The sequence below is a fragment of the Ranitomeya variabilis genome, chromosome 1 (assembly GCF_051348905.1).
Source record: "Ranitomeya variabilis isolate aRanVar5 chromosome 1, aRanVar5.hap1, whole genome shotgun sequence".
In the NCBI taxonomy this organism is placed as follows: domain Eukaryota; kingdom Metazoa; phylum Chordata; class Amphibia; order Anura; family Dendrobatidae; genus Ranitomeya; species Ranitomeya variabilis.
In genome coordinates, this window is record NC_135232.1 from 885630698 (window position 1) to 885702786 (window position 72089).

Sequence of the window (72089 nt, forward strand, 5' to 3'; positions counted from 1 at the left end):
TAAAGTTCCCCATCTTGTAATATTGTCCCCAATCCTGTAGTAATGTCCCCTGTCCTGTAATGATGTCCCCAATACTGTAATAATGTCCCCAACACTGTAATAATGTCTCCAATCCTGTAATAATGTCATAAATCTTGTTAAAAACTACACTGTCCTGTAATAATGCCTCCAATACTGTAATAATGTACGCTGTCCTGTAATAGTGTCCCCAATCATGTAATAATGTTTTCTGTATTTCATCCTGGCAAAATGTCCGCAATTCTGTAATAACTTCCCTCAACCTTTAGTAATGATCCCTGTCCTGTAATAATGTCCCCTTTCCTGTAATAATATCATCTTGTAGTCATGTTCCCATCTTGTACTTGTAACAATAGCTCATAGCTCACATTCTGTCGTTGTTTACATACACATAAAAAAAATATGTTCCCACCTAACCTCGCTCCCTCAACAAACAGTGTCCTCTTCCTCCTCCACAAATGGGTGGGCGCATGGCAGTTAAATCATACGAGGCCGCGACGAAGATGTCGACGTCAATTGCTGTCCTCTGATTGGCCAGTGGCTGGTATTGGTATTGAGGTGCAGAGAGCTGGTCTCTGCACCCCAAAACATTTCAATTGAATGTGCGTGCATTCGAGGACACACTTTCAGTTGAAAAGGAAAGCTCACAACGTCACTCCTGGACTTGGCCAAGATCGTCTCAGGGACCTGGGAGTTGTACAGTAGAGGTTCGGGGACCGCATGCAACCCACAGGCATCGTGTTTGAGACCCTTGTCTTAGATAATATCTTTAACTTGTGATCAATGTTACTCAGTGTGATAATCTTAAACTTGGCTCAAACACTTTTTTGTCCACACCTTAAAATGTTCAGCAGTGCTGACATACCATGAAATCATATTATAATTTTCTGACACATTGGGCAAGAACAAAAACAAGTCTAGTTCCAAGTAAAACATAATATTTCATCTGATTTTTAAAATAGTTATAAACAGACAGAAATGTGGGTGGATGGGTATTCATTTATTTCTATAGCTAAGCCTGACTAGTGACTTCACTGGTGTTGACCAAGCTCTAGATTTTCTACATTTGGGGGATGTGGTTGCCTCCAAGGTCCATGCACTCTATCTATCTTTTGCTTACTCTTTTTAAATTAGAACAGTTTATTTGAGGCCTAGGCAGGAGACATGAGTCTTTAGTGAATGGTCCAATCTAAAAGTGGTCACCTTGGAGCTGACAGATGAGCTTACACATTTTTATCAATATTGCAGTGAAAAACTCCAATTTTTAAGTGTAACAATAGTGACATTTATATATGCAATGTTGCAGAGTTCTATTGCATAATGATTATATGTATAAATTAATATTGCAACCACGAATAATAATATTTGTCTAATCACTTTTACTGCAGTGCACAATGAACGACATAAAAACAAATAAATTAAATCCATTTGTGAATTGCTATTTTTTGCTCATTTGCCTCCCATATACTGTATATAGGATTAAACAGCGATCAAAAAATGTTCTGTACCCCAAAATGATAGGAATAAAGGTTACAACTCATAAAAAATATACACTCACCGGCCACTTTATTAGGTACACCTGTCCAACTTCTTGTTAACACTTAATTTCTAATCAGCCAATCACATGGCGGCAACTCAGTGCATTTAGGCATGTAGACATGGTCAAGACAATCTCCTGCAGTTCAAACCGAGCATTAGTATGGGGAAGAAAGGTTATTTGAGTGCCTTTGAACGTGGCATGGTTGTTGGTGCCAGAAGGGCTGGTCTGAGTATTTCAGAAACTGCTGATCTACTGGGATTTTCACGCACAACCATCTCTAGGGTTTACAGAGAATGGTCCGAAAAAGAAAAAAAATCCAGTTCTGTGGGCGGAAATGCCTTGTTGATGCCAGAGGTCAGAGGAGAATGGGCAGACTGGTTCGAGCTGATAGAAAGGCAACAGTGACTCAAATCGCCACCCGTTACAACCAAGGTAGGCCTAAGAGCATCTCTGAACGCACAGTGCGTTGAACTTTGAGACAGATGGGCTACAGCAGCAGAAGACCACACCGGGTACCACTCCTTTCAGCTAAGAACAGGAAACTGAGGCTACAATTTGTACAAGCTCATCGAAATTGGACAGTAGAAGATTGGAAAAACGTTGCTTGGTCTGATGAGTCTCGATTTCTGCTGCGACATTCGGATGGTAGGGTCAGAATTTGGCGTAAACAACATGAAAGCATGGATCCATCCTGCCTTGTATGGAGCATCTTTGGGATGTGCAGCCGACAAATCTGCGGCAACTGTGTGATGCCATCATGTCAATATGGACCAAAATCTCTGAGGAATGCTTCCAGCACCTTGTTGAATCTATGCCACGAAGAATTGAGGCAGTTCTGAAGGCAAAAGGGGTCCAACCTGTTACTAGCATGGTGTACCTAATAAAGTGGCCAGTGAGTGTATATTACCGTATATATTTTTAATGTATAAAATTAGCAAAACAGAAAAATACTTTATATATTTTGCACTGCTGTAATTGCTGATCTGAAGAATAAAGCCAAAAGCATCTTATCACTTAAGCCTCATTGTGAATGGTTTAAGCAATTAATTCTGCCTCCCAAATGTCGTAATAAGGCTTGGCTCACATTTATCTTATGCTCTACGCTGAGTACGGTACTTATTCAGGGTTTACATCTAAATCTTAGAAATACAGGAATCAGGCAAACTCGTCAATGGAGCCATTCAATAATGAGGCAGATGGACTCAGTATGGCCTATGATCTGGCGTTGTCCATCTTCTTCTTCAGGCATCTATAATATAGCAGTTGACTACACTTTTGTGCACCTGTTGTACACCTCAAAAAGGCAGTTACCACCAAACACAGGCCAGATGGTGTCCAGAATAACTCTACCTTTTATATTATAGTGACTGGATCCATCAAGGGTTCTGCCTGAATCATATATTTGTTAGATTTTGATGGAAACTCTGACATAAGTGCTAAGCGAAAAGCAGAGGATAAAGGTGAAACGAGCCTTAAAAGCAATCCAAAATGCTGTCTATCCCATTAAAGTCAAAAGTGCAAGGAAACAAAGGGCCTGTAAAAGTCAAAGGGCACAAAATTTTTAATGAAACCCAATAACAAAAATAATTTTTAGACAAAAATGCATGCATTATACTTAATGAAAAAAGTCCTGGGATGTGGACTAGCCCTTTAAATACTTCTGAATCCTTACTGTATACACACCACAAGCTGTCAGGAATCTCCTATGCTGCTGCGGCATCCCGTGCCTATAGCGCCACAAAATGCCCATTTGTGTAATATAATTAACCTGTATTGCCAGCTATAGCGAGGGATACGTTTTTAATTGCATCCACACATTATTACCCGATCCATTATTGGCAGATTGTACACCTTTGTCTGAACCAGGAAGTGTGCACAATCCCTCAGAGGGGAGGAGGGGCTTGAGAAGTGGTAGGTAGCTTTGGAGGAAGAAGTAGGAAGAGGAAGGTCCTGCAAGCAGATAAAAGCAGTGTGCTCTCTGCAAAGAAAGCTGCATAAGACAGGGTAGCAGCCCCTGGAGTACAGAGACTTCCAGAGTCTGTGCTATACTTTGACTCTGCTCAGTCTTTATATAACTAGCCAAAGAGAGTTTTTGCCCAGGAGTTCAGCAACTGCATGGAACCAGAGACACTGTTGTAAGAAGAAGTAAGTGTTCTGACAGGATTCATGTTGCCTGCTCGCTGAAAGGGATCACGGATCCAGTAACTGTTTACATGGACCCCCGAGGATCCAAAGAATTGTTTACCAGAGGTAAAATTGTCAGCAGGAAGGCTACATAACCTCACAGCAGAGAAACTGAACCCTTATCATGCAGGTCTGACCAACACCCTGTATGCGAATTGTATGGAAGCTTCTGGAACTGTTTGCAGAACTTCAGTAAATGGTGCAAACTGTTTATGACCCTGTCTAACACTGATTATTCTTTGCTGCACCATTCCTGCTTCAACTTCCCAGGGAGTCAGCCCTAGTTGGGAAGGAGTTAATCATCTTTCACTGTCCATCACCACCTAACTCCCAGGGACCCTCATTAGTGCATGGCCATACCAGGCTAAACATCCCATCTGGCATCACAAACCTTTTTATTATTTTATTATTAACCCCCACAATTGACAAAGAAAGGCACGCGCCCCCGGTTTTACCATACCAGCACTCAGACCGCCGTGCACCAGTACCGTGAGTGCAGCGGCCCTGCCGGGGTGGCACGCTGCCTGCAAGAGCTGGTAATCACACGACTGCAAGTATCTGATTTGCATACTTCACTCCACATTCCTACTAGATATGCTCAGCCTCGCTCAATTCACTTGCATTGAGTGATGCCAAGCACATCTAGCTACCACTTAACCACATGTATGCGAATCAGGGCTGGCATTGGGGTGAGAAAAACTGGACAATTTCCCAAGTCTCCCACTCTTTCATCAGCCCCAAGTGTCAAAAACAGAAATGACATTGATCATAGCTCTGCATTATCAATATAATTTCCAATGTTGAGACTGCTTAAGAACCTTTCGTGACATCATAGTCATATGACTGGGATTTCACCAAAGGTCCTGCACTGTGCGGGAGTTTAGATGAACTGAAGAAGAAACTGTCTCTGTATGTATGTGCTCTATGTATGCAGCATGTCTCTGTATGTATGTGATCTGTAGTGTATGTGATCTGCTTATTTATGTGCTCTGCTTATTTATGTGCTGAGTATATGCAGCCAGTTTTCCCAACTACTAAGATTGGAGATGTCTGTCATTTTTATTGTAGGTACTCTTCAACTGTGAGAGTCAGAATTTAAAAACAAAAAACAGAAAATCACATTGTATGATTTTTAAATAATTAAATTGCATTTTATTGCATGAAATAAGTATTTGATCACCTAATAACCAGCAAGAATTCTGTCTCTCACAGACCTGCAACGCAGTTCGCCACCACACAAGCTATTGCACCAAAGTTCCTTCTCTATGGGCGTTCAGTTCTAATGAAGGTCCCTAGCAAGACCAAAAACGTTCAACCATTATGAATGCAAAGTAAAATTAAAAGGAACTCAATTCACAAAAAATATTTTTTTCTCTTTTCTTTTTTCTTGTTTTGTTTGAGTGCCAAGTTTAATTGACAGCTCACAGGCCTGTTAGTTTTTCTTTAAGAAGCCCTCCTACTCTGCACTCGTTAACTGTACTAATTGCACCTGTTTGAGCTCTTTACGTGTATAGAAGACACCTGTCCACACATTCAATCAATCACACTTCAACCTCTCCACCATGGTCAAAATCAAAGAGCGGTCTAAGGACACCAGGGGCAAAATTGTAGACCTGCACAAGTCAGAATAGGGCTACAAGACAATAGTCAAAAAGCTTGGTGAGAAATAGAAGAAAGACAAGATGACTGTCAATCTTCCACGGTCTGAGCTCAATGCAGGATATCGCCTTGTGTTGTAAGGACTATTCTTAGGAACGTCAGGAATCAGCCCAGAACAACACAGGAGGACCTGGTCAATGATCTGAAGAGAGCTGGGACCACAATCTAAAACATTAACATTAGTAACACACTACGCCATCATGGATTAAAATTCTGCAGTGCACGCATGGTCACCCTGCTCACGCCAGCACATGTCCAGGCCCGATGAAGTTCACCAATGACCTTCTGGATGATCCAGTGAAGGAGGTTGTCATTCAGGATTTTACGGTATATGGCTCTATCCATTCTCCCACTGATGCGGTGAAGTAGTCCTGAGCAAAATGCTAGTCATTCATAAGATATTGGATTGTTTACGGAGGAAGAAAAATCAATGATCTAAGCAGCAGATCATCCAATGTAAAGTGCGGATGTGCTGCTAATAAATATAATACTGTATGGAGTCAGATTGATCTATTAGTAGTGTTGAGCATTCCGATACTGCAAATATCGGGTATCGGCCGATATTCGCTGTATCGGAATTCCGATACTGAGTTCCGATATTTTTGTGATATCGGAAATCGGAAGTTCCTCTAAGTTCCCAGGCGTGTGCGGTGCTATGGTTCCCAGGGTCTGGAGGAGAGGAGACTCTCCTTCAGGCCCTGGGATCCATATTCATGTAAAAAATAAAGAATAAAAATAAAAAATATGGATATACTCACCCCTCCGACGGACCCTGGAACTCAGCGGTGCAACCGGCAGCCTCCGTTCCTAAGAATGCAGTGAGTGTAGGACCTGCGATGACGTCGCGGTCTTGTGATTGGTCGCGTGACCACTCATGTGACTGTGATGTCATCGAAGGTCCTTCACTCACTGCATTCTTAGGAACGGAGGCAGACACTTGCACCGGTGAGAGCCAGGGTCCGTCGGAGGGGTGAGTATATCCATATTTTTTATTTTTATTCTTTATTTTTTACATGAATATGGATCCCAGGGCCTGAAGGAGAGTTTCCTCTCCTTCAGACCCTGGGAACCATCCAGGATCACTTCCAATATTTGTGTCCCATTGACTTGTATTGGTATGGGGTATCGGTATCGGCGATATCCGATATTTTTTGGATATCGGCCGATCCAATCCGATACCGATACTTTTGAATATTGGAAGGTATCGCTCAACACCTATTAGTGATTTTTCTGTGTCCATTGTTCCTTGCTAGCCTGTGTAAAGAGACCGGTAAACAAGCGCCAAACAACTCCAATATTCTTGATCACACTCATTTAAGGGTCTGAACTCAGTGCATGTAAATGCAACCTTAACCCCTTCCCGACATTTGACGTACTATCCCGTCGAGGTGGGGTGGGCCCGTATGACCGCCGACGGGATAGTACGTCATAGCCGATCGGCCGCGCTCACGGGGGGAGCGCGGCCGATCGCGGCCGGGTGTCGGCTGCATATCGCAGCTGACATCCGGCACTATGTGCCAGGAGCGGTCACGGACCGCCCCCGGCACATTAACCCCCGGCACACCGCGATCAAACATGATCGCGATGTGCCGGCGATGCAGGGAAGCATCGCGCAGGGAGGGGGCTCCCTGCGGGCTTCCCTGAGCCCCCCGCAGCAACGCGATGTGATCGCGTTGCTGCGAGGGTCTTACCTCCCTCCCTGCCTGCTCCAGACCCGGATCCAAGATGGCCGCGGATCCGGGTCCTGCAGGGAGGGAGGTGGCTTCACAGACGCCTGCTCAGAGCAGGCACTGTGAAGCAGCCTGTACTTCTCGCAGATCGGTGATCTGTCAGAGTGCTATGCAAACTGGCAGATCACCGATCTGTATTGTCCCCCCCTGGGGCAAAGTAAAAAAGTTAAAAAAAAAAATTCCAAATGTGTAAAAAAAAATTAAAAAAAATATTCCAAAATAATGAAAAAAAAAAAAAAATATTATTCCCATAAATACATTTCTTTATCTAAATTTAAAAAAAAAACAATAAAAGTACACATATTTAGTATCGCCACGTCCGTAACGACCCAACCTATAAAACTGCCACACTAGTTAACCCCTTCAGTAAACACCGTAAGAAAAAAAAAAAAAAACGAGGCAAAAAACAACGCTTTATTACCATACCGCCGAACAAAAAGTGGAATAACACGCGATCAAAAAGACTGATATAAATATCCATGGTACCGCTGAAAACGTCATCTTGTCCCGCAAAAAACAAGCCACCACACAGCATCATCAGCAAAAAAATAAAAAAGTTATAGTCCTGAGAATAAAGCGATACCAAAATAATTATTTTTTCTATATTTTAGTTTTTATCGTATAAAAGCGCCAAAACATAAAAAAATGATATAAATGAGATATCGCTGTAATCGTACTGACCCGACGAATAAAACTGCTTTATCAATTTTACCAAACCCGGAACGGTATAAACGCCTCTCCCAAAAGAAATTCATGAATAGCAGGTTTTTGGTCATTCTGCCTCACAAAAATCGGAATAAAAAGCGATCAAAAACGGTCACGTGTCCGAAAATGTTACCAATAAAAACGTCAACTCGTCCCGCAAAAAACAAGACCTCACATGACTCTGTGGAGCAAATGTGGAAAAATTATAGGTCTCAAAATGTGGAGACGCAAAAACTTTTTTGCTATAAAAAGCGTCGCTGGTTTCACACTTCCGTTTTTGTCTGCAGCGTTTTTTGCACAAAAAAACGCATGCGTTTTTTCCCTATATTTAACATTGAAAACGCATGCGGTTTTTTTGTACGCGTTTGGTCGCGTTTTCAAACGCATGCGGTTTTTTTCTGCATGCGTTCATTTTCAGAAATACAACCTGCAGTATTTTCTTGCGTTTTTAAGCACATGCGTTTGTTTGCATTAAAAACGCATGCATTTTTATCGAAAAAAAACAGAAAACACACTGAAAAGCCACCCACCACCATCAAGGTGATAAAGGGATCCAAACCCTAACCCTAACTCTACCCCTAACCTCACCCCTAACCGTTTAATGAACATTTTCTGACAGTCATAGTGCCACGTATTTCAGTGCCACGTATTTCAGTGCCACGTATTTCAGTGCCATGTATTTCAGTGCCACGTATCACGTATTTCAGTGCCACGTGTTTCAGTGCCACGTATTTCAGTGCCACGTATCACGTATTTCAGTGCCACATATTTTAGTACCACGTATTTCAGTTGCACGTATTTCAGTGCCACGTATTTCAGTGCCACGTATTTCAGTGCCACGTATCACGTATTTCAGTGCCACGTGTTTCAGTGCCACGTATTTAAGTGCCACGTATCACATATTTCAGTGCCACGTATTTAAGTGCCACGTATTTAAGTGCCACGTATTTAAGTGCCACGTATTTCAGTGCCACGTATTTCAGTGCCACGTATTTAAGTGCCACGTATCACATATTTCAGTGCCACGTATTTAAGTGCCACGTATTTCAGTGCCACGTATTTCAGTGCCACGTATTTCAGTGCCACGTATTTCAGTGCCACGTGTTTCAGTGCCACGTATTTAAGTGCCACGTATCACGTATTTCAGTGCCACGTATTTCAGTGCCACGTATTTCAGTGCCACGTATTTCAGTGCCACGTATTTCAGTGCCACGTATTTCAGTCACGTTTAGGGTTAGGGTTAGGGGTAGGGTTAGGGTTAGGGCTAGGGTTGGAGGTAAAGTTAGGGTTGGGGCTAAAGTTAGGGTTGGGGCTAAAGTTAGGGTTAGGGTTAGGATTACATTTACGTTTGGATTAGGGTTGGGATTAGAATCATGGGTGTGTCAGGGCTAGGGGTGTGGTTAGGGTTACCGTTGGGATTAGGGTTAGGGGTGTGTTTGGGTTAGGGTTTCAGTTATAATTGGGGGGTTTCCACTGTCCAGGCACATCAGGGGCTCTCCAAGCGCGACATGGCATCCAATCTCAATTCCAGCCAATTCTGCGTTGAAAAAGTAAAACAGTGCTCCTTCCCTTCCGAGCTCTCCCGTGCGCCCAAAAAGGGGTTTACCCCAACATATGTGTTATCAGCATACTCGGGACAAATTGAACAACAACTTCTGGGGTCCAAGTTCTCTTGTTATCCTTAGGAAAATAAAAATTTGGGGGGCTAAAAATCATTTTTGTGGGAAAAAAAAGATGTTTTATTTTCACGGCTCTGCATTATAAACTGTAGTGAAACACTTGGGGGTTCAAAGTTCTCACAACACATCTAGATAAGTTCCTTGGGAGGTCTAGTTTCCAATATGGGGTCACTTGTGGGGGGTTTGTACTGTTTGGGTACATCAGGGGCTCTGCAAATGCAACGTGACGCCTGCAGACCAATCCATTTAAGGCTGCATTCCAAATGGCGCTCCTTCCCTTCCGAGCTCTGTCATGCGCCCAAACAGTGGTTCCCCCCCACATATGGGGTATCAGCGTACTCAGGACAAATTGGAAAACAAATTTTGGGGTCCAATTTATTCTGTTACCCTTGTAAAAATACAAAGCTGGGGGCTAAAAAATCATTTTTGAGAAAAAAAAAAAATTATTTTCACGGCTCTGCGTTATAATCTGTAGTGAAACACTTGGGGGTTCAAAGCTCTCAAAACACATCTAGATAAGTTCCTTAGGGGGTCTACTTTCCAAAATGGTGTCACTTGTAGGGAGTTTCAATGTTTAGGCACATCAGGGGCTCTCCAAACGCAACATGGCGTCCCATCTCAATTCCAGTCAATTTTGCATTGAAAAGTCAAATGGCGCTCCTTCCCTTCCAAGCTCTGCCATGCGCCCAAACAATGGTTTACACCCACATATGGGGTATCAGCGTACTCAGGACAAATTGCACAACATTTTTTGGGGTCCAATTTCTTCTCTTACCCTTGGGAAAATAAAAAATTGGGGGCGAAAAGATCATTTTTGTGAAAAAATATGATTTTTTATTTTTACGGCTCTGCATTATAAACTTCTGTGAAGCACTTGGTGGGTCAAAGTGCTCACCACACATCTAGATAAGTTCCTTAGGGGGTCTACTTTCCAAAATGGTGTCACTTGTAGGGAGTTTCAATGTTTAGGCACATCAGGGGCTCTCCAAACGCAACATGGCGTCCCATCTCAATTCCAGTCAATTTTGCATTGAAAAGTCAAATGGCGCTCCTTCCCTTCCAAGCTCTGCCATGCGCCCAAACAATGGTTTACACCCACATATGGGGTATCAGCGTACTCAGGACAAATTGCACAACATTTTTTGTGGTCCAATTTCTTCTCTTACCCTTGGGAAAATAAAAAATTGGGGGCGAAAAGATCATTTTTGTGAAAAAATATGATTTTTTATTTTTACGGCTCTGCATTATAAACTTCTGTGAAGCACTTGGTGGGTCAAAGTGCTCACCACACATCTAGATAAGTTCCTTAGGGGGTCTACTTTCCAAAATGGTGTCACTTGTAGGGAGTTTCAATGTTTAGGCACATCAGGGGCTCTCCAAACGCAACATGGCGTCCCATCTCAATTCCAGTCAATTTTGCATTGAAAAGTCAAATGGCGCTCCTTCCCTTCCAAGCTCTGCCATGCGCCTAAACAATGGTTTACACCCACATATGGGGTATCATCGTACTCAGGACAAATTGTACAACAACTTTGGGGGTCCATTTTCTCCTGTTACCCTTGGTAAAATAAAACAAATTGGAGCTGAAATAAATTTTGTGTGAAAAAAAGTTAAATGTTCATTTTTATTTAAACATTCCAAAAATTCCTGTGAAACACCTGAAGGGTTAATAAACTTCTTGAATGTGGTTTTGAGCACCTTGAGGGGTGCAGTTTTTAGAATGGTGTCACACTTGAGTATTTTCTATCATATAGACCCCTCAAAATGACTTCAAATGAGATGTGGTCCCTAAAAAAAAATGGTGTTGTAAAAATGAGAAATTGCTGGTCAACTTTTAACCCTTATAACTCCGTCACAAAAAAAAATTTTGGTTCCAAAATTGTACTGATGTAAAGTAGACATGTGGGAAATGTTACATATTAAGTATTTTGCGTGACATATGTCTGTGATTTAAGGGCACAAAAATTCAAAGTTGGAAAATTGCAAAATTTTCAAAATTTTCGCCAAATTTCCATTTTTTTCACAAATAAACGCAAGTTATATCGAATAAATTTTACCTTTAACATGAAGTACAATATGTCACGAGAAAACAATGTCAGAATCGCCAAGATCCGTCAAAGCGTTCCAGAGTTATAGCCTCATAAAGGGACAGTGGTCAGAATTGTAAAAATTGGCCCGGTCATTAACGTGCAAACCACCCTTGGGGGTGAAGGGGTTAATGATTCTTTGTGATGATGCAATATGTTAGCATTTTGGTACCCACTTAAAACTTTTACCCAGGGCCCCACTTTGTCTAAACTCAGCCCTGAACATCACAAGCAATTGCCATTGCAACCTCAAATAAAGAGACTTTTTATCTGACCTAATAAGTAGTGATACTTGTTGCTTGGGTGGTCTCTGAGTATTTGTAACTGCTCGGAGATTTCGTTTTTGCTGACTCAGCTGCATGATTTATGGCTGCTAACCAGCCTGAGTACATGTGGGGGTTGCCTGGTTGCTAGAGAATCTCCACATGCATTCAAGCTCTCTGTCAGCTGTAAGGCTGTGTGCACACAACTTCAGGATTTTTCGAGGTTTTTTTGCAGCTTTTCGCTATAAAAACGAGATAAAACCGCAAAAAAAGCATACATTAAGCATCCTATTATTAGAATGCAATCCGCAATTTTTGTGCACATGTTGCTTTTTTCCACGGCGGAATCGCATTCCGGAAAAATAAGCAGCATGTTCATTCTTTGTGCGGAATCGCGGGTATTCCGCGCACATAGGAATGCATTGATTTGCTTACTTTCCGCATGTGGCTATGCCCACCATGCGGGAAGTAAGCGGATCATGTGCGGTTGGTACCCAGGGTGGAGGAGAGGAGACTCTCCTTCTGGCCCTGGGAACCATACACATGTTAAAAAAAAGAATTAAAATAAAAATTTGTGATATTCTCACCTTCCGGCGTCCCCGGCAGCCTTCCTGCTCCTCACGATGCTTCCGTTCCCAGGGATGCTTTGTGACAATGACCTGTGATGATGTAGCTATCTCGCGTGATACTACATCATCTGGGGACATTGCCGTGAGGCATTACTGGGAATGGAAGCTGCCGGGAGCATCGCGAGGAGCAGGAAGGCTGCAGGGGATGCCGGAAAGTGAGAATATCACTATTTTTTATTTTTTTTATTATTTTTAACATTCTATCTGTTTACTATTTATGCTGCATAGGCAGCATCAATAGTAAAAAGTTGATCACACTTGTCAAACACTATGTTTGACAAGTGTGACCAACCTGTCAGTTTTCCAAACGATGCTACAGATCGCTTGGAAAATGCTAGCATTCTACAAGCTAATTACGCTTACAAAACACTAGTGTTTAGCGGGAAAACGCATGCCAATTCCGCATGCATTTTACCCGCGGCACAGTTGCGGAATTGCCGTGGAAATTTTTGCGGCAATTCCGGACGTGTGCACATAGCCTAAATCATGCAGCTGAGGCAATGAAAACTAAATCTCCGAGCACTTACAAATACTCGGAGATCATCCTAGTGTGCTCGGGAAAAACCTGAGCAACGAGTACACTCGCTCATCACTACTAATAAGACGTTTGACAAGCAAGTTATATAACTAGTTTCATGTATGTAACAAAACAGTTCTAAATAAAGCTATACATAAATCATATATACAGGAAGAAATATCTACAGCAGGAAGTATAGGCAAATGCCTGCTAAATACAGTATATGTCAGACTTCTGCCTACACTTCCTCCTGTTCTTTCAGCAAATCTGCTGTGTCTGGGAAAAGAAAAGCAGAAATTATACATAACTGCATAACAACTACAATAATTGACTGATCTTCTACTCTGTGTTCTATACCTGTGTTCTAAATCTGTGGCTAGACCTCAAAATAGCAGTTCATGCAAGGCGACCCAGAAATCTCACAAAACTTTCCAAGGAAGAATGATTTGTATGAAAATTCCTCAAACAAGATTTGAAAGACATTTGGTTGCCTACAAAAAGTTGTGATGCTTTCAAAAGGGGGTGCTGCTAGTACTAACCATGCCTTTGCATCAACTTTTGCATCAGACCATTTTCCTTTTTATAATTTTTAAAATGCAAAGATGAAAAAATATGTACGGTATATTTTTGCCTAAAATACAAAGGATTATGTCATCTTTAACTTTAGGCCTTTTAGAGATCATTTACACTTCAACTTGCTTAACTGTTCACAATAACAGTAATTTGTACTGGTGAGGTGCCCAAACTTTTACATAGCACTGTACTAAATTGTCCTTAAAGGGAACCTGTCACCAGGATTTGACTCCCCTCAATTTATTTATATGTGCAAGTACCGTATTTTTCAGATTATAAGATGCATTTTTTTCCCCAAAATTTGGGGGGAAAATGTGGGTGCGTCTTATAATGCAGATATAACTTACCAGCCACGGTGGAGCAGGGTCCCAGGGTCGCAGCAGGAGGAGGAAAGAGTGGAGCGTTGCTGCAGGCCGCAGGGGGTGTACGATGCTGCAGGTGGTGTCCGGTGCTGCGGGGGGCTCTGCCGACATTTAGTGAAAGGCCAGTTCCATGGTTTCCTATGCGGTGGACTCCGGGAAAATGGCTGCCGGGGCGGCGCATGACCAGATGTAGATCTCGGCATCAAAATCTCAGGAGATGAGATCTCAGAGTTGAGAAGGTATCGCTGGGTGGGGAATAGAGCCAGAGTGACAGAGACTTGGGAAGTGCTTCCACAGATCCAGAGCAATTACCGTATATACTCGAGTATAAGCCGAGATTTTCAGCCCATTTTTTGGGGCTGAAAGTCCCCCTCTCGGCTTATACTCGAGTCATACCCGGGGGTCGGCAGGTGAGGGGGGGTGGGGGCTGTATAATTATACTTAATCGCTCCCGGCGCGGTCCCTGGACGTCCCTGCTTCTTCCAGCGCTGCAGCTTCTTCCTGTACTGAGCGGTCACATGGTCCCGCTCATTACAGAAATGAATATGCGGCTCCACCTCCCATAGAGGTGGAGCCGCATATTTATTAATGTATGAGCGGTAACGGTGACCGCTCAATACAGGAAGAAGATGCAGCGCCGGGGAAGAAGCAGGGACTGCACAGCGCCAGGAGCAGGTAAGTATACGGGGAGGGGGAGCGCAGCGCTGCACGATATTTACCGCTCCTCGTTCCAGTGCGGCTCTGTCTTCATCGTCCTCTGGCAGTGACACTCAGGTCAGAGGGCGCGGTGACGTAGTCAGTGCGCGCCCTCTGCTGAATGTCAGTGCCGAAGACGGAGCCGCACGAGGAGCAGGTAAAAGTGCCGGGGTCCTGAGCGACGGAGAGGTGAGTATGTGATTTTTTTTTTTTTTATGGCAGCAAAAGCAATTGGGGCAAGTGGCTGTGCGGAGCATCTGTATGGGGCCATAACACTTGTGCAGCACTATAAGGGGCAAGTGTCTGTGCGGAGCGTCTTATGGGGCCATAACACTTGTGCAGCACTATATGGGGCAAGTGGCTGTGCGGAGCATCTGTATGGGGCCATAACACTTGTGCAGCACTATAAGGGGCAAGTGTCTGTGCGGAGCATCTTATGGGGCCATAACACTTGTACAGCACTATATTGGGCAAGTGGCTGTGCGGAGCATCTGTATGGGGCCATAACACTTGTACAGCACTATATGGGGCAAGTGGCTGTGCGGAGCATCTGTATGGGGCCATAACACTTGTGCAGCACTATAAGGGGCAAGTGGCTGTGCGGAGCGTCTTATGGGGCCATAACACTTGTGCAGCACTATATGGGGCAAGTGGCTGTGCGGAGCATCTGTATGGGGCCATAACACTTGTGCAGCACTATAAGGGGCAAGTGGCTGTGCAGAGCATCTGTATGGGGCCATAACACTTGTGCAGCACTATATGGGGCAAGTGGCTGTGCGGAGCATCTTATGGGGCCATAACACTTGTGCAGCACTATATGGGGCAAGTGGCTGTGCAGAGCATCTGTATGGGGCCATAACACTTGTGCAGCACTATATGGGGCAAGTGGCTGTGCGGAGCATCTTATGGGGCCATAACACTTGTGCAGCACTATAAGGGGCAGTGACTGTACGGAGCATCTAATTGGGGCCATAACAATTGTGCAGCACTATATGGTGCAAGTGACTGTACGGAGCATCTGTATGGGGCCATAACGCTTGTGTAGCACTATATAGGGCAAATATCTCTATGGAGCATCTTATGGGGCCCTTATTACCCTTTATGCAGGATTATATGGGGCATATTTTAATATGGAGCATCTAATGGGGCCCATCAAACTTTATGGAGCATTATATGGGGCTCCTGATTCAATATGGATATTCAAAAACACTTAAACTACTGATGTCTCAATTAATTTTACTTTTATTGGTATCTATTTTTACTTTTGAAATTTACTGGTAGCTGCTGCATTTTTCACCCTAGGCTTATACTCGAGTCATTAAGTTTTCCCAGTTTTTTGTGGCAAAATTAGGGCGGTCGGCTTATACTCGGGTCGGCTTATACTCGAGTATATACGGTAATCCTCATTTGCATAACGAATCAAAAGCTGATTTCTTAGTAAAGAAGGAATGGACTGGCCATGTAAAGGTATTGCTGGACTTGTCTTTTCATGAGCCACATGTCCTTATAATTAGTTTGGAAGTGAAACCCTGCTTATAGATTCTCTTTATTGTAACCCAATTTCTTCTTACATATCAAAATGCTTCTGTGAATGCTTTTAAGGGTTAAGCTTCTTTAAAATATTGCAGAACAAATTTAAATACCCGGAATTCCGTGATTTGTACTGCTGATTCCCTGTGCGCACCACTGAATGGGAGTGCCAGTCAGGGCCGCCATAAGGGCATTACTGCCTGACTGGCATATGGGGCCCGATGACCAGAGGGGGCCTGCATCGGGCCCCGTCTCTTCTGGTCATCAGGCCCCTGCAGCAGGCTTCTGCTGGTGCAGAAACTGAGCCTGCGCCCGAGACACAGATTTAGTTAAACTCTATTGCCGTGCGGGCCCGTATGACGTAATTTGTCATTTGCCGGCGAGTGCGCGCTTGAACTGCGTGGAAGGAACTTCGCCGCAGGAGAGTGACAAGGTAAGAAGAAAGGTTTTTTATTTTTATTGAAAGCAGCAGGGGGGCAGGATGGGAGACAAGGGGGGAAGAATGGAGTCATGGGGAAGAATAGAGACAGGGGGCAAGAATGGAGACACAGGGGGCAAGAGTGATGATACAGGGGGCAAGAATGGAGACACAAGGAGCAAGAATGGAGACACAGTGGGCAAGAATGGAGAAACAGGGGGAAGAATGAAGACACGGGGAAGAATGGAGACACTGGGGGCAAGAATGGAGACAGGGGGAAGAATGGAGACATGGGGAAGAATGGAGACACAGAGGGCAATAATCGAGACACAGGGAAGAAAGGAGACACAGGGAAGAATGGTGACACAGCGGGCAAGAATGGAGACACAAGGGGAAAGAATGGAGACACAGGAGGAAGAATAGAGACACAGGGGGAAGAATGGAGACACAGGGGGGAAGAATGGAGACACGGGGCAAGAATGGAGACACAGGGGGCAAGAATGGAGACACAGGGGCAAGAATGGAGACACAGAGGGCAATAATGGAGACACAGGGGTCAAGAATGGAGACACAGGGGGCAAGAATGGAGACACTGGGAAGAATGCAGACACAGGGGGAAGAATGGAGACACTAGGGGAAAGAATGGAGACACGGGGCAAGAATGGAGACACAGGGGAAAGAATGGAGACAGGGGGAAGAATGGAGACACAGTGGGCAATAATTTAGACACAAGGGCAAGAATGGAGGCTCAGGGGGCAAGAATGGAGACAGAGGGCAGGATAGAGACACAGGGGGCAGGATGGAGACACAGGGGGGCAGGATCATTGGGCAGGATGGAGACAGATGAAGCAGGATCATGGGGCAGGATGGAGACAGATCGGGCAGGATCATGAGACAGGAAGGAGACACAGGGGGCAGGATCATGGGGCAGGATGGAGACAGATGGGGCAGGATTATGGGGCAGGGTGGAGACAGATGGGGCAGGATGGAGACAGATGGGGCAGGATCAGGGGGCATGATGGAGATAGATATGGTAGGATCATGGGGCAGGATGGAGACAGATGGGACAGGAGCATTGGGTAGGATGGAGACAGATGGGGCAGGATCATGGGGCAGTATGAAGACTCATGGAGCAGGATCATGGGGTAGGATGGAGACATGGGGCAAGAAGGAGACACATTGTGCAGGACGGATACAATGGAGACAGAAGGGGTAGAATCATGGGAGAGATGGAGCTGCATCACGGGGCAGATGGGACAGGATCATGGGACATCACATGAGGGCAGAATGGATACTGATGAGGGCAGGATAGGAGAATATATGAGGCCAGGATGGGAGAACATATGGCTGGAGCCAGGAATGAGACACATGGGGGCCAGGATGGGGGATATTATTACTGTAGAGGATACTTAAGGGATATTATTACTGCAGTCATGTAATTATTTTATTTTTTGAGGATACTGTTTTAAATGGGGGGTGGTCCTGTTACTGTGCAGAGCGACACTATGTTGCCTTTTTTTTTTCTTCATCTGTGTAGTGTAGAAGTTGGGAAAAATTAAGTAATGTGTTCTGCAAGTGGTGCCCTAGATAACTGTGTTATTTCCTGCAGAGACAAGCCCTGGTTCGAAGAAGTGATGGTGGTCTGTGGTGGATGAAGATAAAAAGCAAAGATGAAGGACTTCACCTAGAGATGTCACTGGTGAATCAGTATGTTACCTGTACACTGACACTATACACTGTATACTACCGGTATATACAGCGGTCCTGTGTACAATGTCACCAGTGATCACTGTATTACCTTTGCACTGACACTATATACAGATATCCTGTGTATAATGTCATTGATCACTGTATAACCTGTACAATATATACAGCGCTCGTGTGTATAATGTCACTATTGATCACTGTATTACCTGTACACTGATACTGTATACAGAACTCCTGTGTATTATGTCATTGGTGATCACTGTATTACCTGTACACAGACACTGCATACTAAGTACAGATCTCCTGTTTATAATGGCAGTTATGGAGATATTAGTATTGTTTTTTTTATTAATGATCAGTATTGTAGTATTCAGTCACTATGTGGTGGTAATATGTGGTCTGGTCATGGTGCGGAGGTATTTGTCCCTTGTATGTGATATTATTCACTCATTGTGGTGGTAATATGTGGTCTGGACATGTTGTGTGGCGATATTTGTTCCTTGTATGTGGTATTATAGGTCACTATGTGGTAGTAATATGATGTCTGGTCATGGTGCGGAGGTATTTGTCCCTTGTATGTGATATTATTGGTCATTTTAAAAATTGAAAAATAAAAATATACCTAAATTGTATTGGATATTTTAACAAATGATTAATAGGATGGAGTAGAGTAGAACTCTGCCAAAAGAGTCTACCTTGTCGTGGTGGCGGCCTAAAAAATCTTTTGACCAAAACAAAAGCTGCTGGCTATATGTGTGATCTGGTGATGAGAACTGTTAATGTGTGATTGGTGAGAAGTGGAGTTTTTCCAAGCGAGAGCGGTGGGGCTTGTGGACAGTTTGAGGGGTGGAGCCTGGGTGGAGTCTCAAGAGGGCCCCTAAAATTTTGCCAGTATGAGCCCCGAAATTCCTAGTGGCAGCCCTGGTGCCAGTTATATCTATACATGAGCAGAGGGTTGGTTACATGCAGTTTGGTCTCTGAAGATGTATGACCAGTGCAGCTCCAGCAGGAAGATTGCCAGTAATGAACACAGACCCGGCAATGTGTCAAGTTGATTAATACTAGACTATCATTCACATGGTCCAATCTTCACCTTTTAGCGCAAACAATTGTTTGTTTTGCCCACATTACTGCTTCTTCACATGTAATTTTGATGCATTATTTACACATTTTTTTCCATTCAGAAAAAGGCAAACGTATTTTTTTCTGCCACGTTTTTGCTGTGGGAAAAACATTGTATTTTACAGGACAGGCAAAGTGAAAAAAATTCTGAAATCTCTCAAATCTGCAGCATATCAGTTCTTTTAGCATTTTTGCAGTATTTTTCGACCATTCAAATGGGTATATTTTCTCTTGCCCCGGCTCTGGGTTTTGCTGCAGAAATATCCACATACCCTTAGTGAAATGTGGTGCATTTTTCTTCCTTGTGTTTTTTTTACCTGTTTTTGTTTGTCAGTGCTTTCAGCATTTCTATGGCAGTTTATGCCCACTATTAGCAAAATGCACCAAAGCCTGCATCAAAGTAGAAATCACAAATGCACCAGTAACGCACATAATTTCCACTGTGATGTTTTCACCATGGCCTGCATTTTCAGGAGCATCAAAGATGCAGTGTAAGAACATAGCCTTATTGCTATCAGCACGTCCTCTGCCCACATGGCATCATAAAAATGCGGTCAATGACAAATGCTACACTAATTTTTTTCTAGATTACTGATACTTTGCAGTATACTATTTTTTTCCACTAAAATTCAGGATATCACACTGGAAATTCATCAAACCCCATTATAGTCACTGGTCATACTTTGCCACTTATTCTTCTTCATTCATTACGTTTTTCCATACTTAGTACAGCATTAGGCAACAATCACAGGAATGTACATACAACTCTGCCCTTCACCTCTCCAAACAAACCTATTTCAACACCCTCATCACCTCGCTGTCCAATAACCCTAAACGTCTCTTTGACACTTTCCGGTCCCTACTCAACCCAAGAGAGCAGGCCCCAACCACAGATCTCCACGCTGACGATCTGGCCAATTACTTCAAAGAAAAAATTGACCACATTCGACAGGAAATCATTTCCCAATCTCTTCATACCAAGCACTGTCCTCCCTCCCCCACTGCATCTAGTTCACTCTCTGACTTTGAACCAGTTACAGAAGAAGAAGTAAGCAGGCTCCTTGCATCTTCTCGCCCGACCACTTGCACCAGCGACCCCATTCCGTCGCATCTCCTCCAGTCCCTTTCCCCGGCTGTCACCTCTCACCTAACAAAAATATTCAACCTTTCCCTCACTTCCGGTATTTTTCCCTCCTCATTTAAGCATGCCATCATACATCCACTACTTAAAAAGCCCTCCCTCGATCAAAATTGTGCCGCTAATTATAGACCTGTCTCTAATCTTCCCTTCATCTCTAAACTCCTGGAACGCCTGGTCCACTCCCGTCTTACCCGCTATCTCTCAGATAATTCTCTTCTCGACCCTCTTCAATCTGGTTTCCGCTCTTTACACTCTACTGAAACTGCCCTCACTAAAGTCTCTAATGACCTACTAACAGCTAAATCTAATGGTCACTATTCCATGCTAATTCTCTTGGATCTCTCCGCAGCATTCGACACTGTGGATCATCAGCTCCTCCTCACTATGCTCCGCTCCATCGGCCTCAAGGACACCGTTCTCTCTTGGTTCTCCTCCTATCTCTCTGGCCGATCCTTCACTGTTTGTTTTGCTGGTTCCTCCTCCTCTCACCTTCCCCTTACTGTTGGGGTTCCTCAAGGATCAGTCCTAGGCCCCCTCCTCTTCTCTTTGTATACTGCCCCTATTGGACAAACAATCAGTAGATTTGGTTTCCAGTACCATCTCTATGCTGATGACACCCAATTATATACCTCTTCTCCTGTTATCACGCCAACCTTTTTAGAAAACACCAGTGATTGTCTTACCGCTGTCTCTAACATCATGTCCTCCCTCTATCTGAAACTGAACCTGTCAAAAACTGAACTCCTCGTGTTCTCTCCCTCTACAAACCTACCTTTGCCCGACATTGCCATCTCTGTGTGCGGTTCCACCATTACTCCAAAGCAACATGCCCGCTGACTTGGAGTCATCCTTGATTCCGAGCTTTCATTCACCCCCCACATCCAATCACTGGCTCGCTCTTCTTATCTGCATCTCAAAAACATTTCCAGAATTCGCCCTTTTCTTACTTTCGACTCTGCAAAAACTCTTACTGTCTCACTTATTCATTCTCGTCTGGACTATTGTAACTCTCTACTAATTGGCCTACCTTTTACCAGACTCTCCCCGCTCCAATCTGTCCTGAATGCTGCTGCCAGGATCATATTCCTCGCCAACCGTTACACCGATGCCTCTACCTTGTGCCAGTCATTACACTGGCTACCCATCCAATCCAGAATCCAGTACAAAACTACTACCCTCATCCACAAAGCACTCCATGGCTCAGCACCACCCTACATCTCCTCTCTGGTCTCAGTCTACCAACCTACCCGTGCCCTCCGCTCTGCTAATGACCTCAGGTTAGCATCCTCAATAATCAGAACCTCCCACTCCCGTCTCCAAGACTTTACACGTGCGGCACCGATTCTTTGGAATGCACTACCTAGGTTAATACAATTAATCCCCAATCCCCACAGTTTTAAGCGTGCACTAAAAACTCATTTGTTCAGATTGGCCTACCGCCTCAACACATTAACCTAATTATCCCTGTGTGGCCTATTAATAAAAAACAACAACATAATCACGTTCCTCCATCATGTTCTCATACACTTTATGCAGTTAATAGCCTCTGTGTCTGTACTGTTACATACTTAGGCAGTTAACTGGTTCATGCAGCTTTACATGAACACCCGAGCCTTACACTATGGCTGGTCCAAATAACTAAAGCAATTGTTACCATCCACCTCTTGTGTCTCCCCTTTTCCTCATAGATTGTAAGCTTGCGAGCAGCAGGGCCCTCTTTCCTCCTGGTATCTGTTTTGAACTGTGATTTCTGTTATGCTGTAATGTCTGTTGTCTGTATAAGTCCCCTCTATAAGTTGTAAAGCGCTGCGGAATATGTTGGCGCTATATAAATAAAATTATTATTATTATTATTATGTCCTATGGACAATGACTGAGTAAGTGATGACCAGATCTGCACAATGCTACATGACAGTATAGACAACAGATATATAGCATGTGCATGATATAATTACTCTTATTACAATGTATTGTATATCCAGTTATGATGCATGATTATGATGCTGGATTACTATTGCATTAAACCGACTAGAACATGGACCAACACCACGTGTATGCTTCAGTCACTTTTCCAGATGACACACAATACCCTAGGTCAGTAGGGGGCGATCTTCAGCTTCTAATTTAATTGCATTTTCTTTCTTCAAACTTTCTTCAATAATTCAAGGCAAAAACAATATATTCACAGAAGCTGAGTGCTACAGTTTTTGGATTTGATCAAGATTGTGTTTCTTGTATCATATCTTTTTCTAAACTCAGATAGTTTGCCATGAGCAACATTGCCACGAGATGCACATAGTCAAATTCATATAATTATGGAATCTAAGGCATACACATTTTGATTAGGGCAAGCTGAGCATTTGCAACATTTGGGAAACTGTTTTGCTCCTATTAGTTTTCAATTACAGATTGAATTCTTAAAACATATACAGTAAGAATAAAACTCACAACATATTCTGCATTACGACTTTATAGAAAATGACACATCTTCATAAAAATCACAAAATATTTTATGGTGTTTCATACATTTTTCATCCCTGGGGTCCTATTGCTAAAGTACTGAGCCCCCAGTATATTTTCACTGAATGACTGCAGTAAGGGTTCACTCTCATTAGCGTATAAAAATCTGTTCCATTCTGATCCAGAAAAGTGGGATGATTTTTTTCTCATTTGTCGTTCGTGTGCTTCCATTTTTTTACTCAGCAGCTATTAATCTTTTACGGGACCTTTTACCGTTTCCTATGCTACAGAATTGTAATGTATCTGTAAAAATCGGATGTTGTACTGCGATTTTTTTTCTTGCGCTGTCTGATTTCAGAGTGAAATCACAGTATGCTGTGATTTTTTCTCGTTGAATACAGTTGAGAAAAAATCTGCAGATCTGCACAGCCTCATTGAATAACATTGGTCCAAGAGCAATACAATTTTTTATCGGATTGCACTCATCCAATTGATACGCAAGTGTGAGTGTGTCCCATACATGTGGTGACAGTTTTCACACATACCGAACACACTTACACACGTAGACCCATTCAAGTCAGTGGGTCTGTGCACATGTCAGTGTGTTTCCACGACTGTGTATCCATGGGCAAAATACACTGACATGTCCCTTTTTTAACAGCAGCAGTGGCCAAAAAACACCCGCACACGTGCACAGTGATGACACATGGATGACATCATATATTCAACTGATAACCGCAAGAGCAGGCGGTGTCTGATGCGATTACTATTCCCATCAGCCTACACCTGCTGCTGCTAATAACAGTGAGAGGAAGCAGCGGCTGTTGGGAGTATTCATCAGCTGCCGCCTGTGCTATAAATAAATAAAAACGGGTGGGTTTCACTATATTTTTGATAACCAGCGAGGCAAAACTGACAACTGGGGGCTGCAAGCCTCATCTGTTAGCTTCAGCGAGGCTGGTTATCTAGAATACAGTGGTCCCAAGCCGTATTTTGTAATTATTTTAATAAATAATTAAAAAAAAAAATGGCGTGGGGGTCGGTCTCCCCCATTTTTGACAACCAGCCTTGTTAAAGCAGACAGCTGGGGCTGGTGTTCTCAAGATGGTAAGGGGCCATGGATATTGACTTCCCCAGTCTAAATATAGCAGCCCATAGCCGCCCAGAAAAGACACATCTATTAGATGCACCAATTCTGGTGCTTTGCCTGGCTCAACCCACTTGACCTGTAGTGGTGGCAAGTGGCGTAATATTTGTGGGGTTGATGTCACCTTTGTATTGCCTGGTGACATCAAGCCCACGGCTTAGTAATGGAGAGGCATCTATAAGACATCTATCCATTACTAATTCTATAGTAATATTGTAAATAAAGATACAGCCAGAATAAAGTCTTTTAATTTAAATCAAAACAAAACACATTTTTCCATTTTTGTTTAAAAATAACAAACACAGCTACATTCATCTAATGCCCATTCCATTGTATCCCTTGTCTACAGTAATAAAAGAAAACTAAAAAAATAACAATATCTCTCACATGTCCAACGTTCTGCCCCACATCGTAATCCATATCTGGGGATAAATAGTTTTCAACCTGGACGATGCCAAGATGTGACCGTCCAGGCTGAGAACCATGGGTGAATGAGTTGCTGTGAGCGCAGCGTCAGTGACTAGCGGTGACGTCATCAAGGTTACCGCGGGTCACTGAGGCTGCGTTCCCAGCTGGTCTGAACTGCGGTGACCTCAGCACTATGAGAAAAAGTCACTGAGTTTACCGCAGTTCAGCTCACTGAGTTCACTGCAGCCACCCAGAAAAGGCATATCTATAAGATGCGCCAATTCTGGTGCTTTGCCCGGCTCTTCCCACTTGCCCTGTAGTGGTGGCAAGTGAGGTAATATTTGTGGGGTTGATGTCACCTTTGTCACATCAGTGTGTCATTTGTGTGCCATCCGTCTCTCATCAGTGTGCCATCCATGTTCCATCCGTGTGCCATCAGTGTGAATATGGATGGCACACGTGTTTTACATGGACCCATAGACTTATATTGGCCCTTGTTGGCCCTTGTCAGCTGTGCTGACAGTAAAAAATAGACTTGTTTCCTTATGGCTTACACAGATTCACAGTCTGTGTAAAAACATGTGTAAATAAATGGAAAATCAGCTTACCCCTGAGGCGTAATTCCAGTCCAGGATAGGAGCACAGGAATCTTGCTGCTACACAGCACTCGGCAATTTGAACAGTGTGTAAATGGATCCAGCTCACACACCAGGGTGTTGATAAAAATCTTTAATTCAATTTTATTTGGAAGAATTCTTTTTAAAATGGTACAGCATCAATTAGGACATCTCAGACAACATTGCAAATATAAAATAAGGGGTGATGTATAAGAAGAACCATTCGCGTTTTGAACAATAAAGTTCTTGAACACTGGTCACGTGGCAGAATGCCCCACTGAAGATTTAAATATACTCCAACTTAATTAATGAAATAGAACACACATGAGGATATCATGGCAATACAAATTAAAAACACACAGAAGCTGCACTTCAAAGACATTACAGAGATATGAGTGGGTTAAAGTCTTGCAAATACCACACTGATACAATTTATATCAAAAGCATACTTGAACAAATTTACTATATAATTGTCTAAGGGTCACTTCCGTCTTTCTGTATGTCTGTCTTTCTGTCTGTCTGTAGCGGAAATCCCAAGTCACTGATTGGTCGTGGCAAAACAGCCACGACCAATCAGCGACTGGCACAGTCCGGCAGCAAAATGGCCGTTCCTTACTTTCCGCAGTCAGTGCCCGGCGCCCGCTCCATACTCCCGTCCAGTCACCGCTCACACAGGGTTAATGGCAGCGGTAACGGTCCGCGTTATGCCGCGGGTAGCGCACTCCGTTATCGTTGCTAGAAACCCTGTGTGACCAACTTTTTACTATTGATGCTGCCTATGCAGCATCAATAGTAAAAAGATCTAATGTTAAAAATAATAGAAAAAATAAAAAATAGTTATATACTCACCGTCCGTCGGCCCCTCGGATCCAGAACAGGCCTTTCCCGCTCCTCGCGACGCTCCGGTGACCGCTCCATGCATTGCGATCTCACGAGATGATGACGTAGTGGTCTCGCGAGACCGCTACGTCATCATCTCGCGAGACCGCAATGCACTCTTGGGACCGGAGCGCGCGAAGAGCATCGGTAAACGCTTCACCTGGATCCGAGCCCAACGGAAGGTGAGTATATAACAATTTTTTATTTTAATTATTTTTTTTAACAGGGATATGGTGCCCACATTGCTATATACTACGTGGGCTGTGCAATATACTACATGGGCTGTGCAATATACTACGTGGGCTATGCAATATACTATGTGGGCTGTGCAATATACTACGCGGGCTGTGCAATATACTTCATGGGCTGTGCAATATACTACGTGGGCTGTAAAATATACTATGTGGGCTGTGCAATATACTACGTGGGCTGTGCCATATACTATGTGGGCTGTGCAATATACTACGTGGGCTGTGCAATATACTATGTGGGGTGTGCAATATACTAAGTGGGCTGTGTTATATACTACGTGGGCTGTGCAATATACTACGTGGGCTGTACTATATACTACGTGGGCTGTGCAATATACTATGTGGGCTGTGCAATATACTATGTGGGCTGTGCAATATACTATGTGGGCTGTGCAATATACTACGTGGGCTATGCAATATTCTACATGGGCTGTGCAATATACTACGTGGGCTGTAAAATATACTATGTGGGATGTGCAATATACTACGTGGGCTGTGCCATATACTATGTGGGCTGTGCAATATACTATGCGGGCTGTGCAATATACTATGTGGGCTGTGTTATATACTACGTGGGCTGTGCAATATACTACGTGGGCTGTGCAATATACTACGTGGGCTGTGCAATATACTATGTGGGCTGTGCAATATACTACATGGGCTGTGCAATATACTACGTGAGCTGTGCAATATACTATGTTTGCTGTGCAATATACTATGTGGGCTGTGCGATATACTACGTGGGCTGTGCAATATACTACGTGGCTGTGCAATATACTATGTGGGCTGTGCAATATACTACGTGGGCTGTGCAATATACTATGTGGGCTGTGCTATATACTTCGTGGCTGTGTTATACAATACATGTGCTCTTATATACTATGTGGGCTGTGCTATATACTATGTGGGCTGTGCAATATACTTTGTGGGCTGTGCTATATACTTCGTGGCTGTGTTATACAATACATGGGCTCTTATATACTATGTGGGCTGTGCTATATACTACGTGGGCTGTGCTATATACTATGTGGCTGTGTTATATGCTATGTGGGCTGTTATACACTCCGTGGGCTGATATACTAAGTGGGCTGTGTTATACACTATGTGGGCTGTGCAATATACTACATGAGCTGTGCAATATACTACGTGGGCTGTGCAATATACTACGTGGGCTGTGCAATATACTACGTGGGCTGTGCAATATACTACATGGCTGTGCAATATAGTACGTGGGCTGTGCAATATACTATGTGGGCTGTGCAATATACTACGTGGCTGTGCTATATACTACGTGGGCTGTGCTATATACTACGTGGCTGTGTTATACAATACATGGGCTGTTATATACTACATGGGCTGTGCTATATACTACGTGGGCTGTGCTATATACTATGTGGCTGTGTTATATGCTATGTGGGCTGTTATACACTCCGTGGGCTGTGCTATATACTCCGTGGGCTGTGCTATATACTATGTGGCTGTGCTATATACTATGTGGCTGTGCTATATACTATGTGGCTGTGCCATGTACTATGTGGCTGTGCTATTTACTACGTGGGCTGTTATACACTACGTGGCTGTGCTATATACTACGTGGCCGGCCGCGAACAATCAGCGACAGGCGCAGTCCGGCTGCGAATTGGCGCGGGATTTTAACCAAGCTTCGCTAATTTGTCGCAGTTCGCCGAATCCTGTGTATTCAATGTATTATTCTAAAATCTTCATAAATAAACTACATACATATTCTAGAATATCCGATGTGTTAGAATCGGGCTACCATCTAGTAGTGAATATAAATGTGTAATCATTGGTAATGCAGTGGATGTTGTAATAAGTCCTTAAAGTACTATCAGAATCTTAGGGGAATGAGAAAAAAAAAAAAAGTGTAAATGTTTGTATTGGTGAATATAGTGAGACTAAATAGATTTATAATATATACTCACTCAGATATTAAATGGAAATGTGCAATGAAGAGACGTGAGCCCTGTGTACGGTATATGCAATTGATGTGGGTATTGTGATGACCATGGTTGCTTAATCTTCAGAGGTTTATAGTAGATGCCCCTGCTTAAATAAATGTTCAACCTTTATAGGTAAGGTTTTAAATAAATGCGGTCTAGTTTTCCCAGTACACAATAAAGGAGGACTAGCGTGTTTATCGGCTGCAAACTGGAGGGTATGGTTCCCAGTTGCGATCCGGAGGATACTGGGTACTATGTAGTGCTGTGAATTGGACATTAGTGGTGTATACTTGTGTGAATTGGACATTAATGCTGTGAAGTAAACACATTAAAGAGACTTTGATTTGGAACTCTGTTGGGTCACTGCCTCTTCACTGCATAAATGTGCTACCGCTGCACTACACTGCACACTTACTCTATACACTATATATACAGAGCTCCTGTGTATAAGTCACCGGTTATCACTGTATTACCTGTACACTTACACTATACACTATATACAGAGCTCCTTTGTTTAAGGTCACGGGTGATAATATTAGTGTTATTAGTATTGTGGTTTTTATTAATGATCAATATTGTCAGTGTTCAGTCACTTTCTGGTGGTCATATGTGGTCTGGTCATTGTGTAATGGTATTTGTCCCTTGTATGTGATATTATTTGGTCACTGTGTGGTGGTAAGACAGTATGTGGTCTGGTCATGGTGTGGTGGTATTTCTCCCTTATGTGTGGTACTGTTTGGTCACTATGTGGTGGTAATATGTGGTCTGGTCATGGTGTGGATATATTTCATGCATATTTTGCTAGTGGCTGCTGAGACCAGAGATTACGTGTAGCAGACAGTTAAGGTGACAGGTGGTCATCCTTTCCTATTTCAGCAGGGTTCCTTTAGTACTAATTTTCCAAACTTGTAGAACAACTCTTTAATACTATGTAACAAGAAGTGACTGACAGTTTGACTGAAACAATATGTACTTGACAGGTGGCAATGAGACTATAAATGAAGGTATAGGTGGGGTAAGAAGGGTAAAGTGAATTTGCTTTAAGCTACTGTTACTTGTATTTTGTGGTTGAGGAAAGTGTGCATGAAATTGGGTATGGCTAGAAAAATGGGAGTGGTTTCCTAACACAATCAGGCCTAATTGGACAACCCCTTCTTAAATGCTGTAGTCCACCATATAAAATTAAAAAATCTATGTACTCACCTCCTGCAACGGCACCATTCCAGTTATATTGGCGCCGGATCTCCCAGCACTCATATGACATTGCTATGCCATGTGAGTGCTGCTGTCAACCATGCACACTTCCGTTGGATGTTACAGTTTTATCCAAAGGAGCACTACAGCACGTTAGCAGCTGCAGTGCTCACGTGGCATAACAATTAAATATGAGCACTGGGAGATCTGCCACCAATGACTAAAGCATTTAAGAAGAGGTTGTCCAAGTAGTGTACAACCCCTTTAATACTGTATGTAAGGATCTCTCCTTACTGATGGCTGTAGACAGAAATAATTGGAGTATTTAACTGTATGGCTGTGCAGCTGTGTCTCTGACTCAGCTTTTTGATCCCACTACAATGCTATGGAGCCCATTCGAGTTCAAAGAAAGGAATAAGTTAAACAGTTGTAATAACTCCCATGATACAACATGTGTATGATAAAGGAAAGAGCTGTTACTAAAGTACAATAAGACTCTTTGTCATTTTTAACAGATAAGTCTGCAACTGAATAATCCTCTTCTTTGTTAATTTTGGCCATGTGTAAGTCATAAGTTCCTGATAGTTTTATCTTTCATGTAAACAAAGTACTTCTTATGAATAAATAGGAAGATTCAAACTCTACATGTATATATAATACTAGATGGTGGCACGATTCTAACGCATCGGGTATTCTAGAATATGTATGTATGTATGTACGTCGCGCTTAGCACAGCCACATAGTATATAGCACAGCCACGTAGTATAGAACACAGCCAAGTAGTATATAACACAGACAGCCACGTAGTATATAGCACAGCCACATAGTATATAGGACAACCACGTAGTACATAGTAGCCACATAATATATAGCAGCCACGTAGTTTATAACACAGCCCATGTAATATATAGCACAGCCCATGCAGTATATAACACAGGCCATGTAGTATATAACACAGACCATGCAGTATATAACACTGCCCACGTAGTATATAGCAGCCAGGGAGTATATAACACAGCCCACATAATATATAGCACAGCCCACATAGTATATAACACAGCCCACATAGTAAATAACACAGGCCACGCAGTATATAACACAGCCCACGCAGTATATAACACAGCCCACGTAGTATATAGCAGTGTGGGCACCATATCCCTGTTAAAAAAAAATTAAAATAAAAAATAGTTATATACTCACCCTCCGGCACCCACCAAAGCTGTCCCGATGCGCGTGATGCTGCCGCCAGCTTCCATTCCCAGTGATGCATTCCGAAATTACCCAGATGACTTAGCGGTCTCGTGAGACCGCTAAGTCATCTGGATAATTTCGCAATGTATTACTGGGAATGGAAGCTGGCGGCAGCATCGCAAGCATCGGTGGACGGCGGAAGGTGAGAATAGCACAATTTGGTTTTTTTACTATTTTTAACATTATATCTTTTTACTATTCATGCTGCATAGGCAGCATCAATAGTAAAAAGTTGGTCCGGGATGGGGCGACTAGCACTGACTGTAGGGGAGTAGGGAGGGAGCACTGACTGGAGGACAGTAGGGAGGGGCCAAATTGCGGCCGGACTAAGCCTGATGCTTAGCCGCGACCAATCAGCAATGCAGGATTTCCGTTACGAAAGTTAGTTACAGACAGACAGACAAACAGACGGAAGTACCCCTTAGACAATTATATATATAGAATAGAAAGAATACATTTCTAGAATGGCATCCCCCCAGACTTCTCTTTCCCATCAGCTGGGTGTTTGTTAGAGAGCCCCCTTGGAATGTAGAACATCTTCTGAAGGCAACAAGATCAGTCCAATACATTGAAAAATATTTTGTGTAGATGTAGATGACTTACTGAGATTGCTATAAATAACATTAAATTCTTCCTTCATTATAGAAAACTAGGAAAGAAAAAAATTACAAATCTCAGCAGTGTAATCTTCATTCATTCAAAATATGTAAAATCTAATAGACCTCATTCCTCTTGATAGAATATAATCAGGATTTACTAAGAACATTTGGTTTTCTTACATTGTCAAAGTAATTTTTCATTTAATGTTTTTTATTTGGCTATCATTTAAAAAAAACATCTTACAATATTTGAGCTTTTACACTGGCCATCAGAGCTTACACCAGAAACTGACATTTTCTGCTAACTTTTTTGGGATAGGGAATTTATTGAGGAAGACCAAGATAAAGCAAGATATCAACAATATATATGTTATATACATCGATGACCCTTTCTATGCACTTACCATTCTGGAGGAGGGGCTACAATGATACATCACTTGCTAGAAATTTTATTAGCTTCAGCTAATATTAACAAATATCGCTGGATGAATAGCATACTACATCATACTATTAGACCTAATAACGCTGGACTACTTACTTTAACGCCTTCACCCCGAAGCCGGTTTTCACCTTCTTGACGAGGCCAATTCTTACAATTCTGACCACTATTCTGACATAATTTATGATGTCATAACCTTGAAACGTTTCAATAGATCCCTCTGATTATTATATAATTATATAATTAATATAATTATATATATTTATATATAATTATATATATTATTATAATTCTCTCGTGACATATTGTACTTCATAATAGTGATAACATTTCTTTGATATGACTTGCGTTTATTTGTGAGAAAATGGAAATTTGGCTACAAGTTTGAAAATTTCGCAATTTTCAAAATTTAATTTTTATGCTCTTAAATCAGAGAGTCATATCACACAAAATAGTTAACCCCTTAATCCCATATGACGTACTATCCCGTCGAGGTGGGGTGGGCCTTAATTCCCACCGACGGGATAGTACGTCATATGCGATCGGCCGCGCTCACGGGGGGAGCGCGGCCGAGCGCGGCCAGGTGTCAGCTGACTATCGCAGCTGACATCGGCACTATGTGCCAGGAGCGGTCACGGACCGCCCCCGGCACATTAACCCCCGGCGGTATAGGGAAGCATCGCGCAGGGAGGGGGCTCCCTGCGGGCTTCCCTGAGACCCCCAGAGCAACGCGATGTGATCTTGTTGCTCCGAGCGTCTCTTACCTCCTATCCCTGCAGGCCCCGGATCCAAAATGGCTGCATCCGGGTCCTGCAGGGACTACTTCCGGGTCCAGAGCAGGCACTGGTAAGCCTGCAGCGCTGTGCAAACTGTCAGATCAGCGATCTGTGATGTCCCCCCGGGACAAAGTAAAAAAGTAAAAAAAAAAAAAATTCCACATGTGTAAAAAAAAAAAAAATTCCTAAATAAAGAAAAAAATATATATATTATTCCCATAAATACATTTCTTTATCTAAATAAAAAAAACAATAAAAGTACACATATTTAGTATCGCCGCGTCCGTAACGACCCAACCTATAAAACTGTCCCACTAGTTAACCCCTTCAGTGAACACCATAAGAAAAAAAAAAAAAACGAGGCAAAAAACAACGCTTTATTATCATACTGCCGAACAAAAAGTGGAATAAAACGCGATCAAAAAGACAGATATAAATAACCATGGTACCAATAAAAACGTCATCTTGTCCCGCGAAACACGAGCCGCGATATAGCATCATAAGCAAAAAAATAAAAAAGTTATAGTCCTCAGAATAAAGCGATGCCAAAATAATTATTTTGTTCTATAAAATAGCTTTTATCGTATAAAAGTGCCAAAACATAAAAAATTGATATAAATGAGATATCGCTGTAATCGTACTGACCCGAAGAATAAAACAGCTTTATCAATTTTACCAAATGTGGAACGGTATAAACGCCTCCCCCAAAAGAAATTCATGAATAGCTGGTTTTTGGTCATTCTGCCTCACAAAAATCGGAATAAAAAGCGATCAAAAACTGTCACATGTCCGAAAATGTTACCAATAAAAATGTCAACTCGTCCCGCAAAGAACAAGACCTCACATGACTCTGTGGACCAAAATATGGAAAAATTATAGGTCTCAAAATGTGGAGACGCAAAAACTTTTTTGCTATAAAAAGCGTCTTTTAGTGTGTGACAGCTGCCAATCATAAAAATCCGCTATAAAAAACGCTATAAAAGTAAATCAACCCTCCCTTCATCATCCCCATAGTTAGGGAAAAATAATAAAATTAAAAAAATGTATTTATTTCCATTTTCCCATTAGGGTTAGGGCTAGGATTAGGGTTAGGGCTAGGGTTAGGGCTAGGGTTAGGGTTAGGGCTAGGGCTAGGGTTAGGGTTAGGGTTAGGGTTGGGGATAGGGTTGGAGCTAAAGTTAGGGTTAGGGTAGGGGCTAAAGTTAGGGTTGGGGCTAAAGTTAGGGTTAGGGTTGGGGCTAAAGTTAGGGTTAGGGTTGGGGCTAAAGTTAGGGTTAGGGTTTGGATTACATTTACGGTTGGGATTAGGGTTGGGATTAGAGTTAGGGGTGTGTCAGGGTTAGGGGTGTGGTTAGGGTTACCGTTGGGATTAGGGTTAGGGGTGTGTTTGGATTAGGGTTTCAGGTAGAATTGGGGAGTTTCCACTGTTCAGGCACATTAGGGGCTCTCCAAACGCGACATGGCGTCCGATCTCAATTCCAGCAAATTCTGCATTGAAAAAGTAAAACAGTGCTCCTTCCCTTCCGAGCTCTCTCGTGCACCCAAACAGGGGTTTACCCCAACTGTTGTGAATTTGGATTCTGGGCTCCCCCGGTGGCCGCTTGTGGAATTGGACTTGTCATCCTCTTTCCTGTTTCACCTGTTTCCATCAGTAGTGGGTGTCGCTATTTAAGCTCATTTCTCTGGTGGTTTCTTGCCGGTCAACAATGTTATCTGATGCCTCTCAGTGCTTGTTCCTGCTTCTGACAACTACTAGATAAGTTGGACTTTTGTCCATGTTTCGTTTTGCCTATTTGTTCCAGTTCACAGCTGAAGTTTTGTTACTGTGTCTGGAAAGCTCTCGTTGATCAGGGATTGCTACTCTGGTGTTATGAGTTAATGCCAGAGTTTAAGGTAATCTCTGGATGGTGAATTTTGTTAGTGTTTTTCTGCTGACCATGAAAGTATACTATCTGTCTTCTGCTATCTAGTAAGCGGACCTCAAATTTGCTAAGACTATTTTCCTGCTGCGTTTGTTGTTTCATCTGAACTCACCGTCATTATATGTGGGGGGCTACTGTCTTCTTTGGAATATTTCTCTAGAGGTGAGCCAGGTCTTATATTTCCCTCTGCTAGCTATTTAGGTCTTAGGCCAGAGCTGGGCATCTAGCAATAAATAGGAAATGCTACCTGGCTATTTCTAGTTGCGCGGCAGGCTTAGTTCATGGTCAGTATAGTTCCATCTTCCGAGAGCTTGTCCCTCTATAGGCTTGCTATGATCTCTGCCTGCAGAGATCATGACAGTTTGACCGGACGCCAATAAAGTGTTTAAGACCCAGGTTGAGAAAGGAGAGTTATAAGAAGTCTGCTGGAATTGTTTTTTTTTTTTTTTTTTTCCTCCAGTTTGCCTTGCTGCAGTCTTTTTTCTCTCTCTCCTCCTAATCTCTGTATGGCTCTGTGTGCACCTGACAATAATGGATCTTCAGAGTGTAACTGCGGGTTTGAATAATCTCATCACGAAAGTACAAAATTTACAAGATTTTGTGGTACATGCTCCAGTATCTGAGCCGAGAATTCCTTTGCCGGAGTTCTTCACAGGGAATAGAGCTAGCTTCCAGAATTTCCGAAATAATTGTAAGCTTTATTTGTCCCTGAAGTCTCGTTCAGCTGGAGACCCTGCTCAGCAGGTTAGGATTGTGATTTCCTTGCTCAGGGGTGACCCTCAAGATTGGGCCTTCTCATTGCCAGCAGGGGATCCTGCGTTGCGCGATGTGGATGCGTTTTTTCTGGCCTTGGGCTTGCTTTATGAGGAACCTCATTTGGAACTTCAGGCAGAAAAAACTTTGATGGCACTATCTCAGGGGCAAGACGAAGCTGAGGTTTACTGCCAAAAATTCCGTAAATGGTCTGTGCTTACTCAGTGGAATGAGTGCGCCTTGGCGGCAACTTTCAGAGAAGGTCTCTCTGATGCCGTTAAGGATGTTATGGTGGGGTTCCCTGTGCCTGCAGGTCTGAATGAGTCCATGACAATGGCTATTCAGATTGATAGGCGTCTGCGGGAGCGCAAACCGGTGCACCATCTGGCGGTGTCTATGGAAAAGACGCCAGAAAGTATGCAGTGTGATAGAATTCTGTCCAGGAGCGAGCGACAGAATTTTAGACGGAAGAATGGATTGTGCTTCTATTGTGGGGATTCTACTCATGTTATATCAGCATGCTCTAGGCGTACAAAGAAGCTTGATAAGTCTGTTTCCATTGGCACCATTCAGTCTAAGTTTATTTTGTCTGTAACCCTGATTTGCTCTTTGTCATCCATTGCCACGGACGCCTATGTTGACTCTGGCGCCGCTCTGAGTCTTATGGATTGGTCCTTTGCCAATCGTTGTGGTTTTGATTTAGAGCCTTTGGAGACTCTTATTCCTCTGAAGGGGATTGACTCCACCCCATTGGCTAATAATAAACCACAATACTGGACACAAGTAACCATGCGTATCAATCCGGATCACCAGGAGATTATTCGTTTCCTGGTGCTGTATAATTTACATGACGATTTGGTGCTGGGATTGCCATGGTTGCAGTCTCACAATCCAGTCTTGGACTGGAGAGCAATGTCTGTGTTGAGCTGGGGATGTAAGGGTATTCATGGGGACTTACCTTTGGTTTCTATTTCGTCGTCCATTCCCTCTGAAGTCCCTGAGTTCCTCTCAGATTATCAAGACGTCTTTGACGAACCCAAGCTTGGGTCGTTACCTCCGCACCGTGAGTGCGATTGTGCCATAGATTTGATACCGGGTTGCAAATATCCAAAGGGTCGTTTGTTTAATCTGTCTGTGCCGGAACATGCTGCTATGCGGGAATATATAAAGGAGTCTTTGGAAAAGGGACATATTCGTCCATCTTCTTCTCCCTTGGGAGCTGGGTTTTTCTTTGTCTCAAAAAAGGACGGCTCTTTGAGACCATGTATTGATTATCGGCTTCTGAATAAGATCACTGTTAAGTACCAATACCCATTGCCATTGCTTACTGATTTGTTTGCTCGTATAGAGGGTGCTAAGTGGTTCTCTAAAATTGATCTTCGTGGGGCGTATAATTTGGTGCGGATCAGGCAGGGGGATGAGTGGAAGACCGCATTTAATACGCCCGAGGGCCACTTTGAGTATTTGGTCATGCCTTTTGGTCTTTCTAATGCCCCTTCAGTTTTCCAGTCTTTTATGCATGATATTTTCCGCGATTTTCTGGATAAATTTATGATAATATATCTGGATGATATTCTGATTTTTTCTGATGACTGGGACTCTCATGTCCAGCAGGTCAGGAGAGTTTTTCAGGTTCTGCGGTCTAATTCTTTATGTGTGAAGGGGTCTAAGTGCGTTTTTGGGGTCCAGAAAATTTCCTTTTTGGGGTATATTTTTTCTCCCTCTTCCATTGAGATGGATCCCGTCAAGGTGCAAGCTATTTGTGACTGGACTCAGCCCTCCTCTCTTAAGGGTCTTCAGAGATTTTTGGGCTTTGCCAACTTTTACCGCCGATTTATTGCTGGTTTTTCGGATGTCGTTAAACCACTGACTGATTTGACCAGACATGGCGCTGATGTTGCTAATTGGTCCCCTCATGCTGTAGAGGCCTTTCAGGAGCTTAAGCACCGTTTTGCCTCTGCCCCTGTGTTACGTCAGCCTGATGTGAATCTGCCTTTTCAGGTTGAGGTTGACGCTTCGGAGATCGGAGCTGGGGCAGTGTTGTCGCAGAAAGGTTCCGACTGCTCCGTCATTAGGCCTTGTGCCTTCTTTTCTCGCAAATTTTCGCCCGCAGAGCGGAATTATGATGTTGGGAATAGGGAGCTTTTGGCCATGAAGTGGGCGTTTGAGGAGTGGCGCCATTGGCTAGAGGGGGCTAAGCATCGGGTGGTGGTATTGACTGACCACAAAAATTTGATTTATCTTGAGACTGCCAGGCGCCTGAATCCTAGACAGGCGCGCTGGTCTTTATTTTTTTCTCGCTTTAATTTTGTGGTGTCATACCTACCGGGTTCTAAGAATGTTAAGGCAGATGCCCTTTCTAGGAGTTTTGACCCGGACTCTCCTGGTAATGCTGAACCCACAGGTATCCTTAGGGAGGGAGTAATTTTGTCGGCCGTTTCTCCTGATCTGCGGCGGTCCTTGCAAGAGTTTCAGGCGGATAGACCGGATCGTTGTCCGCCTGATAGACTGTTTGTTCCGGATGATTGGACCAGTAGAGTCATCTCTGAGGTACATTCTTCTGCATTGGCAGGTCATCCCGGAATTTTTGGTACCAGGGATTTGGTGGCAAGATCCTTCTGGTGGCCTTCCCTGTCACGAGATGTGCGAGTCTTTGTGCAGTCATGTGACATTTGTGCTCGGGCCAAGTCTTGTAGTTCTCGGGCTAGCGGACTGCTGTTGCCCTTGCCTATTCCTAAGAGGCCTTGGACACACATCTCGATGGATTTTATTTCAGATCTGCCTGTTTCCCAGAAGATGTCTGTCATCTGGGTGGTCTGTGACCGTTTCTCTAAAATGGTCCATTTGGTTCCTCTGCCCAAGTTGCCTTCTTCTTCTGAGTTGGTTCCTCTGTTTTTTCAGAATGTTGTCCGATTGCACGGTATTCCTGAGAATATTGTTTCTGACAGAGGTACCCAATTTGTGTCTAGATTTTGGCGGGCATTCTGTGCTAGGATGGGCATAGATTTGTCTTTTTCATCTGCTTTTCACCCTCAGACTAATGGCCAGACCGAGCGGACTAATCAGACCCTGGAGACATATCTGAGGTGTTTTGTCTCTGCTGACCAGGATGATTGGGTTGCTTTTTTGCCATTGGCAGAGTTCGCCCTCAATAATCGGGCCAGCTCTTCCACCTTGGTGTCCCCGTTTTTCTGTAATTCGGGGTTTCACCCTCGATTTTCCTCCGGTCAGGTGGAATCCTCGGATTGTCCTGGAGTGGATGCGGTGGTGGAGAGATTGCATCACATCTGGGGGCAGGTTATGGACAATTTGAAGTTGTCCCAGGAGAAGACTCAGCGTTTTGCCAACCGTCATCGTCGTGTTGGTTCTCGGCTTTGTGTTGGAGATTTGGTGTGGTTGTCTTCTCGTTTTGTCCCTATGAGGGTCTCTTCTCCTAAGTTTAAACCTCGGTTCATCGGCCCTTATAGAATATTGGAGATTCTTAATCCTGTTTCTTTCCGTTTGGACCTCCCTGCGTCCTTTTCCATTCATAACGTTTTTCATCGGTCGTTATTGCGCAGGTATGAGGTACCTGTTGTACCTTCAGTTGAGCCTCCTGCTCCGGTGTTGGTTGAGGGTGAGTTGGAGTACGTTGTGGAGAAAATTTTGGACTCTCGTGTTTCCAGACGGAGACTCCAGTATCTGGTCAATTGGAAGGGTTACGGCCAGGAGGATAATTCTTGGGTCAATGCATCTGATGTTCATGCTTCTGATCTTGTTCGTGCCTTCCATAGGGCTCATCCTGGTCGCCCTGGTGGATCTGGTGAGGGTTCGGTGCCCCCTCCTTGAGGGGGGGGTACTGTTGTGAATTTGGATTCTGGGCTCCCCCGGTGGCCGCTTGTGGAATTGGACTTGTCATCCTCTTTCCTGTTTCACCTGTTTCCATCAGTAGTGGGTGTCGCTATTTAAGCTCATTTCTCTGGTGGTTTCTTGCCGGTCAACAATGTTATCTGATGCCTCTCAGTGCTTGTTCCTGCTTCTGACAACTACTAGATAAGTTGGACTTTTGTCCATGTTTCGTTTTGCCTATTTGTTCCAGTTCACAGCTGAAGTTTTGTTACTGTGTCTGGAAAGCTCTCGTTGATCAGGGATTGCTACTCTGGTGTTATGAGTTAATGCCAGAGTTTAAGGTAATCTCTGGATGGTGTTTTGTTAGTGTTTTTCTGCTGACCATGAAAGTATACTATCTGTCTTCTGCTATCTAGTAAGCGGACCTCAAATTTGCTAAGACTATTTTCCTGCTGCGTTTGTTGTTTCATCTGAACTCACCGTCATTATATGTGGGGGGCTACTGTCTTCTTTGGAATATTTCTCTAGAGGTGAGCCAGGTCTTATATTTCCCTCTGCTAGCTATTTAGGTCTTAGGCCAGAGCTGGGCATCTAGCAATAAATAGGAAATGCTACCTGGCTATTTCTAGTTGCGCGGCAGGCTTAGTTCATGGTCAGTATAGTTCCATCTTCCGAGAGCTTGTCCCTCTATAGGCTTGCTATGATCTCTGCCTGCAGAGATCATGACACCCAACATATGGGGTATCAGCGTATTCAGGACAAATTGGACAATGACTATTGGGGTCCAAGTTCTCTTGTTATCCTTGGTAAAATAAAAATTTGGGGGGCTAAAAATCATTTTTGTGGGAAAAAAAGGATTTTTTTATTTTCACGGCTCTGCGTTGTAAACTGTAGTGAAACACTTGGGGGTTCAAAGTTCTCACAACACATCTAGATAAGTTCCTTGGGAGGTCAAGTTTCCAATATGGGGTCACTTGTGGGGGGTTTCTACTGTTTGGGTACATCAGGGGCTCTGCAAATGCAACGTGACACCTGCAGACCAATCCATCTAAGTCTGCATTCCAAATGGCGCTCCTTCCCGTCTGAGCTCTGCCATGTGCCCAAACAGTGGTTCCCCCCCACATACGGCATATCAGCGTACTCAGGACAAATTGGTCAACAACTATTGGGGTCCAATTTATCCTGTTACCCTTGTGAAAATACAAAACTGGGGGCTAAAAATTTATTTTTGTGAAAAAAAAAAATTTTTTTATTTTCATGGCTCTGCGTTATAAACTGTAGTGAAACACTTGGGGGTTCAAAGCTCTCAAAACACATCTAGATAAGTTCCTTAGGGGGTCTACTTTCCAAAATGGTGTCACTTGTGGGGGGTTTTAATGTTTAGGCACATCAGGGGCTCTCCAAACACGACATGGTGTCCCATCTCAATTCCAGTCAATTTTGCATTGAAAAGTAAAACGGCGCTCCTTCCCTTCCGAGCTCTGCCATGCGCCCAAACAGTCGTTTACCCCCACATATTGGGTATCAGCGTACTCAGGACAAATTGCACAACATCTTTTGGGGTCCAATTTCTTCTCTTACCCTTGGGAAAATAAAAAATTGGGGACGAAAAGATCATTTTTGTGAAAATATATGATTTTTTATTTTTACGGCTCTGCATTATAAACTTCTGTGAAGCACTTGTTGGGTCAAAGGGCTCACCACACATCTAGATAAGTTCCTTAAGGGGTCTACTTTCCAAAATGGTGTCACTTGTTGGGGGTTTCAATGTTTAGGCACATCGGGGCTCTCCAAACGCAACATGGCGTCCCATCTTAATTCCAGTCAATTTTGCATTGAAAAGTAAAATGGCGCTCCTTCCCTTCCGAGCTCTGCCACGCGCCCAAACAGTGGTTTACACCCACATATTGGGTATCAGCGTACTCAGGACAAATTGCTCAACAATTTTTGGTGTCCATTTTCTCCTGTTACCCTTGGTAAAATAAAACAAATTGGAGCTGAAATAAATTTTGTGTGAAAAAAAGTTAAATGTTCATTTTTATTTAAACATTCCAAAAATTCCTGTGAAACACCTGAAGGGTTAATAAACTTCTTGAATGTGGTTTTGAGCACCTTGAGGGGTGCAGTTTTTAGAATGGTATCACTCTTGGGTATTTTCTATCATATAGACCCCTCAAAGTGACTTCAAATGAGATGTGGTCCCTAAAAAAAAAATGGTGTTGTAAAAATGAGAAATTTCTGGTCAACTTTTAACCCTTATAACTCCCTAACAAAAAAAATGTTGGTTCCAAAATTGTGCTGATGTAAAGTAGACATGTGGGAAATGTTACTTATTAAGTATTTTGCGTGGCATACAGTACAGACCAAAAGTTTGGACACACCTTCTTATTTAATGGTTTTTCTGTATTTTCATGACTATGAAAATTGTAAATTCACACTAAAGGCAAACTATGAATTAACACATGTGGAATTATACACTTAACAAAAAAGTGTGAAACAACTGAAAATATGTCTTATATTCTAGGTTCTTCAAAGTAGTCACCTTTTGCTTTGATGACTGCTTTGCACACTCTTGGCAATCTCTTGATGAACTTCAAGAGGTAGCCACCGGAAATGGTTTTCACTTCACAGGTGTGCCCTGTCATGTTTAATAAGTGGGATTTCTTGCCTTATAAATGGGGTTGGGACCATCAGTTGTGTTAACCAGAAGTCTGGTGGATTTACAGCTGATAGTCCTACTGAATAGACTGTTGGAATTTGTATTATGGCAAGAAAAAAGCAGCTAAGTAAAGAAAAATGAGTGGCCATCTTTACTTTAAGAAATGAAGGTCAGTCAGTCTGAAAAATTGGGAAAACTTTGAAAGTATCCCCAAGTGCAGTGGCAAAAACCGTCAAGCGCTACAAAGAAACTGGCTCACATGAGGACCACTCCAGGAAAGGAAGACCGAGAGTCACGTCTGCTTCTGAGGATAAGTTTATCCGAGTCACCAGCATCAGAAATCGCAGGTTAACAGCAGCTCAGATTAGAGACCAGGTCAATGAAACCCAGAGTTCTAGCAGCAGACACATCTCTACAACGACTGTTAAGAGAAAACTTTGTGCAACAGGCCTTTATGGTAAAATAGTTGCTAGGAAACCAAGGCTAAGGACAGGCAACAAGCAGAAGAGACTTGTTTGAGCTAAAGAACACAAGGAATGGACATTAGACCAGTGAAAATCTGTGCTTTGGTCTCATGAGTCCAAATTTGAGATCTTTGGTTCCAACCACCGTGTCTTTGTGCGATGCAGAAAAGGTGAACGGATGGACTCTACATGCCTGGTTCCCACCGTGAAGCATGGAGGAGGTGTGATGGTGTGCTTTCCTGGTGATTTTGTTGGGGATTTATTCAAAATTGAAGGCATACTGAACCAGCATGGCTACCACAGCATCTTGTAGCGGCATGCTATTCCATCCGGTTTGCGTTTAGTTGGACCATCATTTATTTTTCAACAGGACAATCACCTCCAGGCTGTGTAAGGGCTATTTGACCAAGAAGGAGAGTGATGGGGTGCTACGCCAGATGACCTAGCCTCCACAGTCACCAGACCTGAACCCAATCGAGATGGTCTGAGGTGAGCTGGACCGCAGAGTGAAGGCAAAAGGGCCAACAAGTGCTAAGCATCTCTGGGAACTCCTTCAAGATTGTTGGAAGACCATTTCCGGTGACTACCTCTTGAAGCTCATCAAGAGAATGCAAAGAGTGTGCAAAGTATTCATCAAAGCTAAAGGTGGCTACTTTGAAGAACCTAGAATATAAGACATATTTCAGTTGTTTCACACTTTTTTGATAAGTATATAATCCCACATGTGTTAACTTATAGTTTTGATGCCTTCGGTGTGAATTTACAATTTTCATAGTCATGAAATTACAGAAAAATCTTTAAATGAGAAGGTGTGTCCAAACTTTTGATCTGTACTGTATCTCTGTGATTTAAGGGCATAAAAATTCAAAGTTGGAAAATTGCGAAATTTTCAAAATTTTCGCGAAATTTCCGTTTTTTTCACAAATAAACGCAAGTTATATCGAAGAAATTTTACCACTATCATGAAGTACAATATGTCACGAGAAAACAATGACAGAATTGCTAAGATCTGTTGAAGCGTTCCAGAGTTATAACCTCATAAATGGACAGTGGTCAGAATTGTAAAAATTGGCCCGGTCATTAACGTGCATACCACCCTTGGGGCTTAAGGGGTTAATAAAAACATTTCCCACATGTCTACTTTACATTAGCACAATTTTTTGAAACATTTTTTTTGTTGTTAGAAAGTTATAAGGGTTAAATTTGACCAGCAATTTCTCATTTTTAGGGCTGAGCCATATAACTGTATAACTGGTGTGGTGTGATAATTAGTGTTGAGCGATACCGTCCGATACTTGAAAGTATCGGTATCGGAAAGTATCGGCCGATACCGGCAAAGTATCGGATCTAATCCGATACCGATACCCGATACCAATACAAGTCAATGGGACTCATGTATCGGACGGTATCCCTGATGGTTCCCAGGGTCTGAAGGAGAGGAAACTCTCCTTCAGGCCCTGGGAACCATATTAATGTGTAAAATAAAGAATTAAAATAAAAAATATTGCTATACTCACCTCTCCGACGCAGCCTGCACCTTACCGAGGGAACCGGCAGCGTTGATTGCTTAAAATTCGCGCTTTAACTTCCTTACGCGAAGTCCCGGCTTGTGATTGGTCGCGCGCCGCCCATGTGGCCGGGACGCAACCAATCACAGCAAGCCGTGACGTAATTTCAGGTCCTTCAGGATTTTAAAATTACGTTCCGGCGTTGTGATTGGTTGCGTCGCGGTCACATGGGCAACGCAACCAATCACAAGCCGTGACGTCACGGGAGGCTGGACACGCGCGCATTTTAAAATGCGCGCGTCTCCTGCCTCCTGTGATGTCACGGCTTGTGATTGGTTGCGTCGCCCATGTGACCGCGACGCAACCAATCACAACGCCGGAACGTAATTTTAAAATCCTGAAGGACCTGAAATTACGTCACGGCTTGCTGTGATTGGTTGCGTCCCGGCCACATGGGCGGCGCGCGACCAATCACAAGCCGGGACTTCGCGTAAGGAAGTTAAAGCGCGAATTTTAAGCAAACAACGCTGCCGGTTCCCTCGGTAAGGTGCAGGCTGCGTCGGAGAGGTGAGTATAGCAATATTTTTTATTTTAATTCTTTCTTTTACACATTAATGTTGTTTCGATACCGATACCCGATACCACAAAAGTATCGGATCTCGGTATCGGAATTCCGATACAGCAAATATCGGCCGATACCCGATACTTGCGGTATCGGAATGCTCAACACTAGTGATAATCACTTCTTCACGGACTGGACTGGCACCTCTCCTGACCTGAGCAAGACAGTATGATGTATGTCTATGCAGCTGTCAAACTCAGGTCAGAAGAGCCAACAGCCAGTACCAGTTTTACGATGTGATTCTTGCAGGAGAAATACAGCAGTCTGTCTCTGCCCTTACAACAAAATTTGCAAAACCACTTTTTTTAGGGACCACCTCACATTTAAAGTGACTTTAAGGGGTCAATAAGACAGAAAATGCCCAAAAGTGACACCATTCTAAAAACTGCACTCCTCAAGGTGCTCAAAATCACATTCAAGAAGTTTATTAACCCTTCAGATGCTTTACAGGAATTTTTGGAATGTGGAAGGAAAAAAAATAAACATTTACTTTCCTTTCACAAAAATTTTCCTTTAGACCAATTTTTTTACTTTTGCAAGGGTAACAGGAGAAAATGGACCATGCAGTTTGTTGCGCAATTTCTCCTGAGTGCATACATACCCAATATGTGAAGTAAAACCACTGTTTGCGCACCGGGCAGGGCTCGGAAGGGAAGGAGCACCATTTGACTTTTTGAATGTTAAATTGGCTGGAATAATTAGCGGTTGCCATGTTGCGTTTGGAGAGCCTCTGATATACCTAAACAGTGGAAACCTCCAACAAGTGACACCATTTTAGAAAGTAGACCCTTTAAGTTTATAGTGTAGAGCCGTAAAACTAAAAAAATCACATTTTTCACAAATAAATCTATTTTCGTTCCAAATTTTCAATTTTCATAAGGGTAACAGGAGACATTGCTCCATACAATTTGGGAACCACCAGGTGCTTCACAGAAGTTTATAACATTAAGATGTGAAAATAAAGAAAATCTAATTTTTCCCATAAAAATCTTTTTTAGCTCCAAATTCTGTATTTTCACAAGGGTAACAGGAACCCAAAATTTGTTGTTCAACTTCTCCTGAGTTTACTGATACCCCATATGTCGTCGAAAACTACTTTTGAGACACAGTGCAAAACTCAGAAGGGAAGAAACGCCATATTAGGCTTTTTTCACACTTGCATTGGGCTCCGTTAAGCCCCGCCCACTGCCGCACCTCTTCCATTCAGCTCTGCCTACTTCGGCATGCATCCTGCGCATGCTTCGTTTTGACGCTGCGCTGAACTGCGTCGAACGCAACATGTTGCATATTGTTGCGGTCAACGCAGCATCAAAATGATGCATGCGGAGGCATCCGCATACATTCGCATGGCCTGCGTACCCAATGTTAAAGTTAGGTACGCAGGATGCATGCTGACGTAGGCGGAGCTGAATGGAAGAGGTGCGTCAGTGGGCGGGGCTTAAAAGTGGAAGTACTTAGCCCTCCGTAGCTCTGCCCAACGAAGTGTGAAACCAGCCTAATAGTGCAGATTTTGCTCTACTAGTTTGAGAGTGCAATGTTACATTTGCAGAGCTCCTGAGGTGCCAACACAGCAGAACCCCCTATAAGTAACCCCATTTTACAAACTACACCTCTCAAAGAATTCATCTAGGGTTGCAGTGATTATATTGACCTCACAGGTGTGTCACAGACTTTTATACCACTGGGCAGTGAAGAAAAAATCATTTACATTTTACCACCAAGATTGTGTGTTAGGCCGGCGTCACACTAGCGAGTTTTACGGACGTATGAGCGCATAAACTACGTCCATAAAATACGCATAACACACGGCCCAATGAATCTCTATGGCCCAGCTCCTATCTGCCGTATATTACGCATCTGTAATATACGGTCTTGTACGGCCGAAGAAAATCGCAGCATGCTGCGTTTGGCACCGTATTGCGCAAAAAATAGCCAATGAAAGTCTATGGGGGCGAGAAAAATACGGATTACACACGGACCATGCGTGTGACTTGCGAGAAATAAGCACCGGTGTTAGAGAAAAGCCGGTAATTCAATTGCCGGCTTTTCATTTCTCCTTCCCAAACCCGACAGGATATGACACATGGTTTACATACAGTAAACCATCTCATATCCCTTTTTTTTTGCATATTCCACACTACTAATGTTAGTAGTGTGTATATGCAAAATTTGGGCGCTGTAGCTTGTAAAATAAAGGGTTAAATGGCAGAAAAAAATGGCGTGGGCTCCCACGCAATTTTCTCCGCCAGAGTGGTAAAGCCAGTGACTGAGGGCAGATATTAATAGCCTAGAGAGGGTCCATGGTTATTGGCCCCCCTGGCTACAAACATCTGCCCCCAGCCACCCCAGAAGAGGCACATCTGGAAGATGCACCTATTCTGGCACTTGGCCACTCTCTTCCCACTGCCGTGTAGTGGTGGGATATGGGGTAATGAAGGGTTAATGTCACCTTGCTATTGTAAGGTGACATTAAGCCAGATTAATAATGGAGAGGCGTCAATTATGACACCTATCCATTATTAATCCTATAGTACGAAATGGTTAATAAAACACACACACATTATTTAAAAGTATTTTAATGAAATAAAGACACAGGGTGTTGTAATATTTTATTATACTGGTAATCCACCTGAAGACCCTCGTTCTGTAACAAAGGAAAAATAAAAAAAACAAGAATATCTCATACCTTCCGTCGCTCAGGTCAAGTCCCACGAAGTAAATCCATCTGAAGGGGTTAAATCATTTTGCAGCCAGGAGCTCTACTAAAGCAGTGCTCGTGCCTATAAAACCCCCGGGAATTAATGGATTGCAGGGGAATGTCCTGTAGTTACCTTGAGTTGCGATGATGCGCCCCCTGCTGGATGTCCTCATGAACTGGAGCCTTGGAAAAGTTCCCACGCTCGAGTTCATATGAGGACATCCAGCAGAGGGCGCCTCACCGTGACTCAAGGTAACTACAGGTCACCCCGCTTTCCATTCATTCCCCGGGGGTTTTACAGGCATGAGCACTGCTTTAGCAGAGCTCCTGGCTGTAAAATGATTTAACCCCTTGAGATGGATTTACTTCGTGGGACTTGACCTGAGCGACGGAAGGTATGAGATATTGTTGTTTTTTTATTTTTTTTGTTACAGAATGAGGGTCTTCAGGTGGATTACCAGTATAATAAAATATTACAACAACCTGTGTCTTTATTTCATTAAAATACTTTTAAATAATGTGTGTGTGTGTTTTATTAACCATTTCGCACTATTGGATTAATAATGGATAGGTGTCATAATTGACGCCTCTCCATTATTAATCTGGCTTAATGTCACCTTACAATAGCAAGGTGACATTAACCCTTCATTACCCCATATCCCACCGCTACACGGCAGTGGGAAGAGAGTGGCCAAATGCCAGAATAGGCGCATCTTCCAGATGTGCTTTTTCTGGGGTGGCTTGGGGTAGATGTTTGTAGCCAAGGGGGCCAATAACCATGGACCCTCTCTAGGCTATTAATATCTGTCCTCAGTCACTGGCTTTACCACTCTGGCAGAGAAAATTGCGTGGGAGCCCACGCCAATTTTTTCCGTCATTTAACCCTTTATTTTACAAGCTACAGCGCCCAAATTTTGCACATACACACTACTAACATTAGTAGTGTGGAATATGCAAAAAAAAAGGGATATGAGATGGTTTACTGTATGTAAACCATGTCTCATATCCTGTCGGTTTTGGGAAGGAGAAATGAAAAGCCGGCAATTGAATTACCGGCTTTTCACATATCTCGCGCTGAATTAAATATAAATACAGTATATATATATATATATATATATATATGTGTGTGTGTGTCTCAATGACATATATATATATATATATATATATATATATATATATATATACATACATACTGTTTATATGTTTTAACGAACATTTGAGGACATAAATCCATTAGATGTCGGTTTTGCAAGCCTGCGAGAAAATATCGCAGTACGGATGCCATACGGATTACATACGGAGGATGCCATGCGCAAAATACGCTGCCACACCCTGCCTACGGATGACATACGGATTACTATTTTGGGAACATTTCTGCATATTACGGCCGTAATAAACAGACTGTATTTACATATGCTGAGTGTGACGACGGCCTTAGCCCCAAGTTTTACATTTTCATACTGGAAAATGGGTAAAAATGGCACCAAAATTCATCCCATAATTTCTACTGAACGTGGCAATACCCCCTATGTGGCTGTACAATGATACTTAGCCATACAGAGAAACTTGGGAGGGACGGAACGCTATTTGCCTCCTGGAACGCAGAATAATTTGCGGACTCCATATAAAGAGCCCATAAGTGATAGAAAAGCAGAATCCCCCGTCAAGTGACCCTATTTTGGAAATTATAACCCTTTGGGAATTTATCTACAGGTGTAGTGACGATTTTGACTCCATGGGTGTTCTCCAGAAACAAACAGCAGTGGATGTTGCTGAGTGAAAATTGCAAACTCCCGTTGTAGTGACCAGTACATTATGCCCAGCTCATGTTTCTGGAGACATGCACCCATAAGTTAGGCAGGCTCTCATCACTACAGAAATGCCAAACATGTGGGCTCTAAATGTGGTTTAGACACACTAGGGCTCAGAAGGGAAGGTGGGCATTTGGATTTGGGAGTGGAGAATTTGCTGAATTTCTTTAGGGGGACGAGGAGCAGATGACAGACCTGAGACAGGGCTTGCTTTTTGTGGATTAAATTGAAGCTTTTATTTGGAGCATTTTACATAACTTTTGGGATCACATTTATCTGGCGCTCTATGCTGACCAATTACTATCTAAATTTCTGAGTGACGTGACAGATGAAACCCCCGATGGATCCATCCACTATAATGAGGCAGCAGAGTTAGGCTGCCGTCACACTAGCAGTATTTGGTCAGTATTTTACATCAGTATTTGCAAGCCAAACCCAGGAGTGGGTGATAAATGCAGAAGTGGTGCATATGTTTCTATTATACTTTTCCTCTAATTGTTCCACTCCTGGTTTTGGCTTACAAATACTGATGTAAAATACTGACCAAATACTGCTAGTGTGATGGCAGCCTTACTCTGGACTTCGTCTGGCCTCTGTTCAGTGTTTTTTTTTTAGAAGAGCACAAAACTTTGGCTGACAGCATTTTTATGCAATCCTAACAAGATGGACACCGCTGGATCACAGGTCCTATGGCATCCACAGTGCCTCCATCTGCCTCATTATAGGGATTCTTCTGCCAGGAATTTTGTATGAATCACGTATTTCAGAGATTTACAAGGAAACCCCAGTGTTAGCGCTCAGAGTAGAGCGCAGGATAAATGTGCGCCGAGCCTTACTGCGATCTTTGGGAGGCAGAAAGAAAAAATCAACAGCATGTGAAGAATTGGTTTTATTTATTTTTTATGCCATTCCTCATGCGGTATAAGTGATTAGACAACATTATTCTACAGGTCAGTGCAACTACAGCGATGCCAAATTTATAATTGGGTTTTTATGTTTGACTGTTGTCACACGCTAAAAAATGCTTTTTTTGCAAAAACAAATTTTTGCATCACCATATTTTTAGAGCTCTAATTTTTCCATATTTCGGCCGACAGAGTCATGTTATAGATGTTCTTTTGAGGGACGAGCTGATGTTTTTATTGGTATCATTTTTGGGCACATGGCGTTTTTTGATCGTTTTCTATTCTGAATTTTGGGAGACAGAATGAACAAAACCAGCAATTCAGGAATTGCTTTTTGTTTGTTTTTTTTCCACGTGTGGTAAAATTGGTAAGGCACCTTTATTCTTCGGGTCAGTATGATTACAGTGATACCCAATATACATAGGTTTTTTTATGCTTTGGTGCTTTTACACAATAAAAACTATTTTATAGAAAAAAATAATTATTTTTGCATTGCTTTATTCTGAGAGTTATATCTTTTTTGTTGTTCTGCTGATGGAGCTGTATGGCAGCTTGTTTGTTGTGCGACAAGATGACGTTTTCAGCAGTACCATTTTTATTTACATTTGTCTTTTTGATTGTGTTTTATTGCACTTTTTGTTCAGTAGTATGATGATAAAGCATTGTTTTTTGCCTCGGTTTTTATTTATTCTTTACAGTATTCACTGAAGAGGTTAACTAGTGGGACAGTTTTATAGAGCAGGTCGTTATGGACACGGCGATACCAAATATGTGTACTTTTATTTTTTTTCGTTTTTTTACATAAATGTATTTATTGGAAAAATATGTGTTTCTTTTTTTTTCTTTATTTGGGGATTTTTTAGAGAATATTTTTACTCTTTTTAATATTTTTTTTTTACATTGTCCCATCCATGGACATCACTGTATATCATCAGATCGCTGCTCTGATACTCTGAAATACATCTGCACAGCAGAGTATTGGAGCAGTATCTGACAGGCAGGGAGGAAGGCATGTCAGCGCCTGCTCTCACAATCCACCTTTCCTGCAGGCCCCCGAAGGACCCATCGGCCATCTTGCAGCCAGGAGTCTCCATGGAGACCATCAGGACAACGCAATCGCATAGCATTGTCCTAATGGAAGCGTGCATGAAACTAATTCCCTGTGTGATACTCCTCTATGTCGTTGTCACTACTGACAGCGGCATCAGAGGGGTTAACTGCCCTCGATCGGTGCTAGCAGTGGAATTTGCTGCAGGTTGTCAGCTATCACCAGGGCCGGACTGGCCATAGGGCAGTTCTGGCATTTGCCAGAGGGGCCGCCCCCTGCCGTGGGCCGCTCCCTCTGCAGGAGCACCATTGATGTGACAGGACAGGAGCCGCTCAGGAGAAGAAGGAGGCGCGGTCTCAACTGCTCTGTACATGTGAGCAGCAGCAGTGGGACACAGGAGTCCACAGTGAGAAGGAAGGGCAGAGGCAAGGTGGGGGGGGGAAGGGAGGCATTTATCCCCGGCCATGTCCCAGCTCCTGCTCATGGCCGGCGGGGATAATTTACATACATACCTCTCTAGGAGACCGCACCAGATTCATATCGCCAGCACTGCTGCTGTCTGGCACTCAGCCAATGAAAACAAGCAGGGGAGCTACAGAAACCAATGAGGAGGTGGGCGGGGCCAGTGCTGTGAGGAGAAAAAGACTGGAAGATCCCAGCACTGAGCTCCTCCAATAGCAGCTGCAGCGTTCCCTCCTCTGCCGGATCAGAGCTGGAGGATGCACGGCCGAGAGCAGGACAGGAGGGCCCAGGCCTGTGTGCAATGACTGCTCTAGCAACAGAGCTGAAATCCCCTGCTCCTAGGATGCATCATCAGATGAAGAAATCCAGCTGCCTGTAGAAAGGAGTGAGTATATGTGTATGCTCAATGTGTAAACTGTGTATATGTGCAGGTCATGTGTCTGTAGTTTCAGTATGTGTATATATGTACTGTGTGTGTGTGTGTATATATATATATATATATATATACCTTATGTGTCTGTATATGTACTGTATGTGTGTGTGTACTGTAATGCTGCAGAATCATGACCCCCCAGGCTGCCCACCCTGTATGTCCGTGACTTGCATTTTACTGCCCTGTGTTGCAGATTTGTGCACACTAATATATTTTTAAAGGGAACATATCACCAGTGTTTGAGTCTGTCAACAAATGCAACCGCCCTTACTTTCTCTGTGCTGCCTTAGGGTATGTGCACACGGGGCGTATTTGGTCTGGATTTGCTGTGGCTTGAACGGGGCGTACAGCCGCAGTGTCGAGATGTTACAGCACAGTGGAGGGGATTTTATGAAATCCCATCTCCACTATGCGTTCAGGGATGCGGGTGATGACACACCCAAAATTACGCACATGCGACGCGTCTTTATAGACTGCAGCATGTCTATCTTGCGGAGACAATCAGTCTCCACAAAATAAATATCCCTCCCTGTCCTATGTATAGATACAATGCGGTATCACCGCATGTACAAAAGGGGGCAGCGTTTTTGGCAGAGCCGGGATCCACTGCGTCCAAAGCGCTGCCAGTACACAGCGTGGAAACATGCCCCACACCGACATGTATATTGACTCCTGACCCCCTGCTTACCCCCAAACAAAACATCTGAGTTGTTGTATTTAAAGGGAACCTGTCACCCCCCCAGGCGTTTTTAACTAAAAGAGCCACCTTGTGTAGCACTAATGCTGCATTCTGTCAAGGTGGCTCTTTTAGTTGTGCTCCCTTTCAATGCTAAAATAATCATTTTTATAATTTGTCCCTGATACCTCTAATTTGTCCGGGGGGGGGGGCATGTCTTTTCCCCCCAAACACAAATGCCTCCCAGCAGTCACTCAATACTCTCTGCCTTCATTAACGTCCCACTGGGACTCCCGGATTTACCGCCTTGTCAGTGACCACAGCGGTGTGTCCCTCACTTCCCAGACGACCTTCCACGGTCGGAGCAGCAGCCGCAACAGCGACCACTTTGAGGAAGTTAACACGCAGCAGTCGCCCGTGTGTCCTGCTGCTGCCCCGGTGCCTGCCCTGTAAGTTCGAAGGGCAACGCAAACTGCTGATTCTATCAGATGGGAGAATATACATTGCCGTCTGCATTGGCCCTTAGACCGGTGTCACACTTGCGAGTGCAATGCGAGAAACTCACTCGAGTCTCTTGCTTCCATACCCGGCACTGCCGTCATCACTTGGGAGTGGAGCGTTCAGCTGCATTGAAATACATGCAGCCGCACACTCCGGTCCCTACTGCCAGCGACAGTGCCGGAAGTGAGAGACTCGCAAGTGTGACCCTGGCCTTAGAATGATTCTTGTATTCAGCGTTTGCTGGATGCTGTAGCCTAGTGTTTGTATCTAGGGTATGTGCACACAGCATTTTATTTCAGGTGGCAGAGCTGCTTCAGGAAAGCATCTGAAGTCTTTTACCTGAAGGCGCCATGTTTTTCTGTGCCACCGATGTCTTTTCACGATAGTTTCTGTTATAGTTGCAAGTGACACTGTGCTACTTCTTTTAATGGCCTCAGTTTTCAAGCACTGAAGCAGTTGAAAGAAGTAATAACATACGGAGCAGGGAAAGCAATGTCGTTTTACATTGCTGTGCACCAAGTTCATGTTATGCGGCAGGTTTGAGGTGCTTTTTCAGGTGGGGGGTGCCTGCCGCAATCCGCCTGAAAAAGATGTGTGCACACACCCTTACCTTGGTTTTGCAGCCACAAAATACATGCATCCCAACATGAAAACGATCTGTCCAGTCTCGTTTTTTAAAAGTTACCTCTGCTGCTTCTGTAAGGAAGGTAAGACATCGGTAAACTGGTTAATGAGTCACTACACATGGCCCGGTAATGTGTGCTTGCCCCCAGACTGAAACTTAAGTGATTTTCACTTATGAAAAAAATCAATTAAAAGCTTCTCCTATACATTACAATGTTAATCACGGACCACGCAGAGTGTACACTGGTGCTGTCTATGTGCTGTCCGTGATTGGCACAGGTTCATAGACCTGTATAGGTCATTTTGTCTGCGACAACGATAAAAAACAAAAAATGTCTCTGATTTTTATTTGGGGACACAGTCTGCAAAAGCATATGGGCATGTGAGCAGCACCATAGACTATAATGGAAAATAAATAATGTCCTGTTCTCAGGAGCGCAAGTCTGGGGCAATATGCTACCAAGAACCTTGATTTTTAAGCCGGCTAAAAATCATCTCACGTGACTAATAATCATTTTGCTCTTACATCAGGTCATTACTGACCTATTTAAATGAGCAATAATCAGCAAGACGCACCAACACACATTTCATGATTATTGGCTCATCTAAGTTGGCCATAATTCAGTGGCTGTTGGCTATGCAGGTCCGCAACACAAAACGTTTTGATTGTATGCTGCTGACCTGTACTTGGACTATCTAGAGAGCAAGATTACAGAAGTTACAAGACGTGGGCCTGTGTGCTTAAAAATGCCAGGGCTGAATTTCAGTCCCAGTCCGGCCCTGGCTATCACACAGAGCTGACACCCACACCCGATTACCGCAATGCTCAGCATGAGGCCGTGTGATCGTGCCGCCATTCATACAGTGGGGCAAAAAAGTATTTAGTCAGTCAGCAATAGTGCAAGTTCCACCACTTAAAAAGATGAGAGGCGTCTGTAATTTACATCATAGGTAGACCTCAACTATGGGAGACAAACTGAGAAAAAAAAATCCAGAAAATCACATTTTCTGTTTTTTTATCATTTTATTTGCATATTATGGTGGAAAATAAGTATTTGGTCAGAAAAAAACAATCAAGATTTCTGGCTCTCACAGACCTGTAACTTCTTCTTTAAGAGGCTCCTCTGTCCTCCACTCATTACCTGTAGTAATGGCACCTGTTTAAACTTGTTATCAGTATAAAAAGACACCTGTGCACACCCTCAAACAGTCTGACTCCAAACTCCACTATGGTGAAGACCAAAGAGCTGTCAAAGGACACCAGAAACAAAATTGTAGCCCTGCACGAGGCTGGGAAGACTGAATCTGCAATAGCCAACCAGCTTGGAGTGAAGAAATCAACAGTGGGAGCAATAATTAGAAAATGGAAGACATTCAAGACCACTGATAATCTCCCTCGATCTGGGGCTCCACGCAAAATCCCACCCCGTGGGGTCAGAATGATCACAAGAACGGTGAGCAAAAATCCCAGAACCACGCGGGGGACCTAGTGAATGAACTGCAGAGAGCTGGGACCAATGTAACAAGGCCTACCATAAGTAACACACTACGCCACCATGGACTCAGATCCTGCAGTGCCAGACGTGTCCCACTGCTTAAGCCAGTACATGTCCGGGCCCGTCTGAAGTTTGCTAGAGAGCATTTGGATGATCCAGAGGAGTTTTGGGAGAATGTCCTATGGTCTGATGAAACCAAACTGGAACTGTTTGGTAGAAACACAACTTGTCGTGTTTGGAGGAAAAAGAATACTGAGTTGCATCCATCCAACACCATACCTACTGTAAAGCATGGTGGTGGAAACATCATGCTTTGGGGCTGTTGCTCTGCAAAGGGGCCAGGACGACTGATCCGGATACATGAAAGAATGAATGGGGCCATGTATCGTGAGATTTTGAGGGCAAACCTCCTTCCATCAGCAAGGGCATTGAAGATGAAATGTGGCTGGGTCTTTCAACATGACAATGATCCAAAGCACACCGCCAGGGCAACGAAGGAGTGGCTTCGTAAGAAGCATTTCAAGGTCCTGGAGTGGCCTAGCCAGTCTCCAGATCTCAACCCTATAGAAAACCTTTGGAGGGAGTTGAAAGTCCGTGTTGCCAAGCGAAAAGCCAAAAACATCACTGCTCTAGAGGAGATCTGCATGGAGGAATGGGCCAACATACCAACAACAGTGTGTGGCAACCTTGTGAAGACTTACAGAAAACGTTTGACCTCTGTCATTGCCAACAAAGGATATATTACAAAGTATTGAGATGAAATTTTGTTTCTGACCAAATACTTATTTTCCACCATAATATGCAAATAAAATGATAAAAAAACAGACAATGTGATTTTCTGGATTTTTTTTTCTCAGTTTGTCTCCCATAGTTGAGGTCTACCTATGATGTAAATTACAGACGCCTCTCATCTTTTTAAGTGGTGGAACTTGCACTATTGCTGACTGACTAAATACTTTTTTGCCCCACTGTATACTGCTGTTTGCAGGAAAGCAGCTCCCACAGAGCAGTATATCTATGGCGCATGTTGGGAAGGGGTTAATCAGGTCAGGGCTGAGCCATTTTCCCCCATTCCTGACCAGACACATTTTGGGGGTTTATCGTAAATGCTGCTTTAATGGCAGTAAAAAAAATTCTCATTCAGATAGTCAAATAATTTTATGACCGCCAAAGACCAATAAAAAGCATTTTAAATTGCTTTCTCTTTTCTGTGAATTTTTTTTTATATATTGGAATGTTTTTTTCTACAGGGGTAAGGCTAGGGCTAGGAACAGTGACTTAGACTAGTAGAGACTTTTTTTATTCCTTGTTTTATTTTTTCTTGCTTTTTTTTTATTATTTATTTAACACTGTCTATCTTAAAGCACCCTTCCAGAATTTTTTTTTGCAGCACTGGAGTGGTGCTACTAATCTAAGTTCCCTGCCCCGGTGTTATACTTACCAGGCACTGTCTTTGCCTGATCCCAACACCACTCTGGTCATCTGCAGTTTGTGGCTTGCCTGAGAGCTCCAGTGTTTGCTCATGTGATCTGGAAGTCAAAATTCAATGTGAGTTTATGAGAGCCAGGATGAGCCAGACTTACACTGAGCGCTTGTGATGGTTACTTCTGTCTTCCGGTCAGTCAGAAGCTGCAGTCACAATATGGTTCAACAGGACCAGAGCAGAACCAGGAAAAGCTGAAGATAACGGCTGGTAAGTATAAGACTAGGCTCAGGGAACTTAGATGAGCAACAGCACTCCAGCGCTGCAATAAAAAATCACTGTAATGGTACTTTGAAAAATCTTTGGGGTACATTTTAACATGTTAATAGATTCTATTTGTTGTTGATATCCCTTGTAACTGGAGTTGGTATATTAGTCTCCTACCTGCATAGCAGAACTGACTGAGTCTCCAGGACTCAATAATCACATGATAGTTGGGTCCAAAGGAGGAAGTACTGTCAGTGTTTCCTAATCTGTATACACAAGTACTGGTTCAGTGTTGTGTATCGAGAAGGTAAATATGATAAAATACCATGTTTGCCTTCTATGTGGGAAGTTGGCTCTGTCAGACAGCCGACAGCACATCAATAGTGGGATGCACGCTCCAGTCTTTATCAAGACCTTTTTAGGTCGAAATGTCGCATTATGGCAGAATAAAGATATTGGATTTTTTTTATCACCTGGACTGCATGCTGTTCCTTTTACTTTGAAGACTGTTTATTTCCAATTGGGTCGTTGGACTGGAGCGTGCATCCCACTATTGATGTGCTGTCGGCTGCCTTCCTTTTTTTATCATTGCCGTGATGTTAATAGTCTATGGGAGGTTAAAATAAAGGTTAAAAATCTATGATACAATGGTTGTGTAATATTTATAAAGTTGGTAAGCCATGTCATGTTATCACTGCCACATCTAGCAGTGACCATTATCCCCTCCATTCATTGAAAAAAAGGGCTATCTCGCTAGTTCAGACGAGCATGTATTTGGTGAGTGTGCTGTCCATGTGCTTTATGGACATAACTAAATGATAACTAGTGTGCCTGTGAGTTTTCATACCGAATAATGGTCCTTGTGAAAAAATTTCACCGTACATCAGTGTAGCCTGTTTTACAGACCAGCCTACTGCATGCCAGTAGCAGGCAGCTACTTCACTCATCTGCTATGTGGACGAGCATATGGAGCTGCACACATAGCAGACTGACCAGCTAAGCTTTAGTACAACCGTGTGAACCGGGCCTTAGCTCAGTAGAAGCTTATGAAATTGGGTTGATCTGTGGACTTGCTGCACTGAAAACAATAAAACGATGGACTATGTAAAATATGTGAATGCGGAAAGGCTGCTAACAGGCTTTGCAACACCCATTGAAGGACTAATGCGAAAACTGCTTTTCTCTGCATCAGCTAAAGATTTCCATTCCTCGAAAATCCTAATTACAGCAGAACATTTCACTGAGCAGCGTTGTACTTCATGCGAATGTGACTGCAGCTGGAGTTAAAGATCTGCCGACTCATTTTCTACTAATAACGTGACAACATTCGCAAGAAAATAATACAATACCGCACTCAGAGCGCGTTGAGGACATGCTGAACCCAATCACATATGTTCACATGAAGAGCATCATGGAAGAAGAGCTTGTCTACCTCTACACATGTCTCCAAAGCCAGAAGACTTCTACGAATGGTAATGTTTTGTTACTAATCTGCTTTATAATCACTCTAGCCGACTGTCGTGGCTGGTTTTGCTCTTTTTTTCTTAACATAGTGACACACCTTGCACAGCTATTTTCAGATTTTTCCGTTTATTTCACAATCATAGCTTTTGTGTGAATTAATAAACGTCAGTGGCGAAACGCATCCTCGTTCTGGCAATTAGAATCCTTCACGTTGTCATGTAAAAAGGGAAGATCTAAAAGGCTTTAGAAAGCATAGGTGGTGGTGATGGTGTGTGCAAGCTGCACTGAGGACAGGTTCTACTCGTCGAACAACACTCTGTGTAACATATTGTGCAAGACTGATTCCCAGCAAAGGGCAGTGTCTCTTGAGGTTAATGTAAATTGTCCCATGATACAAATCTACTGCATGACTGCTATTCAGCCATAACCTCAGAAAGTTTACTCATACCAAAATGTCCTCATTCCTTTCATCAATGATTAGGTTTCTCGTTACTTTATGAAAATATCAGGATTATATGTTGTTTACACTGCTATATTTTCCTCTACAAGCTACTATCTGTAACTTTACTTCTATGATTTAGTCTTAAGAGATTGTCCCATTAAATAATATACTTACATTTGCTTAAACTAGTGAGCTGTACAACTTACTATTTACCTTTTCATGGTGCCCAAATATTCAGCCAGGTCCAGTTATGATTTAAGCTTGTGTTTTGAGCTTTGCCAAGAAAGTGGGTTGGCTTCAATATCTAAATAAGGGCTTCACAACCTGTGAACCGGGAACAGCATGTAGCCAGCGATGCCATTTTGTGTGACTCCCAACCATAAGGACAGAGAAATTATGAATTGACAAGTCAACTATATGTCAGAAGACACACACAGAAAGGCACTGGCAACAACTGAGGAGCAAGGACTGGCAAGTGCTAATGGTGCCCTGTGTAAACATCTCTGGATGCCTCTTAACCAGTCTGGCACTCCAGAAAGTATTGCATGAATTAGGCAGGTGGCCTTCCATGTCTGTGGCTCTCTCCACAGGAAGCATGGTAGTTCTGAAAACACTAAGCAGTAAGCAAAAAATCTGGTCTATTGTACAGACCCATGCACTGGTGGTATAATTGACTACTGTCTGTGTGCTACATGCCTTTAGCCCATAAGTCCCAGAACAAAGGAAATTCTTGACAGATAACAGCAGCATGCATAACATCCTTGACTTGGTGGGACACAGAAGCACAGTCTGTGCATATGTCGACCTGGGCCATGGGATAGTTCTTTGCATCTACATGGATACACTTTACCCTCACCCTCTTCCCAGGCAGTAGCTCATATGGAAGTGTGACACTTACAAGGGTCACCAAACTCTCTGAGTCCATAAGTACTTCACTTGGACACTGTTCATAGTTTTCTGGCATGCCTGAGGCCTTTGCCAAGATGAGGAATAGTACTGGAGGCAGGGTAGGCAAAGTAGGAGTTGCGCTGGCCTACGCTGAAGTTCATCGGTTCTGAGACTAACAATGGGCTGATATATGACCCAGGTCAATATCTTGGAAGTTTATCCATTGAGCGGTAGTGTGACACTCGTGACCCCTGCTGGGAATAGGTTATGGGTATGACCTAAAAGGTAAAGAGAAGGTTAGGATGTGAGTAGAGGTAATAGAGGACTCCCTAACGTGATGCAGAGCCAAATACCTTGAGATAAGCAGTGTGTCAAGCACTCCTGCAACTTTTGGCATGTCTGCCATGGTAGTGGGGGGCTGACCTGCCAGCATTTTATAGGGAGCAGATAGGAGCATGATGTGTTTAGCCCCAACCATATAAGAGCGACATGTGTGTCATGGCGCCAGGGCTGCAGGTGGAGCGCCCCCACTGTCGCAGGGCCGAGGGGTACCCGGTACCGGGCCTCTCTGTCTCGGTTCTGGGATTGTCACGGTGGCTAGACCCGGTCCGTGACCCTGCTAAGGGGCGTCCAGTAAAAGTTGAGAATGATGAGGTGTGGTGCAGGGTGCGATGAATAACGAGGACACAGGGTTGCAGTCTCTTTACCTCTTTACTGAAGGTTTCGAGATACTCAATCCAGAGCACTGTTAACAGGGCTGGCTGAGACCGGCCAGTCCAAAGGCACATTAGGAGTTCTCTTAGCAGGTGGGAATCAGTGTCTACCTTCTAGCACCTGTGTGTTGTAGTCCTTCCCTGCTGAGCACCCCGGGATAGTCCTCACAACTGTTGAGTCTGTCTCTGATGTTCGTTCTCTCCGTCCCCCAGATGATATGGTTAGGACGCACCCGTATGACGGGTAGGCCTGGAGTTCTTCCGGGACCCTAGAGTCGCCCCTCTCCCACAGCTGCCTCCGTTGTCTGCTTAGGTGTTTAAGTGAGACAGCCAACCTATAATTGGCTGTCCTGCCGTGGTTTGAAGTAATGCTTAGAGTCTCTTACTTTCTCGGCGTTCCTGCCACCGACTTTGTGCCTCAGAAGGATGTTGCCTCGATCTTACAGCACGACTCCCTCTGGTCCTATCACCTCTGCGCTGTATTCCCGTTTCTCACTCCTTCACAATACCCCTCGCTTCTTGTCCTTTCCTAGGAGACTGCCGCTGTAAGCACAGGCATGGCTCTGTAACGTTCTTTCCTGTTCACTAGGGCTCTGCCAGGATCCCACCTCTGACAGGTCCTCTCTTGAGCTCTTCCCAGCTCCTTTCTCCCTCACTTCCTGTCCAACCCCCCAGTTTTACCCAAGTGTGAGGAGTGGTCTAATAGATAGAACCACCCCCCCTGGTGGCCGGAGTGTGAAGTGTATTGTGGGTGTGTGTTACCTGGTCAGGTGAACTCCTTTAGTGCAATCAGATGTACCATCACTCCCCTTAGTGGCAGAGCAACAGTACTTCAACGACCAGGACTCTGGGGCGCTGCACAGGCGTGTATCAGAGAGAGCGAGGGGTTGTGCCATGGTGCGAGCGTACTGTAAGGAAAGCGTGCATCACTATGGAGGGTGGAGTCGGCTCAATCAGGTGACGCATCATGTATTTTGGTTGCCCAGGTGACATGAGACTCTGGTTTATGTGTCATGACAACTACACTGTAAACAAAGGCCCAGAAAGAAAACCAGATAATGTGCCTGACTGGGTAGGGATTATGAGACACATGGGGGAGTGTAGTGAGACTGTAGAATGGGGAAAGGGAAGAGGTATAGCAGGAAAGAGAGAGATGGGAGTGGTGAGGATATGAAGGCCCATAGTAAGTACTATAAAAGAACAACCTACAGGAGGGAAGAACAGGAAAATGTATGGAGGATGGGACAGAGAGAACATGTCGGTTTTATATAAAATGTTTTTTAAAGGTGGTTGCAGGGAACAACTTAACCCTTTGGAGAGGGAGAGCCCCAAGGGTGAGAGTGGGCCCAGGCCAGCACTTCATCTTTGGTCTGTGGTCGCCCTGGTGATTGTGTTACACAAGAGGGTGCTGAGGCCGGCTTAGATATGCGCATGTCCTGAGAAGTCCATAATCTGCATGCTCCAAACTGTGAATCAACATGGTTCAGTGGTTAATCTGGTAACTGCATTATATGCAAAATGAGAAGTGCACATCAATTAGTTACTCATAGCCTAGGAGACGTGTCCCTGAAAACCACTAATGCACATACCCTAATTTTACGCTTACCTACTGTCCACAGGTAACCATGGTGACGTAATTTTGATATCCCTGCGTCTGATGATGTTTATGTTGCACATGTTCGGCGATAGAGGGCCTGTTGGTTAAAGCTTCCTCAGGTAACACATCAGGGGGAATAAAAAGATAAAACCGCAGTCATGCATGTGCGACACTAATATGGTAAGAGTGATAATGGTAAAGGGGAGGGAAAGGGAGAAGGAGAGAGGATACTACCCCAATATTGACTGCTAAAGACCTATTATCTCTTCACCTTGGGTCAGGATACTTGTGGTCAATTGATGGATGAATGAATGGTAAGAAGACCAGCAGAATGAGCTAGTAAGAGAGGTCACATATAGTGTCACTTCAATATGAAGTATTAGGATAGCTTCAACAGTGTTAATAGCCCATTGTGTTATCCATGGTCCAGAACAACAGTATGTGAGGAAGGAAAACATGTCAAAAGAAAGCACATGTTGATTATAGGTTAGCTCCAAAATAGTCCCATACGTGATTAGACCTCCTTGGTAATGGAGACTTATGCTTTTGGCCTACCCTTGGCAGGCCAGCATCCCTTGTTAATTTTACGGAAGGCATAGAAAGTAGCCAAAATTGGATATGTGGGTGAAATTAATTCAAATTCCTCATTCTCAATCAAAGTATCATTTCTCATTTCAGTTAGGAGGGATGACAATTTTGTTGTAAATGTTGATTTTGAGCTTTGTGGGAAGACTCTATATATAAACCTGTCATTTAGTATAGTGAGACACATTTTACAATATTATTCTCTATCCATTATATTTCTCCCCTTATCCGAGGGTTTAATTATTATGGATAAGTCCCGTACCAGCATTCAGAATGTAAGTGGTCTAGTCCAGGATAGCTAAAAGTCTTACGTCAAAAAGCAGGTAGAGAGGTACAGTATATCCAATTCTACACATGTCCTTTGATCTTGTTGGGATAATGTTTCCACCTATCTCACAGAAATCCTCCCCTTTTTTATAAAAAATTTACACCTTTATTTAATCTTTATTAAAAAAGCTTAATATATAAAATAATTGACATAACACCAACACCACAGAAAGACAAAACAACCAGGGGGGTGCCTACCCCTAAACTGGTCTATCTCAACCTGCCTACTTGCGGAGGTTGGCACCCTAGACCTGCGCAGTGGCGCCCCCGCTCCTCGATGGCTCGCCCTGCTCACCCTATTGGGCCCTGTAGTGGCAGGGAGTGAGGAAGATGGTGAATAGGCAGGTGAGAAAGAAAAAGAGGTATGTGTGCAGTATTGTATATCTACTGAAACAGTTCTCCTTGGCTCTGTTAGCTAGACAAATGTTCTGGTACTGCTGACAAAAGCTATAATTCAAACTGTCCTCAGTTGTATTAAATATTGCTGGTATCCCTCTAGAGATTAAGTGTATCTGTGACTTAGACTATTTGTAATGTGATAAATAATGTCTATCAATACATTTGAAGATACTTTTCTACACCCTCACTGGTCTGGACCTAACAGTGTGTACATAGTCTATAAACAGAGAGAATACACTGCACACTTTCTTATTCCTCTATGTGCAAAAGCTACAAAGATGTGGCCTCCATTAGTATGTATATGTGGACATATGCAAGATACAATGCCACATAATTACTGTCCTGAATTACATATACACAAATGGCTGCGATATAGACAAACACTTAATTAAAGCCACAGGAGGACTATTGCACATATATTGGCCAGAAAATAAATATAGAAAACCAACCAGAGAAACCAACACCTTAAAATCAGTCAGATATATCATGAGTCAAATAGCGACTCCTAATACACATAGCCAATCGGCCCTATATCAGATTAAGTTAATCGAGTCAGGTACCGACTCCCAAAACATGTAGCCCATTGATTCATGTACCAGGTTGAAATCAATTACTCGACGCGTTTCCCCTTGGCCGAGGTTCATCAGGAGAAGGATATAAACCGAGGTACTTACATAGTTACATAGTTACATAGTTATTAAGGTTGAAGGAAGACTGTAAGTCCATCTAGTTCAACCCATAGGCTAACCTAACATGCCCTAACATGTTGATCCAGGGGAAGGCAAAAAAAACCCATGTGGCAAAGAGTAACTCCACCATGGGGAAAAAAATTCCTTCCCGACTCCACATACGGCAATCAGACTAGTTCCCTGGATCAACGCCTTATCAAGGAATCTAGTGTATATACCCTGTAACATTATACTTTTCCAGAAAGGTATCCAGTCCCCTCTTAAATTTAATTAATGAATCACTCATTACAACATCATACGGCAGAGAGTTCCATAGTCTCACTGCTCTTACAGTAAAGAATCCGCGTCTGTTATTATGCTTAAACCTTCTTTCCTCCAGACGTAGAGGATGCCCCCTTGTCCCTGTCTCAGGTCTATGATTAAAAAGATCATCAGAAAGGTCTTTGTACTGTCCCCTCATATATTTATACATTAAAATAAGATCACCCCTTAGTCTTCGTTTTTACAAACTAAATAGCCCCAAGTGTAATAACCTATCTTGGTATTGCAGACCCCCCAGTCCTCTAATAACCTTGGTCGCTCTTCTCTGCACCCGCTCCAGTTCAGCTATGTCTTTCTTATACACCGGAGACCAGAACTGTGCACAGTATTCTAAGTGTGGTCGAACTAGTGACTTGTATAGAGGTAAAATTATGTTCTCCTCATGAGCATCTATGCCTCTTTTAATACATCCCATTATTTTATTTGCCTTTGTAGCAGCTGCCTGACATTGGCCACTGAATATGAGTTTGTCATCCACCCATACACCCAGGTCTTTTTCATTGACGGTTTTGCCCAGAGTTTTAGAATTAAGCACATAGTTATACATTTTATTACTTCTACCCAAGTGCATGACCTTACATTTATCCCCATTAAAGCTCATTTGCCATTTATCAGCCCAAGCTTCTAGTTTACATAAATCATCCTGTAATATAAAATTGTCCTCCCCTGTATTGATTACCCTGCAGAGTTTAGTGTCATCTGCAAATATTGAAATTCTACTCTGAATGCCCCCTACAAGGTCATTAATAAATATGTTAAAAAGAAGAGGGCCCAATACTGACCCCTGTGGTACCCCACTGCTAACCGTGACCCAGTCCGAGTGTGCTCCATTAATAACCACCCTTTGTTTCCTATCCCTGAGCCAGCTCTCAACCCACTTACACATATTTTCCCCTATCCCCATTACTCTCATTTTATGTAACAACCTTTTGTGTGGCACCGTATCAAAAGCTTTGGAAAAGTCCATATATACTACGTCCACTGGGTTCCCTTGGTCCAGTCCGGAACTTACCTCTTCATAGAAGCTGATCAAATTAGTCTGACATGAACGGTCCCTAGTAAACCCGTGCTGATACTGGGTCATGAGGTTATTCCTCTTCAGATACTCCAGCATAGCATCCCTTAGAATGCCCTCCAGGATTTTACCCACAGTAGAGGTTAAGCTTACTGGCCTATAATTACCGAGTTCAGTTTTTGCCCCTTTTTTGAATATTGGCACCACATTTGCTATACGCCAGTCCTGTGCTACAGACCCTGTTATTATGGACTCTTTAAAGATTAAAAATAATGGTCTATCAATGACTGTACTTAATTCCTGCAGTACTCGGGGGTGTATCCCATCCGGGCCCGGAGATTTGTCAATTTTAGTTATTTTTAGACGCCGCTGTACTTCCTGCTGGGTTAAGCAGGTAACATTTAATTGGGAATTTTTATCACTAGTCATTTTGTTTGCCATGGGATTTACTTTTGTAAATACTGATGAAAAAAAGTCATTTAGCATATTGGCTTTTTCCTCATCCTCATCCACCATTTCACCCAGACTATTTTTAAGGGGGCCAACACTGTCATTTTTTAGTTTCTTACTATTTATATAGTTAAAGAATATTTTGGGATTATTTTTACTCTCTCTGGCAATGAGTCTCTCTGTCTCAATCTTTGCTGCCTTGATTTGCTTTTTACAGAATTTATTTAATTTTCTGTATTTATTTAATGCCTCCTCACTACCTACTTCCTTTAATTCTCTAAATGCTTTCTTTTTGTCCCTTATTGCACCCCTTACAGCTCTATTTAGCCATATTGGTTTCCTCCTATTTCTAGTATGTTTATTCCCATACGGTATATACTGTGCACAGGTCCTATCCAGGATGCTAATAAACGTCTCCCATTTTCTTTGTGTATTTTTGTGTCTCAGGATATCGTCCCAGTTAATTGCACCAAGATCCTCTCTCATCCGTTGGAAATTTGCCCTCCTGAAGTTTAGTGTCCTTGTCACCCCCCTACTACCCATCTTATTAAAGGTTACATGAAAACTTATTATTTTGTGATCACTATTCCCCAAGTGACCCCCAACCCTTATATTTGATATGCGGTATGGCCTGTTGGTTAATATTAGGTCTAGCAGTGCCCCCCTCCTTGTTGGGTCCTGAACCAGTTGTGAAAGGTAATTGTCTCTCATAGTTGTCAGACCCCGATCACCTTTGCTGGAACTGCAGGTTTCTGTTCCCCAATCTATTTCAGGGTAGTTGAAGTCCCCCATAATAATGACTTCCCCTTGAGTCGCAGCTTCATCTATTTGCTTTACGAGGATATTCTCCATTGCTTCCATTAGTTTTGGAGATTTATAACAAACCCCTATCAGTAATTTATTATTTTTTCCCCCTCCCCTTATCTCCACCCACAGGGACTCTACATTTTCATTAAATTCACCTATATTATCACGCAGGATGGGTTTTAAGGAAGATTTTACATATAGACACACCCCTCCCCCTCGCTTATCTGTACGGTCATTTCTGAACAGGCTATAGCCCTGCAAGTTAACAGCCCAGTCATGGCTCTCATCCAGCCACGTCTCAGATATCCCCACCATGTCATAATTATGCTCCAACAACATTAGTTCTAATTCATCCATTTTGTTGGCGAGGCTTCTGGCATTAGTATACATGCACTTGATGTTACTCTCTGTACCTCTATTCTTTCTTAAATTACTAACTGTTCTAACCCCACCCCCCATGCCACCGCCACCCCCAACTTCCTCATTTGTGCCCAGGTCTCTATCTGCACTATCTTCCCCTCCTATAAAATGAATACTTATCTCATTGCTGCATATACGAGCCCAAGGTGAAAGGATTAGATGAAATAAAGTGGTAGGGACAATCCCCCATTACGATGCGATGCCGTGGAGCTCATTCGCCCACCTCCGCCTCTTATATACCTGTGCTGTTAACAGCCTCGTGTATGTTGTCACGTTGCCTGCCGCGGTACTTCCAGTTTCTGATATACCTGCCCCTTTGAAAAAGCAGCATGATCTGGCGTGCGTGTCAACTCCACGTGTCAAGAGGGTTACTGGTATGTATGCGATTCAACCCTCACTGTGATGCCTCGTCCACGCCCACCACCGATGTGGGTATACACCCCTCTGTTGTCTACCGCAGCACACCCAGTTACTAATATCGCCGCCCCTTAGCGATAACGACATGATCCGGAGTGCGTATCACCTCTGTGTATAAAGAAGGAGTATCCGGTATTTGTGCAATTCAATTCTCGCTGTGCTGCCCCAGCCACGCCCATCAATGACGCGGATAGCCGCCCCCTGGCAACCAATGTACATACAGGAGGCGTACATATAGATAAGACATACAATAGGGGCACACGGCTTCTAATGATGTAATACCAAGACATGGACACTCCAGGGTTAAAAAACAAATTAATGAAATATACCCACATATATATTTCTCTGATACACAAGGGTGACCGATGTTAGGCTATATCGGCCATGCAGATATTTGAAACCAGGTCAGGTATATAATTAATCATACATTATAGTCCCATGTAATATACAGACGTCTCTTTCAATGTAAAATTTCCATAGCTAACGGCGGTGAACAAATGGTAAGATGATAATGAAGGCTCCATCTATTCTTAAATTTAACCTCACTCTCATAAAAGGAGGAAAAATAGATACACATTCTCTATAATGAGAGTAGATAGAAAACCATTTTAGGCCTATTCCGGCCGATATAGAGACTGGGCTATAGATGCAAAGAGACACTATCATAGACACACGGAAAAAAGGCCTTAGGGATAGAAATATTACAAAAAACAACCGAATTGTATTTGCTCATTAAGCCCCCTAGGGGAGGTGGTGTCCAGTCTGTATATCCACCTCAATTCCTTTTGTAAAATTTTTTTATTCCAGTCACCACGACGTACTGATGGTGCTATCACTTCAATCACAGAAAAAGATATAGATTCAAGGTCACCACCATGTATCTCTCTGACATGTCTGGAGACTGGCGTATCTCTGGCATGGCGGATGTCTCCTATATGGTCACCAATACGTCTCCTCAATTCTCTCTTGGTTTTTCCCACATAGCTCATCGGACAAGAGCACTGGAATAGGTATACCACTCCACTAGTTTTGCAATTGGCAAAGTGTCTATTCTGGTATACCCTCCCAGTTGTGGTGTTTAAGAAACTTTTGCCAACCTTGATGTATCTACAGAATGAGCAATGCCCACATTTGAACGTGCCGGCCTCCCTTCTGTCTAGCCAGGTGCCCGTCTTTGGTGGTGGAGTGTACATGCTGTGATCCAGCTGGTCACCAATCGATCTCCCCCTCCTGTAGGTGATAGCCAGAGTGTCAGCCAGGAAATCACTAATCTCACTGTCCGCTTTTAAAATTCCCCAATATTTGGAGATAATATCACGGACTTCCCTTGAGCAACTATCAAAATTACCAATGATGCGTGTCTGCTTGTCTATGAGAGTGAGGTTAAATTTAAGAATAGATGGAGCCTTCATTATCATCTTCCCATTTGTTCACCGCCGTTAGCTATGGAAATTTTACATTGAAAGAGACTTCTATATATTACATGGGACTATAATGTATGATTAATTATATACCTGACCTGGTTTCAAATATCTCCATGGCCGATATAGCCTAACATCGGTCACCCTTGTGTATCAGAGAAATATATATGTGGGTATATTTCAATAATTTGTTTTTTAACCCTTGAGTGTCCATGTCTTGGTATTACATCATTAGAAGCCGTGTGCCCCTATTGTATGTCGTATCTATATGTACGCCTCCTTTATGTACATTGGTTGCCAGGGGGCGGCTATCCGCGTCATTGATGGGCGTGGCTGGGGCAGCACAGCGAGAATTGAATTGCACAAATACCGGATACTCCTTTATACACAGAGGTGATACGCACTCCGGATCATGTCGTCATCGCTAAGGGGCAGCGATATTAGTAACCGGGAGTGCTGCGGTAGACAACAGAGGGGTGTATACCCGCATCGGTGGTGGGCGTGGACGAGGCATCACAGCGAGGGTTGAATCGCATACATACCAGTAACCCTCTTGACACGTGGAGTTGACACGCACACCAGATCATGCTGCTTTCTCAAAGGGGCAGGTATATCAGAAACCGGAAGTACCGCGGCAGGCAATGTGACAACATACATGAGGCTGTTAACAGCACAGGTATATAAGAGGCGAAGGTGGGCGAATGAGCTCCAAGGCATCACATCGTAATGGGGGATTGTCCCTACCACTTTATTTCATCTAATCCTTTCACCTTGGGCTCGTATATGCAGCAATGAGATAAGTACCTCGGTTTATATCCTTCTCCTGATGAACCTCGGCCAAGGGGAAACGCGTCGAGTAATTGATTTCAACCTGGTACATGAATCAATGGGCTACATGTTTTGGGAGTCGGTACCTGACTCGATTAACTTAATCTGATATAGGGCCGATTGGCTATGTGTATTAGGAGTCGCTATTTGACTCATGATATATCTGACTGCTTTTAAGGTGTTGGTTTCTCTGGTTGGTTTTCTATATTTATTTTCTGGCCAATATATGTGCAATAGTCCTCCTGTGGCTTTAATTAAGTGTTTGTCTATATCGCAGCCATTTGTGTATATGTGTTAAATATTAATTATTGAATTATCCTGTACCGAACATATTGCTTCTTGCTGACAGTACAAAGAGCTATTTTTGTGTATGTATAAGTCAACTCCATATACAGGGAACACGTGATCCGTAGAGAAGATATATAAGCGTCTCTTAGGAGGGTGTGGGGCTTTTTGTCACGTGGGACTGTCATCTCCCATCTTCACCCTCATTCTCTCCATGGATGTCCGAGAATGAAGGAACAACAGCTGTTGGCAGCCATCATGACCTTCAAACTTCAGACAAAGAGACGGCTTCCATTCAGGACTTGGGAAAGAGGGGTAACTAATGCTGATCTCTACACATGGACAATCCGTTCGTAACTATTTTCATCTGTTTTATGTTTTTGCTGCAAAGTGATTTTCCTATGGACAATCAATAAACCACTATACTTTTTATGTGAATATGACGACATTTTTCTTTTAAGAATAACGCACCTGGTTAAGTCCTGATTTAAATGAATGTGCAGAATAAGCATATTTAACAATATGTAATTCAGGACAGTAATTATGTGGCATTGTATCTTGCATATGTCCACATATACATACTAATGGAGGCCACATCTTTGTAGCTTTTGCACATAGAGGAATAAGAAAGTGTGCAGTGTATTCTCTCTGTTTATAGACTATGTACACACTGTTAGGTCCAGACCAGTGAGGGTGTAGAAAAGTATCTTCAAATGTATTGATAGACATTATTTATCACATTACAAATAGTCTAAGTCACAGATACACTTAATCTCTAGAGGGATACCAGCAATATTTAATACAACTGAGGACAGTTTGAATTATAGCTTTTGTCAGCAGTACCAGAACATTTGTCTAGCTAACAGAGCCAAGGAGAACTGTTTCAGTAGATATACAATACTGCACACATACCTCTTTTTCTTTCTCACCTGCCTATTCACCATCTTCCTCACTCCCTGCCACTACAGGGCCCAATAGGGTGAGCAGGGCGAGCCATCGAGGAGCGGGGGCGCCACTGCGCAGGTCTAGGGTGCCAACCTCCGCAAGTAGGCAGGTTGAGATAGGCCAGTTTAGGGGTAGGCACCCCCCTGGTTGTTTTTTCTTTCTGTGGTGTTGGTGTTATGTCAATTATTTTATATATTAAGATTTTATAATTAAGATTAAATAAAGGTGTAATTTTTTTTTTAAAAAAAGGGGAGGATTTCTGTGAGATAAATACTAATAATCCCTCTGATTCAATTACGTGCAAACTATATGATAATATTTCCACCACTTGAACTTTCTAGCAAATAAATTGGGATCGTTAATCCAGTCAAATATAGAAAGGCTACTGCTCAGTAAGAAGGAGAAGCCCATACTCAGAACACTCATCTCAGCCTTTATAGGTCTATTTAACAGTTTAACATTCTGTAAGTCTAAAACTGGTATTTGTTCAGAGCAAGCACGCAGCAGATATTTTCAGTGTACAAAAACAGGTTTTCTATCACTTCTCCCTTTTCCTTTACTACCCCTTTCCCTAGGTCTTCCTTTTTGTGTTAAGGTGTGTGTGTCAGAATCTGATAAATCGGTCTTTGTTGAAGAAACTCTCTTTTGACTGAAATTCAGGTTCACACTGAAACTTTTAGGAACCTCTACTTGTTCCTTCAATTTAGCATTTAAAGATCCAAGGTTAACTTTTCCTCCTCCAGCAGTAATCTCATATATCTCAAGGAGCTTTCAGTTGCCTCCTTTTCCCACTTGGTCATTAAGTGCAAGGTCCTACATCGTGTGGCTGAAAAGATTTCTTGCTCTTCAGTGAGCCAAAAACCGAAATGGGGTATGTGTATGGGGTATTCTTTTGATCAGGGTCATTTGGATGTTTTGGGTTGTCATTATGATTTAAAAAGAGAAAACACAGTAGTTTGACAATAAATGGCTTCACCCAACACTAATCATGAGTGGAGAAAAGGTTTTGGTGCTATCATTTCATTCATTTTCTCTGAAAAAAAGGCCAAGAAAGCAAAAATTCTGCCAGGGTATGTAAACTTTTGAGCACAACTGTACATGGAGCAATAGTAGAAATCAGGGTTTAAAGTTGTGGTTGCCTAGAATTTTTTCTAAAGGGACTATTAAAGGGTTAATTGCCGGGCAACGGTTTTTTGTCACTGGCAATGTGCCACTGACATTGTGCTGCAATTAGATCATATAGATGCATGGTCACTATATTCAGTGCCTGCTTTTATATGTTAAGAATATAGTAGCCCCTCCTATTGGCGTGTTTGTCAGGATGGGAGACATGCTTGAGGCATGACAGGGAGACTAAGGTACCTGTTTAGCCCCGCCCCTTCTGGAGTTTATGGATGGCCTCTTTAGAGGACCACAAACCATTTTTAATAATGC